At 36.8% G+C, this 72,089-nt stretch overlaps 3 protein-coding genes across 3 annotated transcripts in view; 2 read left to right on the top strand and 1 right to left on the bottom strand.

Moving 5' to 3' along the window:
* Positions 1 to 11,060, top strand: part of LOC110465252 — a 22,988-nt gene extending 11,928 nt beyond the window's left edge. Inside the window, exons 2-4 of the mRNA XM_021520957.1 lie at positions 6,996 to 7,119; positions 8,028 to 8,080; positions 10,152 to 11,060. Coding sequence (XP_021376632.1) covers positions 6,996 to 7,119; positions 8,028 to 8,080; positions 10,152 to 11,060 — 1,086 coding nt within the window. The remainder of the gene's footprint in view (positions 1 to 6,995; positions 7,120 to 8,027; positions 8,081 to 10,151) is intronic.
* Positions 11,061 to 25,202: 14,142 nt separating this feature from the next.
* Positions 25,203 to 46,224, top strand: LOC110465268 (WD repeat-containing protein 73-like). Its single transcript, XM_021520972.1, has 10 exons — positions 25,203 to 25,294; positions 27,819 to 27,886; positions 30,113 to 30,204; positions 34,724 to 34,812; positions 36,752 to 36,822; positions 38,407 to 38,452; positions 39,425 to 39,534; positions 40,216 to 40,532; positions 42,867 to 42,903; positions 43,651 to 46,224. The coding sequence occupies exons 1-10, from the start codon at positions 25,251 to 25,253 to the stop codon at positions 43,899 to 43,901; spliced, it is 1,125 nt and encodes a 374-aa protein (XP_021376647.1). The 5' UTR covers positions 25,203 to 25,250; the 3' UTR covers positions 43,902 to 46,224.
* A 10,815-nt stretch (positions 46,225 to 57,039) lies between these two features.
* Positions 57,040 to 59,015, bottom strand: LOC110465251 (flocculation protein FLO11-like). The gene is made up of 2 exons (XM_021520956.1): positions 58,064 to 59,015; positions 57,040 to 57,932 (listed from the first exon to the last, which is right to left on the bottom strand). The coding sequence occupies exons 1-2, from the start codon at positions 59,013 to 59,015 to the stop codon at positions 57,040 to 57,042; spliced, it is 1,845 nt and encodes a 614-aa protein (XP_021376631.1).
* Between the last annotated feature and the right edge of the window lie 13,074 nt (positions 59,016 to 72,089).

Genomic DNA, 72,089 nt, shown 5'->3' with positions numbered 1-72,089 from the left:
AAACAGATAGGGAAATTGTTGGGTTTCCTAAGCCGCGAAAAAGACATTGTTTGTTTACATTGTTTTCCTGTAATTTTCTGCCAAAAGAGTTCGTGAAGGTAAGGACCGTTCATCAAAGGTATTTTTCGGGAAATTTTAGCTAAGGAATTCCTTATCAATTTTAGGTTAAGAAAACATTTAAGTTAAAGAACGTTGATGAAACCGGGGCTAGCAGTCCTTGAAAATGGTGACCTTATATGGGATAATATTTCAATTGATCTAAAAAAAAAACAATAAGAACAAATTAACACAGAAGCATCTAGAACTGTAACAGTGTAAAGAAACTTGTGACTGATGTTGGATGGAGTACACTAACATAGAGACGCCAAAAGCATAAACTTATTCAATTTAATAAAATGGTATACACTGTTACTCCTGAGTATTTATCCACCCTTATTCTACACCAAATAGCAGATACACATATGCATGGTACTAGAAAATCTTATATTCGTTCATCTCTCCATTGTAAAAATAGCTATTATGTGTCATACTTTCTACCCTCCACTATATCATCTTGGAATATTATACCAGGTGATATTAGAACAAATCCCTCTTTATCACACTTCAGGAAATATATTGAAATAGATGCATGAACGTCCCCTCATTCTTACTACTATTCTGAAAAAACAAAATCTCCATTATACCATACCAGTCTAAGACTATTATTTAGCAACCTCAATTACCACCATTTTAAAAGACAATTAGTAAAAAGTCCTCTATGTCAATGCGGGTAAGTAGAGGATAATACCCATTACTTACTCATATGTCCGATGTATATTCTTTTACGACAAACTTATTATCACTTCCCACCAACACCACAACTAATTTGTTATTATATGGTGATATCAATTTACCGGAAGCGCAGCTAAAATGAATATCTTGCATCTGTGTAGATTTATATTATGCATAGCAAGTGTTCATGTGACAATATATGATAAACAACGCATATGTATTTATCTTAATTCCTTTTCTATGTACGTACATGTTTGTTTTGTGAACAACAGATATTGTGTATGTGTGAGCGGAATAGGGTTGAGAGTCCTGTTTTAAACAAGTTGGGCATATGCGTGTATCAAATCGTACATAACTTTGTTAATGTATAGACATACATCACTCCGATACGTCAGTTCTTACTTGAGTATCACTGCTATTCATATTCATTGGTAATTGTTACATTGTCTACAGGTCCCCTAAGTTCTGCTATTAAACTTTTTTTAGTATTTAATAAATCAAAAGAAAATTTGTTTCTCTTTCTAAAACAGCCACAAAAATGGGGAGTGTGCTTCTTTTTTTGTCCCATTATTATTTGTGCTATTTTTCACCTTTTTCGGGGTCAAAAATCAAAAGTGCTACAGCTACACTAAATATGTAAAATAAATACCAATAATGTATTATTTTCCACTTTGTTGCATATTATTTTTATCATATTGAATATTGTAAAGTAGTACAGCAAAATTGAACCTGCTACAATTAAAAATGGCGACACAGTTACAATTTAAGCGATCAATCTAGTGTCATAAAAGGTGAAATTTTGGCCTTTTGTGAAGCGCAAGAAATACACATTAATACACATTTTCAAAATGGCCGTCGAACTGGTCATTTTCTTAAATTCCTGTATAAATTGTTCTACAAACAACATGCATATAGTTTTTTACGTATTTTTCAGATGCATGTTTGCTATTTAACATGATCTTAATTGGTGATATATTACAAAACCCCGTTACACCCGATCAAAACGAGATTTGAACGTGACTTAAACCTCAGAAGAGTACATCCTTAAAACAAAGGTGAAATTACATATGTGTGTGTGTATTACGTTCATTTTTCAAACTGAGCGTGGCAAAATATACTATTTACTACACTGCTTCTAAGCCCAGGAACCCTGAATTTAATATCAATGTGATAGTATTGAGTGTCTATTTATTACATTTTTACCAGCGAAATATTGAAAAAAAAAAATTCTACAAAAATGTAAAAAAAATATTAATGAAATTAGTGAAAAATATCACTTTTGCTGTTTGACCGATCAAAGCACTGATCAAAACTACCATGAGAAAAAGCCTGATTAGCTTAAAGATACTCAGGCCTCGAAAATCTATCTGATACATCAGCCCATTCTACTGCCCAGAATAATAATTACTTACCTATAATGGGAAAACTATTCTCTGGGGGAACACAACCTTTAATTTTACATTTAACTTTCATCCTATTTTCCACTCGTGTTGCACACTCGTGAAAGATATCAAAATATTAGCCACAATCGTGAAATATATTTGGTATTATTGAAGACACTGTTATATATCCTTTGTATACTTTATTTGTTGGTTGTACCCTACACCTTAATAATTTGTACAGCAGGTTTTGTGGTTGATAGCCACAAATAGACTCCCTACTCTAATGGTATATTTTACATTACGGTCAGCGAACGCTTCCCTTAATTTGTATTTTGCACAGAGCAATTAAACAGATATATAACTCAATTCACGCTAATGGGCAATGCTCCCTCCCGTTTGCAACGAACATTGTTTCAATCCTTATATATAAATTCTGTAATTATTATACATATATATATATTTACATCCCAAAAACTTGTTTAAATGATTAATATTTAAAAATCACCATTGCAGATACTGAATTTTGGTTGTTAAAATTTCAAAGCACTACTTTGTTAGCCAATCAGCACGCGAACTATTGAACGAATTTGTGTGGACTGTCGATAAGGCGGGAAATTTAAATTCTAAATATAAATTGTAAGTTAAAAAAGAACATAAGAGGCAGAGAAAACGTAAATATAAGTATTGAACTGTTTTGTATGGTATTTATGATCTATTTGAAAGGTACAACTTTGCAAGCAAACAACATAATGCGCGCATTATGTTGTTTGTTTGCAAAGCTGTGCCAAAAACAGTTCAATGCTTAATCCCGCATTGGATGAGTTTCTGTTCCAAATGATTTGTTGAAGCTATTGTAATGCTGGAAAGAACAGTTTCCAATGTGTACTTAAGCTTTTTTGCAGTGGTACGGGGATCCTCAAAAGCATGAAATGTGAATTAAATATATAACTTATCATAGGGTGCATAAACACTTAATGCTTTAACCAGGCTTTTTGTCGGCAAAAAATGTGCATGTTTCACGCTCATAATGTGTATTTTGTGGAAACGTTCACTATAATATTCTTCGTCCTACACAAAATACCTTAAAGCAGATGGAGTAAACATTAATGTCGTTACATAGGTCACAGCTGTTGTTTTTAAAAAAAACTGAGAAACTTAACAACTTTATTTGTGACATGTCTTCTAGAAATACTATCTATTTTTGATTTTCAATGTACCTATCACCTACCTTTGTATTTTCGGCGATTACGTAAACACTGGGCGGTTGTATGACAGTAAATACCTTCAACTGAAATCTGACGCATATGTTGATAGATTCATGAAGTTATATTTAACACTTCGGCTATTGTCGGTCTACTTGGAAAAACGGATAACCTCGATAAATACGGGAACCTTTAGCGTCTTGTTAAATTAGTACTTTTAAATCTTTATTTCATTTTAAATCTTCAAACAAACTAAAAATAAGAAATATAACTTACCGCCAAATACCTTTTATCAAATCACAAAATGGATAACCTCAATAAACACGGGAACCTTTAGCGCCTTGTTAAATTAATACTTTTAAATCTTTATTTCATTTTAAATCTTCAAACAAACTAAAATTAAAAAAAATATATCACTTACCGCCAAATACCTTTTATCAAATAACAACGCAAAAGGGAAAGGTATATTCTTCACTACAGCTGAATCTTGGAAGAGGAACTTGGATTCTGTGACTGAATTATTACTTATTAAAAACATCACAATACGCCGACGGAAGTATCATAATTATGTAATTGATTATTGTAGAGCAAACATTTACAAAAATAAATAGCTGTGAAAGGTGGGGTTCTTGCCTATGTTAAAATTCCCATAGACCCTGCCCACGCACGGACTTCACAAGTACTTCAATCATACTACGGCTGAACAGAAACAATAAGTTTTATTCGAAATCATTCAAAAAGAAAAGCCCCATAGGGCCCGACATGCATTTTGTCAAATGAATGCCTGTTACCCCCTTTTGAAGCTCCTTAACAATTCTTTTACTGTATGTTATGCCATGAAAAATGCTTTTATTGATTACAGAAATGCTAGCAGTTAAAATGATACCAAATTTGAATATGTCCGTAAGATAGTTAAGGTGACAGTTAACAAAAACTGACCAGATTTTCATGATTTTTCTGTTGAAATTGCTAATGTAGGTTATTTTAAACATCAAACTTTCAGAGTTCCTCTGAGTGTCTCATTAAAATATTTTATCAAAATTTATTTTGGTTATCTTACTGTCACATATCAAAACAATATTGAAATTAAACACCAGGGAAGTGCTTTTCTATAGTGTTGAATCTCTGCAACACAATTTATCTGCATTTATCTAAATCTAGGTCACAGATGCACATTTTCCAACCATAATGTTTTACTGTCATTATATGCATAACTTGTATCACTGTACAGTGTTTGCTTTATTTCCATGCTTTTTTTATCAATCACACATCGTCCCATATCAAGAGGGGGAGAGGGGAGGGAGGGGGGTATATAAATGAGCAGTGCACTAGCTAGACTGGGACACACATCAACGACCTTTAAAATACTAGTTGGACTCTCTACCAACTGGGCTATCGCAGACGATACCCCATATCAGCAAACAGCTGACTTCTTAAAATTAGACACACGTTTACAAAATAGTTCTGATGAAGTTTACTTTGAAAAATTTCCCAGAAAGTATAATATCTAAGCAGTATGTGTACACATTCCAACAGTTCGCTTTCCAGTGGGGCAGGTACAGTAATAGACTTTGATAGGATCTGTGGAATCTGCAACATCATACTTAATCCAGACATTGTATTTTGTTTGGGATTTATGTCTAGAATGAATCTAATCCCTGAGCAAACCAGTTGAATGTTGATGACCCCAAACCTCAAAAGTCATCTGAGGAAGCAAAATGTTCCGCTATATGTCCTGCTGCATGCTGATCAAGGTCCAGAAATACTGTAAACAGGTTTTAACTTAAAAAGAATTATATACAATGTAGTAGTATATTATAAGAGACTAGTGTAAGACATTGTAAATACAACTTATTGAATATGAAATGAGAGTGTAGTCATAAGACCAAAAACAAACACTGAAATATAGCTTGCAAGGCAACGGGACAGCAAATTTGTGTTGTGAGCAATGGGTGATATTATGTCTTCAGTCAACGATTTTGTTTATATACTGGAGGGATGGGTAAATACTGGGGTATGTCATTAATCGATGTAATTACCTGCGTTCATCTGATGATAAAAATATAAAAAAATATATATATATACTCAGGTATGTATATAGTATGGAATCAAAAGGTGGCTGCCTCCAAGGATGTCCTCTAGGTCCATTTCCAATCAGTCTTTGTTAGTGGGGTAGATAAAGACTGATGAAGATGAGACATCTAAGAAAACCAAGAAAAAATATACTTTGAATAATTAAGTGTGATTATTTGGTAGATATTTGTTTTCATGGTAAGCCATGATTTTTATATTGCTGATTTAAACATACAAAATACCAATGCATGCTCTTTTTGCCTTTTCTTCACAAGCTTTAAAATAATTACATCAGTTTTTGAAGTGAATTCACCGGAACATTAAAATTGCAAAGTTCGTTGGTAGATCAAGAACACCACCTTTATAGGTATCTGTATTTGAAATATCTCTATTTCATTGAATGATATCTGATATTTGTCAGAACCATCTTTGTTTATTTAAAGTTAAGTGTGCATGCCAGGCAACCCTTCTCTGGGTATTAAGTTTTAAGTTTGTTTGCAAAACGTTCAGGCCTTCACATTCATCCTCACAGTGTCTGTGATGATGTTATAAAAGGTTAAACACTCCAGTCAATGTTTAATTGCCCTTCCTTCTTTGTATTCATTGCATTCAACACTGTTTTAACAGTTGAGCACATATTGTGTATATGCATGTTATGAAATAACTCGCAGCTGAATAAATAAAGTTGTTGCCAATTTGAAATTATAGTTTCATGTTACAAACAAAATACTTCATCCAATGATCATTCATTACGGCCAAAATTAGTTGTTTTAGCTGACTCAAATTCTAGCGTATAACGGAATATATTTAAAGCTTAGCACTTTGATAAATGGGCGGGTTCACATAAAAATATGTATATGAACCAAGAAACTATATACAGAAACTCAAAGCATTGCATTCATAATTTAGCATGTTTACAGGATAATCTGATCAATTATATGGCCGCCTACCATTCAATATATGACTTGATCTAATTACATTTCCGTTTCCAAAACTACACATTCTTTCTAGGATTCTCCAACAGAGAAATACTTTTGACCGTAAATGTAGAATATCCACTGTTTCACCTATTCGCACATCAACATCCTTGACTCTATGTTTTGTATTTACGGCCATTTTCAAAAGATAAAAAGTACATAATTTGAACAACACACAACACCTAACCATTTAGGCACAGGAACCGATAACTCATCGGACCATTTGGTTAGGTTTGGTTTGTTTGTGCTCTACGCCGTTTAAACAGCTATGGTCATTTAAGGACGAGCCAGATTTAGTGATAGAGGGAAACCGGAGTACCCGGAAAAAAAACCCATTGACCTGCGAGCAGTACTGTGCGACAGCCCAACGCAGGCCTCGGACCGGAGACCGAGTGTTAGAGGGCTTGCGAACGTGGACGATCAGACGACTAAACTACTCGGCCATATAAGCAATATTCTACTACATTCCTAGAAACTTGGAGAGTTTTCCTAGTGCTTACACTAATAATTGTCTAATTTTTACTCATGAAAATACATTAATTATATAGAAATTTGAAGTATACAAAAAGTGTTGTTTTTTTTACCAACAGAGTGTGCGCCGAAAAGCGTTATTCCTATGGAGCTACATCTACGGTTTAATTAATCGCCATCCTGATGTTATTGTTCAATTTTTCCCGCTGAAGGGATACTATCTTCTATGTCTCGTTATATACCGTAAGTATAGCCTAAATGATACACTTTCCATTTTCATATAACTGGAGGCTATTGCCTTTCATTTGTCTTTACATTGAAAAATAAATATCTTTTCTTTTATTATTACTAAATGACTGATAAGGACTCTTGCATTTATCCCTTTCTCTCTCACCGAAAAGTCTTAAGATTAGGTTTTGGAACCGATAACTTACAGCCGAAGTTGATTAAGGAATTAGACGGGTCCATAAGTGAACTGTTCTGAGAAATTTAAAAACATTATTAAAGAAAAAAACTACCACAGTGTTTGGAAGACGGTTAAAGCATGATAATACTCAAAAACAGCTATCTGGTCCCTTAAGGACGAACCAGGCATTGATGATAGAGGAAAACCTGAGCACCCGGGAAAAATTAAAGACCTGTTGGAAGTAACTGGCGACTGCCCCACGTATAATTCGAACGCGCGACCCAGTGGTGGGGGCCTAGTGATCGCAGACGGTCAACAGACTCCTTAACAATTCACCCACTGCGGCCCCAGTTTAACAAAGATAGAATGATTATTATCAATTATCAATAACACACATGCCCGAAGAGTTTATTACTGTCCCAGAAATAAAGAACCCAGAATATAGATTTCAACACTCTCTGCCGTCAAATAAACATGAATTGAACTGATTGTTGTAAGTGGATATCCGCTTTTGCTAATATATACTGTAGCTTGCCAGGAACGCCACTGAGTATTCATTAATTTATCTATTACAGCATGCATAATTGTATTATTATGAAAGATTATTGTTTTATGACTCTTTATAAGAAAGACCAGGATATATAGACTCCTACCAATCATCTCACTCCATCATAGATGGTGTTTGACATTCAAATAACAATGTGTTAAAGCCCTTTGAAAATCAATCCTTATTTTATCATTGCAGTCCAAATAACCAAAGAATTACCCGATGAGGGATGGAATGATTCATCAGAATCAGTGAGTACATTTCTCTCATTTCCCAGTGTGCAAGACAGAGCTGTTCATGGTAAAGAAAGGGTGTATGTAGGGAATTCTATCTTACACCCCATTTCACCTTACGTTAATAAGTCACAATGGCTCAACAATGACTTGACGTCACGAATTTGGAAAACTCCGATGCCGCAATGGAGAAAAGGCGACGTGACTAAATTAAAACCTTGTACAATATATCTATTGTACACATTAGAAAGATGAGATTAATTGTTCTGCGCAAATTTTCCTTGCAAATATGGGGCATGCTTAATCTGGCTGACATATTCGTTTTCGTCTCAAAAACCCAAGGGGAAATTGGTATTTTCAAAAAGGTAGCCAGTCCAAACGCATTTTCATGGTTACTGAAATTATTCTGGTGGTAAGAATGAGAGAAAAATACTCTGTCATGCCTAAGGGTGAAGGATAGGGAAATTCCACCCTAAAGCATACACTCCTAGGCATGAACGAGTCTTTTATTCTTGGTTATAGTGTTTGTGTTGGCGTAGTATCCTTGCAAACAGCTGAAGTCAAAATGTGGGAGGTGGTTGTGTTGGGAGACATCGCCATAAAGAAAAATTAGGAAAGCGAGATTAGATATAAACTCCATGTATTGTAATTTGGATAACGGGTTACTTTTGGTCGTTTCCATATCTTCTTTGCAGAAGGCACTGAGTAAAAACACCAATTCTGCAAGGGCCAATAGTAGCGGCTATTACAACATGCAGTGCGATACTACAGGTCCTTCTCCGAACCTGAACAGTCTTCATAAGAGTCGGGAAATACAACGACTCCAAACATTCTAGAAGTAAAGTCATTCATATGAGTGAGGGAGTATAGTGATATATCAGTCTCAGTCAATATCGTGATTCATCCATATCAGTAGGGATGGGATTTATCAGTATCAGAAAATACTGTGATGCATCGGAATCAGTAAGTAAGTGATTAATCAGAGTAAGAAATTACAGCGATTTATAAGATAAGTAAAATGATTTAACAAAATGAGAAAATACAATAATTCAGAATAAGTGAGAACGTAGATTTACTATGAACACTAACTCATAAAATAGAATAAAAAATCGCTTCATCAAATGTATGGGATTTGCTTTTGTGTCGTCTGCTGGGGCCAAACAAGTGACCAAAATATATCTCCTGCATATATTTCAACATTAAGAATCCCTGTTTGTTCATCCCTTTACTTACTACTCTTTTATTACCCTGTGCCTTACTTGACAAAACCTCGATTTTGGCTATAGTGATGAATGTTCGCACAAGCATGGAAGGGTATGGGTTTTATTCCTTTACCGTGAACAAACACATGTATAATCCCCTTTTCTTCATCCCTTTCCTTAATACTCTTTCATTTCTTTGTTCCTTACTTGGCAAAACATCGCTTTTGGCTGTAGTGATGAATGTTCGCTCAGGCGAGGAAGGAAATGGGTTTTATTCCTTCATCGTGACCAAGCACAGCCTTTAAAACTCACTGCATGAAACTCGGTTTTAAATGTGAGTGTGTAAAGATAGTTCAGCACTATGTCAACGGAATATGATTGGATGGAAGTTCTTGCGTTACAATTTTCATATGCATATTTCCCCGTGTGTGTAGGCAACTTAAAGTGGTCCCGAGGGACCCATATTCCAGGACAAAGTCCTGAAATGACATTAGCTATTGCAAAGACTTAAAACCATTAGAAACGTCATTAAGTGGAGAATGCAGACAATCGCATCTCTTATAATGACAACTCACAAACAACAAAATGAATATTTGTAAGCATTGCAATATGTCTTATGGGTTCTTTTATGTTTCACTGTTTAAGGGAAAATATATTGCCAGCAATGGTAAGATATTATATTGCAGTTTAAAATTATGCCATGTCCTATGACGTTCTGGTAATCTATGTATTTTATTTTTTTAATTCATTAACCATGAATGCATTGTGGTGATAAATATAATCCTCTCATTCAATTCGCAAAAAAGCAAAATTATAGTTCATATGAAATACATATATACCACTTATATCATATGCAAAATATCGATAATTATCTTTTACATTTTCAGCTTTACACCCCGCCTCCAACTAAACCAAATGAAGCTTTCAACAGCGATTCTATGGATCCAGAAATAACGTTTGTGACAGCATACTTCGGTCTTGGCAGGTTCAAGAAAGGCGAAGGAAACTTGTATTTTGATGTCGAAAACTACTCCAAGTGGATGAATCAGTTTGCCAATTTCAACAACAATGTTATAGCTTTTACAGACGTACCAGAGGTAGCTAATCAGTTGTTTATTCTACGTAAGCATCTTCCCAAAGAACGAACCAAGATATATATGAAAAACCAGGATGATATGTGGGCGTTTAAACTTGCCCCGAAAATAAAGAAAATTTTTGCGCAGCCAGACTACCCAAAGTACCACCCAAATACAGTGTTAGAGCGTTATCCTTGTGCAATGCACGCCAAATACGAGCTAATAGAAACGGTGATACGAGAACGAATGTTTCAGACTAAGTATCTAGCATGGATTGACATTGGTTATTTTAGGGATGATTATGGGAAAACATTTCACCTAGACATACCTTCCGATTTTCGGAACGATCACATTGCGTTTGTACAGATGGGGAAGTTTGAACGATGCCGCACTGCATCATCGATTATAAAAGATAATATATTTTGGATCGCTGGAGGAATATTTATAGCGAGACCGGAATACCTAATTGTGTTCATTGAGGACTATAAGCGAGCAGTAGAAAACCTTATCAGCCGGAACTTGATGAGTACTGACCAACAGGTGATATACATAATGTATACAAAGGCAGAGGACATGCGCCCTCGTCTTCCCGTGCAAACATACAGCGCTTTTTGTAAATGTGACTGGTTCTATCTCGGCAAGCGCTGTATAGAGGAGTGGCGCAAGTCACTAAAACCCCAAAGTAAGGTCATTGAGGCATTCCATCGAAATATGTTGTAATTCTTGTTAAGTATTTTAACATATGATGTTTGGTCATTCAATATCCGGTAGAGCGTACAAGAAGTGGATCAGTGTGCCTATTTACTATGCCACTACTATATTTACTCAATACAAAAATAATTTGTTCGATAGACTCGATTCCCGCTTTCACCTAGTACTAATACCAATACCTGGCCTCCTCTGCTCTGACCAGGTATTAAATTACTCCCATGCCTTGTAATGGAGCAAAACCGGTGACACCCGAGTAATACTGTATTAGGCCATATATAGAAAGGATAATACAGATAACATCACGCGTGATCTGTCATTGCGGTCGTTTCTATTGTTTTCTCCAAGACGGACTTTGCTAAGTTCGTGAAAGAGTCTTTTCATTGGTAAGGATTCGTTTTTTTCAACAATTATGCAACATTTTGATAACATTATACTCATAAGAGGCATGAATTATATGTAATCTTACAGATTAGCACTTTTAATTATCTCGTCGTCAAAAGGCTACGTTATCGCAGCTAGCTTTCACCCTGTCTTTACGGTCCTTACGGTCCTTTCTAGTTTCCTATTAATCGCGTGTTAACCTGTTTCCAGTCTATCGACAATTTTGAAGACTGCAGACAAACTCCCTCGGCCATTTCCGTAACTTTTCCACGGTAATTATACATACAATCAAGCAAGAGGTGGGCGAAGCTTCCACTGGCCTGACCGACCCGTTTATAGAGCTAAAGACAGCAAACCAGACGACAATAAAAGAGTAGCTTTGGCTCTAGATAGGTTTTGGTTTGAATATTGATTTTTAAACAACATTCATCCATTTTATATAGCCATAAATATAACAATTAAATTACGGGATTCGTGATATAGCATGTTTCAGGTTCCCTTTGATCAGACTTTTCTCATAGGCTGCATCTCAGGAAAAAACATGGGCTCAGAGAAGCAAACCTTGAAATTGTCATTTCCCTCCAGCAAACTTTAACTGTATATCACAGTATATATAACCCATATACATACAGTATATATATTAACCTATATTAATTATTACATAACAATTAATAATATTTACAGAATACATATATATAACATGTAAACAGTTTACATAAAAAAGTGTATAATAATATGTATAACCCTTTTTACAATGTATACCTACAATGTACCTAAATACCGTGTAAATAGAATTGTACACATTTTATAACCGTGTATAGAGTAAACATAAACTGTGTACGGAATCTGCATTTTATGACTGCCTTTGAAATACCACATTAGTCTTATACATAAAAAAGGAGTATAACAAAGTATAATTTTAGTTGAGAAATGTTAATGTAATATTTTGTCATGACCTGTCACAACTTTTCTCCTGATTTTAAAATGTTCTCGCTCAGAGTGGAAGAAAAGGTATGTTCATCGTTTAAAAACTGATGGATATATAAAAATGCTAAATCGTCGCCCCTCTACAAATTTATTTTACTTTTTTTTTTTTTTGTATGATCATAGTGATATGAACAGTTTATACCCCACTTTCCTTCTGGGTTAAATAATATTTTTTTGTGAAACAAGCTACATAATTAAACCTTACGAAGCGTTTCGTGTGGGTTTTTTTTATTTATTTTTTACGAGTGTAAAAGTGTTCTAGAAGGATATAACGAATGTTGCTATTGATTACTGAGAGCTTGGATTCAATGTGTGAGTGGGCTAGATCTCTAGGCCAGTTTCGAGGTTGAGTTAGAACGAACCTGAATACCTGTCTATTGACCATATAGAAACTGTTCATTTAAAGCAATCCTGACCAATAGACTAGGTTATCGTACTGTAAATTTTAATCTTCTCGACGATACTATTATCGCTTTTCTGATCCTGTTATATCCAGCATAAAGCGTTCAGATGTTGCCTGTTTCAGAAAATTAAACTGTAATAATTATTGGTCTATCTATACCCAATAACACAGTAGCAGTGTCGATATGCACAGTCACTTTCATTTGCAAAAGTGAAAATGATTTCGCTTCAAACCATACAATACTTGGTTTGGTATTATATTTACTCATTTACTCATTCATTTTATTTCATTTATGATTTTTATTTCTTATTTTTCCAATATATATTCATTGCTTGAATAATTGTTCGTAATTACATATTATAGCTTCAAGAAATGATTTCGTCCCTCTGTACATTTGAAATTTGACCGTCCAAACAGTAGCATTAATGTAAGAAGGTAATATATATTTGCAATCGTGCAAGAATAGCCGGTTTTACAGAATTGCGTTTAAGCTTAATGTAGGATGCTGATTTTTATGCATTTTTATATACAATAAATACAACATTTGATGTAGCGCCCTATCTAGCCAGAATAAGCCACTCTAAAGCGCTTTTAAGTACATAGATATACAATTTATACAATCAGTACAATTCGCATCTATAAAGTATACATTAATCAATACAACTTTTAGGAATTCGCAGGATCTGCCTTATCATATGCTTACTAATAGTCCTATGCCAACTGGCTAATATCTCACTGCGTGTGTGCTGGAGATGTATTGTGTTCTGTTTGTAGTGATACGTGCTTCCAACGGTGTCATGTATAGTCCCACCTTACTCGAATGCTAAAGCATAGATACTGCAACATCCGCCCCAGACCATGTTATACTCCACCTGGGTTGTTGGAGTTGTAGGGGCAGGGGGGAAACCCCTTATCTGAATATTCCATGCGTACGACAACTCCGGGGATCGAACCCCGGTCGCCTGAGTGGAAGGCCGGAGTGTTAACCACTCGACCAATCCGCCCATCTATATACATAACTGTAACTATAGAAAAACTATTATTCATGTGTTTTAATGCGCCTTAAAGTAGTAATTTTACAATGTATATAGGGCGCTCAATAAATGTTGTATATTACTATTTGTATTACATGTATTTTTAACTTGACTCATCAATGAAGGTACTGTTTTTATTAAAGTCTCATTTAATGATTTTTGTACTACTGTACCGTGTTTTTTTTATATCAAGTAACCCTGAAATTCTTTTCTCTTTGAATAAAGCTGTAGCATATTTCAGCCAGGTCACTTCCTTTGACCAGGTGTCACAGTTGGCCGGAATGACAGAATAACAATCGAGACCCAGGCATCTTTTTCATGCTGTACAATGTTGATTATTTAATGTGTATACCATCTTTATTATTTTATCTAAGAGCTCAGCAATGTATGGCTTTCAGAAATGATTTATCAAAGCTATGGTCATGTCGAATATAAAAGTGATGTTTGAAATATTTCTTTTGTTGTTTGTGCGTTTTATGCTAAACGTTTATTTTTCCCATTTCATACGTTTATGACTTGAACCGTGATATTTTACCATTTTGTTCTGTGGTCTTTGTTATCAATTCCATAATGCAATTTACAAAGAAAGATTATGCTAACTAAAATGAATATATACGAAATATATGTATGAAGGTATAGATAAGCAAAGCCTGATAGAATTTGTGTGGTGAATGAAATATGACATGAACAAAAATGTACAGAGAACTCCTGGGAAGAGTTTTTCTAATGTAATAAATAAATCATAAACTTCGCCACACTCCATTTAGTTCTACCTTACATTCGTTTTGATAGGAAATATTAAATATTATGTTAACTGATTAAAATGCTTTCACATTAACACAAAACGTAGTTCACTGCGATGATTTGCAAACGATTTGGCGAATTTTATTATAAAAGATGAAAGGAATATATTTTCAAAGCCTTTAGAAGTGGTTAACATATATTCAGCGGTTGGCAAAAGAGCAAAGATTGAAAAAGAAAGAAAACCCATATTGTTGTGACTACTAGACGAAGGATAAAAACTACATGATTTTAAATGTAGGCAGACTTGAAATCATGTGAAAACAACAGTTAACAGATGATTAACGTCGCGTCCGTTGCATATATACATGTACTTGTCTGCCCCATTATTGTTGTGTTCAAACATAATTAATGGAAAAAATGAAGGTCTTCTAAGGGCCTATTCAAAATATACCAGTACACAGCTTTATGAGAAATTAATCTCTATATCGTTAGGCACATGTGTATTCAACACATTCCACACGCGAATGTCCACCTTACAGTAATTAACAAGAAAATTCGTAGGCATTTGTATCCCCCGCTTGCAGGACATATTGTAGATAAACATTATTGAGGTGGTTACGTTTAAACATGTGAGTAGCGTGCTGTTGAAACATAATGTATAGCTTGAAACTCGAAGGAAAATAAACTTAGTTATTAAACGGAAACTGCAGATAATGAGGTTTTCCGTTAATCAAGGGGCCATAACTCCGCCAAAGTGGTCATCGAACTTGGCCGAGCCCTTAAGACAGTTGACCTTCTTACTACGTTTGAAGAAAATCAAATAACTTTGTACCAAATTTTCGGTTTACATACGTATTGGTTTTAATCATCGTAGTTTATGTACGTATGGAACATTCTTCAAATTATATTTTGTTAAATGTTTGCGTGTTTTATACCTTTATATAACAACATTCCAGAAGGGAAAAAATGAGATTTGAGATTTGTTTGACTTCGTTTCTCTCTCATAAGACAGGAAAGCAAAAGCAAACTTGAACATACATATTTATATTAATTAAAACGTTTTAGATCTTAAAGCTCGAAATGTTTTGTGAATTGTACATGTTTAACACACGCTTCCGATCAGGGAAACATATATATAAGGCTCTTGGGCTACTTGTATATAATTTATTTTCTAAATTTGATTTACACATCGTAATATCCCAACAATACTGAACAGCTATAACTTAACTTCAAGTCACAATTCATTGAATAAAATATACAGATAAATTGGCAGACATGAAATAATATGTTCCTTTCAGCTTGAATTTACAAATATTTTGTTGCAAACTGCTGATCAGCAGATTATGTTTAAAAACGTTTTGCAGTCGAGGGGGTGAAAGAGTCCGATGTTTTTTTAGATTACTGGATAAGTACAGCAACAATACAGTAAATTCAAAAATATACATATCAGACTACATGTGTGTTCCTTTTCCATGCGAACGGAACAAGTTATACTATTCGTGGTTCAAAACTTTCTTCCGTTCAAATGTTCATCACATCCCGTGCTATTATATCTTCCTCCTGTTCACTCCGCTCTTGCTGGTATTTCCGTTTCAACTAGTTCGTTCGTACAGAGAAAGACCAAACACACGGCTTCATTATATTTATACAGTAATGTATATACTTATATTAGTGTTGTCAATCTATTAGTATTAGTGAGATACATGTATTAATAAAGATGTCGATTTTGAGGGGTGTGGGTACAATGTATTAAAATCTGTTCGAGTCATGTATAAATTGCTGAGTATGCATGAATATCATTTTGTTTTCTTTTTTCGAAATTGTAATATCTCCAAAAAGAAGTAGATTCGATGTAAGGGGATGTATTCATTCAGTTCACGATAAGTTTTAATTATCTGGTAGCCACACATACAACGTTGGTCATCAACCAGGTTAACTCGAAATAGATCGTTTTTCAAAGTGCTTAAATGGTTTCCTATATAAGATGGGTTTTTTTTTCTCTCGCCGTTGAAAAAGTAATTGGGTACATGGGGCAAATGTTTGTCTCTAATGGCATTTTTAAACGATGAAACAGAGGAGCTATGCCTAATACTTAAAGTTAACTGATTCCAGAGTCTAACTGTAGAAGGAAAGCAGGACATGTTAGATAACTCTGTTGTTAGGCAAGTTGTAGTTTTCGGCGTTTCTAAGATTATTTTGAGCATTTTCGACATGGGGAGGGAGTAGAGTGTTCAGATAGTTTGGAGTAATATTATGATGAATTTTATAAAATAATTGTAGTTTCCTACGGGACCTACGATGGGCTATGGATTCCCATCCCATTTCAGTATAAATAGAATGTCTAATAGCATAAGAAGGTAAACCGTTGACAATACGTTCTGCCTCTAGTTGTAAAATTTCTAATTTATCTGTATCAGTAAGAGTACAAACCATCCCAAAATCCACAGCAATATTCTAAAATAGGAAGTATAAATGATCTATATATCTTATTTGATGTACGGCGGTTAAAAGTATATCTCGATTTACGGAGGACACCTAATTGTTTGACTTCTTCTTTACAAATATTATCAATATGATAGTTCCACTTACAGTACGCATCGATGACTAATCCCAGATGTTTATGGTTATCAACAAAGTATATATATATACTGACATTATTAAAATCAATTTCAATCAGGTGATTTTGTTTTATGTTAGAAATAAGTAGAGCCTCTGTTTTTGCAGGATTAAATTTAACCAACCATTTATCAGCCCACAAATGAAAATTTCTTAAATCATTATTAAGGTTTTGTTCCAATATTTGTGGTAATTTATCTGAACATAATAGAGAAGTATCATCTGCAAAATGTTCTTATAAGCTTTCTAAATGATCTGTTATAGCATTAATTTAAAGTATGAACAACAACGGACCTTAGACTGAACTCTGATGTATTCCTGCATTAGTTGTCTTAACAGAGGATTTAATGTTTCCAAAAAATACATGTTGAGATCTATTTGTAATATAATTCATTAACCATTCCAATAACTTACCCTATATTCCACAACTAGCTATTTTCATATCCAGCCCCCTATGCCACACTCGATCGAATGCCTTAGAAATAGCACAAAATACTAAACAGGTGGGTGTTTTTTTCCAAGATTGTCGTACAAGTTGTGGAATATTTATATAAGCTGGTGTATGGTAGAATGACCTGGCCTGACTGATACTTATATATACAGTGTATAGCAATATAGCCAAATTGCCCCCTTTTGGCCCCGCCCCTCAACCCCCTGGGGGTCAGTCCCACCATTTGTACAATTTTGAATTCCCACTACCTAGCGATGCTTCCAGTCAAATATGGTTTATGTCAATATCTTAGTTCTAGAGAAGAAGTCGCTTAAAGCAATATAGCAAAATAACCTTTTTTTGGCCCCGCCCGTCAGCCCCCTGGGGGTCAGTCCCACCATTTGCACAATTTTGAAGCCCTGCCTCCCATGAATGCTTCCAGCCAAATATGATCGATAGGCCCATCCAGTGCATAGTTCTACAGAAGAAGTTGTTTATAGTAATATAGCCACATTGCCCCCCTTGGCCCCACTCATCAGCCCCCTGAAGGTCAGCCCCATTATTTGTACAATTTTTAATCCCCCCTACCTAGGGATGCTTCCAGTCAAATATAATTGATGTCAATCGCTTAGTTCTAGAGAGGAAGTCGCTTAAAGCAATATAGCAAAATAACCGTTTTCGGCCCCGCCCCTCAACCCCTGGGAGGTCAGCCCCACCATTTGTACAATTTTGAATCCCGACTACCTTGGGATGCTTCCAGTCAAATATGATCAATATCTATCGCATAGTTCTACAGAAGAAGTCATTTATAGCAATATAGCAAAATTGCCCCCTTTTGGCCCTACCCCTGAGCCCCCTAGGTGGTCAGCCCCACCATTTGTACAATTTTGAATCCTTACCACCTAGGGATTGCTGAAAATGGACAAGATATAGTCAGAAGTGTAATTTCTCTATACAAACTATAGTTAACTTTACTCTCTCCCCAAGGGAGAGCAGATGACCTGGGAAATAATGAAATTTACAATTTAGATAATGCACCTAATGGACCTTTCTATCCATGAAGAGTATATATTGATTCGGTGTACAAACCTTCAGGCCAGTCCCGTAGTCTCACTTTAACACGGAACATGGGTGCACCCACCTTCCCTGTACTCAAGTCTCCCACTGTAACAGTAAACGGCTGATCAACAAAAGAACTGCAGGGCGGAACAAATTATGCCCGTCTTATGCCAATCTGACCTACTTAAAATCCTTCTGATGAAAATATGGAAATGTCGAGAAGACCAGCATTTGTACTGTATTACTCATTGAAGTTGAGAACTATTTCAGACATTACGTGAATATTCTGCGCTTGACCAACTTAAACTGAAGTAATATTATTTTTCATATATCCTTTATGACCTATATAAAAATTGACTTTCATAGGAGTTGTCTCCCTTGTATAAATTTCAAACGAGTCAACATCACAGTGGGCATTATCTCCAGTTTGGGACAAGTTCGCCATCTATGACTAGTTTGATATGCATACAATGTCAACAATGATAATATATAAGGGAAATGATATTGGATGACATGTTTAAGTAGCTGTTTATAGGACTACGAACTGCTATTAGTTAATAGATTGTAACATAGATGTACCAGAAAGTCCTACCTTCTGTAATGGTCCCGGCACAACAAGTCTCAGTAAGGCCATATCCCTGTGGTACATGGCAACAGAAACAGATGTTCTTGAATCGCTGTGTCTGTTCTGACAGAGGAGCTCCACCACTCAGCATCACACGGATGTTCCCACCCAACAGCTCTCGGATCTTCTGGAAAATTAGTCTGAAAAAGAGATCATAACATAATCTAATCACTATTAGACCAAGACGTCCAAGACCTTATTAGGAATATCAGTCTCAAACAAAAATAAGTACTAAGCCTGAATGTTAAGGATTTTTCAATGTCACTATTTTATAAGATTGGAGGAACGTCAAAAATCCTTAAGTTCAAAAATATTTTCTGATTATAAGTGAAGCAATATTACGGTAATCTGGAACCCAATAATCTGAATTTTGTTTTATGAGCAGGTCTAGTGATCATGTTTTTACTATTAATTTTTTTTCCCCTGCCTTCCATTTTGGAAACAAACTTCTACCTGTGTTCAATAACATGTTTATAATAAATTAAATTAACAGCAATCATCTATATACAGATATGTTTTTTCTAATGAGGAAAATACATCAACATACCCTGCCTCCAGCATGCATACACACATACACGCATACATTCAGGGTTTTCAGAAATGATTTACCTTATTAGCTATGGTTTTGCCAAAACACAGTTTATAATGAATAGTTACAGCTTTGGTCAGTGATATGGGGATCCTTAACTAACCAAAAATTTCTGTAATTAGTGAGCATGATATCTTACTAGTTTCAAGTATTTCTAACTGGCTACAAGTATGACTAATTGATAAAATTGCTACAAGTTATCAAGCATCATCAACTGGTTAAAAGTATTTATATCTGCTCTTTTTCAATTAATATTACATAGTCACATTCAAACATCTGTTTAGGGTGGTCGTTTTGCGCAGTGGATAGCGCACTTGCATTTCACCAAGGCGGCCGCGGTTCGATTCCCCAATCGGACGTGAAAAGGTATCGGTTCACCTGCCCGACCACGTGGGTTTTATGTTGAAATAACTTGTTTCATAACTGTTGTAAAATAGATAAAGCTTATATTTTGTATTATAAAAATGATTTGTGGAAGTTATTATTTCCAATCTTCACAGCATCTACAAACACGACTCTTCATTTTATAGTTCTAATCAAGTAGCATAAATAAAGATATTTTCACATAAACACTAATGTAACTATCAACCTGACAAGGTGACTAACAGGCACGGCAGCCATTAGAGAGGGTTACAGGATGGATTGGTTTGGTTTGGTTTAGTAGTGTTTAACGTCCTATCAACAGCTATGGTCATTTAAGACGGACTCCCCTGTGTGCAAGATGCATGCATGCAGTGTATGCATGTGTGTTTTGGGAGGCTGTGATATGTTCGTGTTTATCTCCTTGTGATTGCGCGGAACTGATGCCGACTTTATAGTGCTACCTCAATGAAACAGACTCCCAACAGGACACCCCACCCGGTCACATTCTACTGACAACGGGCGAACCAGTCGTCCCACTCCTAAATTGCTGAGCGTTAATTAAGCAGGAGTAGAAACTACCATTTTTACAGACTCTGGTATGTCTAGGCCAGGGGAGAGAACCCAAAGCCTTCCTCACAGGGGCGAACGCTCAACTTAAGGCCAAAAGTGTGAGGCATTATCAATGGAGACATTAGGAAGAAGAAAGTTGTTTAGAAAGAAGAGAAAAGTTAAGAGGATGGAAAAGACGCCTTTACTGCCTTTCTTTATCTAGACTGTGAATAAAAAACAACCAAGAATGTAACAGACAATACAGGGTGAGAATCATCATCATGTTTATCATACTAGACTGGGAGTAAACCAATCATGGATGTAATAGAAAATACAGGGCGAGGTTCACCAACACTGCTATTTTCTTGTACACTGTAAATTACTTTATTTTCAAGGAAGATCAATTATCAATGAACCCAATTGTAAATTAAAACTTATGTGACTATTAATTCCATAGAAATATCACACTCAGGATTGAAAATTAAAGTATTCGTGAATACATATTCTACAGGCATAATTTGCAAAATACAGTACACACAAAAATATAGTGATTGACAAGAGTAAAGACTGGGTGCTCGTAAATAATATAAAGCTTTACCTATTACAGATACGGTAATACCTGGTCAAGTAAAACATGGACGAGTTAAATAATTATATCTGGAGTAGGTTGTCTGGTCCCAGCCGTTTCCCAATATAAATGTAATAACTTGGTCCACAAGTAGCTAACACCGGTGACTTGAAACTTCCGGTTCTGACCCTATTTCATTATCATAAATTCATTTCAAACTACTAGTTCAAACTCACCTGGTATGTCAATGTAAGGGGTGAGGAATAACCAATACAGGTACCACATACCACACAGGACACCTTTATGAGTAGAAAATGATGTATAAGTCACGTGTGTGTCCTTGAACTCTTACCTTGACCTCTGTGACAATTATGCGTTAATTCTTTAATATGGGAGTGGGGCATCAGTGTCATTCGAAACATTTCTAGTTATATTTGTTCTAGCACTAGTACTGAACTTTATAGTTTTGTTTTACCAGTGGTCAATTATGGTATTGATGGAAAGTTCAGATTCCAAGAAGAATGAGCTAATGAGCTTTAACTTTTGACTAACACATTATTCCAAAAAATATGAAAGCATATTTAACCTTTGATTCATTTCAAGCATTGCTTTCCTTTATTTATATCATAAATAGCTGAATCTGTGTCATATCAAATATACATGTAGTACACATGACTTAACGGCTATTGTCATACGTGATATAAAATACTTGAAAAATGCCAAGTATAAAGGTATGCCAATTAAAAAAAGCTGCAATTTTCTGCTGTATACTGTATTTGAACTTTCATATTTCCTACCATGGTACTTCAAATACACATATACTGAATTCCCAATATGATCAAATTTTGTAAGCGAGTGGATGGTTTACAACACATTTTCAGCTCTAATTGGCTTCAATAGACAACATTTTCTCCCACCCTTCATGGGTGTGTCTGTCTCCTTCTTAAGCCGGAACAGATCAGCTTGTCAATCCCTAGGGGGAGATAGCCTCGTGCATAACAATAGTATGACGTCACGTCAACAGTACAGCAGACCATGGAAGACAACTCGAGTTTGTTGGGAAAACATGCAATCGACGCTTATATTTCATGCAATCATCGCTTGTCGGCGGATTTGTGAGTGAAACAGGATCATCCCCTACCTTGAGCGTGTGACAGAGAAATCTCCAAACCCTCGGGATGATATTCTCGAATTTCTTACCCTCGGCAAAGCCTCGGGTAAGACATCAAGAATATCACCCCTCGGGTTGGAGATTTCTCTATCACACTCTGATGGTAGCGAAATATTCTATTAATCATTGTCAGTATCATAATCTGTCTGAAAAGGAGCTGACTCCATCAGAGTGTAACTATTTGTTCCAGCAATTTTGTGACATGATGTTCTGAAACGTCCCTAGATTATTTTTTTCTCCATTTAATATTTAAAAAATAATAATAACGTATCGTCTAGTCCTTATAGTTTCCGCGCATTATATATTTCCGCCCAGCCCTTTTATTAAGCTATATCTCGTTACTACGTGACCTGCTGGACACTACACAAGTATAATTTAGACGTTTGGTCATCATCTGTAAAAACACCAAAAATTACCGGAAGTTCGCCCGGAAAACATGAGAATTAATCACTGATTAAAAAAACGCACATAAATATGCATTTTTCTCAATACACTTTTTATCTTTCTCAAAATAAACCCATAAGAATAATATATTTCATCCATGAACCAGTCTTTTTTCTTGTCTGGCAAACGTACGAAAATGTCGTGTGTAAATTTAAATGAGGCCACATCTCCTCGCCGATTTCTTTCCACTTCCGAAGAGCCAAGGAGACATTCTTATATCGATAAACACAGTTTGCAATGAAACGTAAACCTTGTAACTAATGCAATGAACTTCCAATTTTCACCAATTTTAAACAGAATAAAATGAGATATAACCATCAACCAAAACCGATATAAGACTGCACAACAAAATTAATAACAGATTCTATTATAACTAAATTATTAAAATAAATAAATTTACACGCGGGCCACTACGGAGAATTTCTTTCTTTGCGTTCGAGTTATCTTTCTTTGAACACTAAATCAAAATAGATACACGAAAGCATATGACGGCTACTTCCGACGGGAGAGATTTGTTAAAAAGTATTTGTTCTGATAAATTAATACAGTTTTATGTTAGATTAGTAGATTGTGTATTAGTCCGAATTATACTGAAGTTTTATCGACTTTTTTTTTATATCGGTCTGTCGTCGATAAAGTCGATGAAACGTCAGAATAATTCGGACTAATTGTGTACATGTCTATGACAGTCATCCGTAATTTCAACAGTTTTCTACCGATATGAGTACAAAATCGCGGATGCTTCTTGAAGTGCGCGGAAACCGATAACACGAGGCTAATGTACTGTGGACGTAGTGAATCTTCTCTCCTCGATCCCCTGGTCATAAGTATGATTGGAAGAGGTTCACTGTCAGAGTTGGCCTGATATTATTTGGAATGTTGTACATTTTCTTTTCCTGCTATTTTTTCACAAGAGACAAAATGCTACATTGTGAAAAAAATCATCATCTAACACAACACTAAATAATTCATCTACTTTCATTTATGCATGACCTTCGTTGACATTGACATTTTAGTTAAAGCAAGAATGCACATTACATGTGTACGCAAAGGTAGAAAAGTAATCAAATAGAAGATAAGATTACCTTGAAGTGCTCTATGTTTCCCAAAAATGTGTGTACGTTTTTAGCTCACATGGCCCGTTTCTCTTTTGAACGACTTCTTCTGAAGAACTGGAGGACCTAGAGTAATAATATTTGGCCAGTAGGTGTCTGGGATGGAGTGCTTTAAAGTTTCCTTATTAAATTGACATTGACCTACTTTCAAGGTCACAAGGGTCAAATATGTTAAAAATATTAAACAGCAATGTCCTAAGAACTGCTTGGACTAGAGTCATGATACTTGGGTATATTATGTAGACCAGCAGTGTGAAATATTTTCTTTATTACAGTAATGAGGTCAAAGATAAACTTTAAGTGCTAGTCAGGGGTCAATGGTTAACAAGGGTTAAAGATTTAACAATATTATTCTCAAGTTCCATGAGGCCCAGGGTCGTGATATTTGGCCAGCAGGTGCCTGGGATCGAGTGCTTTGAAGTTTCCTCATTGAAATGGCATTGACCTTCTTTCAAGGTCACAGGGGTCAAATTTGTTAAAAACTTCAAACAACAATATCCTAGGAACCATCTGGACTAGAGTCATACTACTTGGGTTTGTTATGTAGACCATCTGTGTGAATCTTCTTCTTTGTTACATTATGAGGTCAAAGGTCAACTTTAAGTGCTAGCCGGAGTCAACGTTCAACGTAAATTTAAAGCTTTAATATTACAATTTCAAATTTCAAACAACAATATATTAAAAACCGTCTAAGAGTTGTTAAAATGTTTTGTTTTCTAGTTAACAAATTTGGTCTGAAGTTACATATATGCCAGTGTCATGTAACAAAAGAAACAGGTGAGCGATACAGGCCCTCTAGGCCTCTTGTTCGTCTGTTTGCGTTTGTCTGGAAAAACCCGGAAATGATTACAAACTGAGTCTCGTTGACGCTTAAATTTACGTTTTGTGTTTTCGTTCTAGACAATATCAAACTCCTTCATATGGGATATTTGTATATAAAATATCATAAAAAGTTAATTTAAATTGAAAGTGGGACATCGATATTTGGTGAAATTATCGAAAAATTATTTCCGGGTTATGCTTTAGATTTCTCGCTTTCACGCTGCATTAAAGCGTTGTGGTGATTACGATTATCATAAACATTTTACACGTGTTCTACGTATACATGTTGACGGGATACAATGATCGACGAAGCCGACGACTGGTTATTTGATTCCATAGCATTGTAAATATGTTATTATGTCACATAACACCTCACGGTTTTCATTTCAATTTGTTTTATGAAATTGACAGGATGAATGGAGCAGAAGCACAAAATATCCTAGCCCGAGTTTCCTCTGCACCAGACCTGTTTGACAGATATAGGCCTAGATGTCTGGTGTGGGACATCTATCTGTCAAAATGTCTAAGTCTGGTGTCAGGGCCAGAGGAAACTCGGGCTAATCACTATCATATCTTAATCAAACAGTAAAACTCACCATCCTGCTATCATCAGATTTTTTCTCAAAGATACAGTAGCATGTTACAGAAGTGTGTTTTGAGTCTTCAAAATTTTAGAAGGAATATACATAGTAGATCATGAAAATATGTTCCAAAAGGCACAAACGAACGTAACAAGAGGCAGTACCAGGACATTATTTAAACAGAGGAAATGTAAACTTGTCTACAGCAACAACTTCTGTAACAGGGTGATAGATATCTGGAATAAATTCCCAGACAATGTAAATTCTCCAAATCCGAACACTTTTAAGACGGACTCATTAAGTTTTGAAAAAAAAACCATCAGTTCGTATTTGAGGCACAGTGCTATCTGCATACCTGATTATATTTCTCCTTATTCAAGCGCATCACACCGGAGGTGTAAATACTGGATAATCAAAGTTTTTAACTGTGTCAAAATGCGCCCTAAGAAACTATAGCTTTCCATTGGCATCTACAACTATGTGAACTATGCATACTTTCTGTATTATAAGGCCTCTATTTTAGTGTTGATGTTCTACTGTTGTTAACATAATAATCAACATGTACAGAAGCTACAGATGCATACAACTACATCTACAAAGTATACATAGTCATATAAAAAGTGTAACCAGTCGTTCTTAACCACAAACCCCTAGTAATGAAAAATTGTGGTAGCAAAATTATTTAGATAGAATAAGCTAGGACACAGACTGGCATATATTTAAAGGTCCGATTAAATCAGGTCTAACAGCAGAAAAAATGGGGACCTACAAACTCTAGAAGGACATGAGCTATAAGTGAGCTTCCTTGTAACCAGCAGTCATGTGGCCAAGTCCCGCTATAGTGGTAGTACACTTCCCTCGGCCAAGTCCTGGGCCGGTATAGTGGTACTCTTCCCTCGGCCAAGTCCCACGATAGTGGTACACCTCCCCCGGCCAAGTCCCGGTATAGTGGTAGCCTTCCCTCGGCTAAGTCCCACTATAGTGGTACACCTCCCTAGGCCAAGTCCCGGTATAGTGGTAGCCTTCCCTCGGCTAAGTCCCGCTATAGTGGTACACCTCGCTCGGCCAAGTCCCGCTGTAGTGGTACACCTCCCTGGGCCAAGTCCCGCTATAGTGGTAGACTTCCCTCGGCCAAGTCCCACTATAGTGGAACACCTCCCCCGGCCAAGTCCCGGTATAGTGGTAGCCTTCCCTCGGCTAAGTCCCGCTATAGTGGTACACTTCCCTCGGGCAAGTCCCGCTATAGTGGTATACCTCCCTCGGCCAAGTCCTGCGCCGGTATAGTGGTACACTTCCCTAGGCCAAGTCCCGCTATAGTGGTACTCCTCCCTAGGCCAAGTCCTGTTATAATGGTTCACTTTCCTTGGCCAAGTCCAGCTATAGTTGTACACTTCCCTCGGCCAAGTCCCACTATAGTGGAACACCTCCCCCGGCCAAGTCCCGCTGTAGTGGTCCCACTCCCCGGACCAAGTCCCGCTATAGTGGTCCACCCCCCTCGGCCAAGCCCTGGGCCGGTATAGTGGTAGACTTCCCTCGGCCAAGTCCCGATATAGTGGTACACCTCCCTCAGCCAAGTCCCGCTGTAGTGGTACAACTCCCTGGGCCAAGTCCCGGTATAGTGGTACTCCTCCCTAGGCCAAGTCCTGTTATAATGGTTCACTTTCCTTGGCCAAGTCCAGCTATAGTTGTACACTTCCCTCGGCCTAGTCCTGTTATTGTGGTTCCCTTCCCTCGGCCAAGTCCCACTATAGTGGAACACCTCCCCCGGCCAAGTCCCGCTGTAGTGGCACAACTCCCTGGACCAAGTCCCGGTATAGTGGTACACCTCCCTCAGCCAAGTCCCGCTGTAGTGGTGCAACTCCCTGGACCAAGTCCCGCTATAGTGGTACACCTCCCTCGGCCAAGTCCTGGGCCGGTATAGTGGTACACTTCCCTCGGCCAAGTCCCGCTATAGTGGTACACCTCCCTAGGCCAAGTCCTGTTATAATGGTTCACTTCCCTTGGCCAAGTCCAGCTATAGTGGTACACTTCCCTCGGCCAAGTCCTGTTATAGTGTTACACCTCCATCGGCCAAGTCCCGTTATAGTGGTTCACTTCCCTCGGCCAAATCCCGCTATAGTGGTACATTTCCCTCAACCAAGTCCCGCCTTAATATAAGTATTTTTCTTAGTGAACTGATGATGTTATCTGCATTTTTATTTATCATCATCAAGACTGTATATATGAAGGCACCTTTTTTGAGAGAACTACCTGAAAATCTCTGATTTAAATCAATTTTACTTCCAGGTATCAGAATCTATATATGTATGATCTGCAGCATGGAATTACAGCTATGGACTGGATCGATGACAAAAGTGAGTATAGAATTTATTACTGCCTCAGACTATCAATATTTTTTTTCTAACACCTAGGTATTTTCAAATAGTTACTGTCTAATCGAAAATAATGCTGTAGGCACATTTGTAAAATAAAGTGCTAAATTAGACTCATATATGTACAATGTTTTCCAATGTCCTGTCTTATCATACAAATGTGTTATGTTCCACAGGGTGTCATGTTAGACAGGTTTCACTGTATCTTACATTAAATGGATGAGTATTGATATATAATCATGTGGTATAGATACATGTATATATCTAATAACTGTTTTATACAGCAAACTGTTCAAGGATCCATGCAGGAATAGAAAGTTAGATCCTTTTTTTTTAAAATAGGGGAAAATATGCTCTAGATATGTATAGGTGAATAACCCGTCAGGGGGAGGGTAGCTTCGAACCGACCACCAACTATGCATTAGAATAAAGTGTTTGTATGCCTGTTATAATATTGTATACTGTATATAATGTTGTTAAATATTGGCAGTGACAACATGAACACAGAAAGAATCACTTGATCAGTTGTCGAACTGACAGGCAATAAAAATAAAATAGAACCAAGACAGATAATCATGTGGTACGTAGTACATTTGTATTTCAGTTACAAGTGGGAGAATATTTAACTGAAACAGGGGAAAATAAAGCTGGAATAGGAGAGCAGAACTGGCCCATAATCGGCCGCAAAAAGGACCTGTATTATAGTGTGTACATCCGTGCTGGGTATAATTGGAAAATAATGTGAGAGGATATTAAAAATGAAAGGAGAGAGACCAATACAAACGTGAATAGAGGGGTAGGGGAGGTGGGTATTATCATAAATATTACATGCTTAAAGGCCCATCAACACAGGAGAGGTCATTCATTAGGGTCGATAAAACCAAATTTTAAGCTAAAATACTTCAATGTCAAAAGTGGCTATGGTGACTCATATATTTTGGAAAAGACTAACAGCTTTCAGATAGTTAAAAGTTATAGAGGTAGTTACTATTTCTAATAGAGATTTAACTCATTCACCCCTAACATTTTATAATGGACTATTCCAACCATTGAATTGGAAGAGTTCAAATGTGTCTTCAGGGGTGAATGAGTTATAAGGCATGTAACATTTTTATAGAAAATTTCCTTAGGTTGAAGGTCAGTGCAATCTAATAAAAAGTGTGTTAAGGTGAAAGGTTGTTGACCAGCTATGCATTGAAGCTGGTCTTAACATTTCAATACGAATGACCCATCTTGAGATGTAAATAGTGAAAAAACCACTTAAAAATATCATAAAAAAGCATCATTTTTTTTTAGAAAATATGAAATATACAACAGAAGTCCCAATAAAGGAGTGTAATGTGTTGTCTGTGCATTGATTCCAATGATTTTGCCACTGTTTTAGAATTAACAGGTGGTAGCAATAGATCTAGTTGAACTCATTCACCCCTTAAATTTCATAATGAACTATTCCAACCTTTGAACTGAAAGAGTCCAAATGTGTCTTCAGGGGACAGAAGGAGAGAAAGAATGGAAGAGAGACAGCTATGGGGAGGGGGATAGGAAAAATAGAAAGGGGATGTCAGTACGAAAGTGAAGAGCCGCCAGGATAAATGCATCCTCGAAATTCTAGGGGGTTATTATGGCTCTCACTTACGTTCTGTTCACCCCTGGAATATGTCATTACCAAATCAATAGCTCTGTACTCGCAATCTTCTTGATGACACAAAATGACTAGCTTGATCCTTTAATGTACATAAAAAGATCACACTGCAGGCCTAGGGTACAGGTGAAATTGATCAGCTTTGAAGTACAGGGTCGCTCCTCTGTAGCCTTCAAAGGACAGTTATCAGCCTAGTGATTGGTTAGTTTTCTTCACCTGAACCAATGAAATGGCTTAACCCTTTCACCACTGTAGACCATCATGGACTCTTCCAAATTAATGCATGGTAGAGTTCACTCAAGTTACATAGGGGTGAAAGGGTTAACATTCCAGGGGTATAGAGAATGTTAAAGAGTGTAGCCCCAGAATTATTTCGAGGATGGGGTAGATGAAGTTTGTTGTAAGAGAAAGAGGAGATTTATGGAGATACAGACTGCAGAACATGAAGTGAAAGTGCAGAGACTCATACAGATGGGGAGAAAAAGAGAGAGAGAATGAGGTAAAAAATACAGTAGAAGTGGAGGAAAGAAGTTTACATCTTACACAGTCCATGTTGTTCTTCACAGATGTATGTATCGCCACATCCAGTGGGAGTAAGCATGAGCTGGCTGAACTCCACCTTCCTGACAAACTCCTCAAAGCCAGCCAGGAGAAAGCCGTAAGTTACAATCTTAATTTACGTATACTTTTTATACACCCGTCAAATTTGATGGGAGTATTATGGTATGGGTTCGTCCGTCCGTCCGTCCGTCCGTCCGTCCATCCATCCATCCATCCTTTCGGCGTAAACTTTTGTCTGTCCGGCAATCTCCTCCTACATTTTTCGACGGATCTTTTTGAAACTTGCATTTGGTATACATTATAATCATGATATGATGTTGTGTCTCCCTTTATTTTGATTTCGACAATTTTTGCAAAAGTTATTCCCCTTTGTTTATTTCAGTATTTGATTTTTGTCCAGCAATCTCCTACATTTTTCAACGGATCTCTTTGAAACTTATTATATATTATCATCATGATATGAAGTTGTGTCTCCCTTAAAAGAATTTTGATTCAACGATTTTTGCAAAAGTAATTGCCCTTTGTTCATTTCAGTATTTGATTTTTTGTCTGGAGATTTTCTTCTACATTTTTTATAGCATGTTAGCTAACCACTCTTAGAATGATGCAGATCTTATTTCAATGTAAGAAAGTATATAACACTATATGGTATTCGACGGGCGTATATTGTTCTGCCCCGCGGTATTCTTGTTACCTGTTATATACAGTATCTCTTTAACCCTTTCACCACTGTAGACCATAATGGACTCATCCATATGAATGCATGGTAGAGTCTACTCAAGTTACATAGGGGTGAAAGGGTTAAATGTATACAGATAACTTCACTCAAGGCCAGGAACTCTATAATTCTGTTGTCAGTATAAATAATATACAGATAAATGTAGGTTTGGACTAGTACATAATTAAAATACTAAACTAACATTTATGATACAAATTGTTTTTTGTAAATTGGAAATCATGTTATGTTTTTATATGCCCGTCAAATTTGACGGAAGTATTATGGTATGGGGTTGTCCGTCCGTCCGGCGTAAACTTTTGTTTGTCCTGCAATCTCCTCCGGCACTTTTCGACCGATCTCTTTGAAACTTGGTATACATTTATAATCATGATATGTTGTTGTGTTTCCTTAAACAGAATTTTGATTCAACAATTTTTGCAAAAGTTATTGCCCTTTGTTTGTTTCAGTATTTGATTTTTGTCCGGCAATCTCCTCCTACATTTTTCAAAGGATCACTTTGAAACTCGGTATACATTAAAATCATGATATGAAGTTGTGTATCCCGCAAAAGAATTTTGATTCAACAATTTTTACAGAAGTTATTGCCCTTTGTTCATTTCAGTTTTTTGATTTTTTGTCTGGAGATTTTTATTTTGCATGTCAGCTAACCACTCTTAGAATGATGCAGATCTTATTTCATTGTAAGAAAGTATATAACACTATATGGCATTCCACGGGCGTATATTGTTCCGCCCCGTGGTACTCTTGTTTGTGTTTGAACTTGCTCACACTTTAATGTCCAACAATAATTCAATGTTACCAACTGATGCAAATTGCACCTCTGATTTTTTATACTCCACACAAAGTTGGATGTAAAAAGCAAATAAAGTTGGATGTATATATTATTTGCCTTGTGCATCCATCCAGTTTCTGGACCATTATCTCAGTCAAATTATGTTTTATGTAAGGACTTAAGACTTTGTATACATGTACACTACATGTATGTAGTACATTTTGATATATATATATATACACCCTGATAATTCATTATGGCGATAACAAAATAGGCACACCTCAACAACTACTTGACCTTTGACTTTGAACTCTGGTACTCAGGAATACAGCATATCCAGAACACCATCCTCGATATCCAGGGGTTATATGCTCCCTTTCGGTCTCGGAACCCCTGGACTATGTCATAGCAAAATCAAAGGCTCAATGTCCACTGCCTTGTGGATGAGACGTCAAGAAGGCTAGTTTGATCCTTTGATGTACAGTCGGGCGTTGTCCTCTGTAATCTTCAAAGGACAAGTATCAGCCTAGTGATTGGTCAGGATTTTTTTTACCTGACACCAATCAAATAGCTAGCTGCATGTCTTCAATTTTGCTATGACTTATTCCAGGGGTGCAGATCGAGAGCGAATGTGAGTGTAACCCCTGGCTATCGAGGATGCCTGGACACTCTATGTATAGACTTCAGACTTGGTTTGTTGGTAGAACATCATGAAAAATCACTGTGCATGTGTTGCATTCAAAAATGGGAACACAACAACCTCCGTTTGAACTTTTACCTTGATCTCAAGTACCAAAGTGCAGGTTTTGAGAGCATATTACATTCTGGTACTGTTTCATATGTATGAACTTCAGGTTCATTATGTAGGTACATCATGAGAAGTTACCATTTAAAATACCAAAATGGGAATGCAGCAACCTCTATTTCACCTTTGACATTATAAGTACCAAACTACAGGTTTCTGGATCATATACTGTACATACCACCGTTTCCTGTATGGACCTGAGACTTGGTGTTAAGGTACATTATCAAAAAGTGCTGTTTTCAGCACTATAAACAATGGACGCAGTAACCTCTCTTTGACCTTCAACTATGTAGGTACATTATATATATATGGACCTCAGACTATATAGGTACATTATATATATATATGGACCTCAGACTATAATGTTGGTACATTTTATATTTTATGGACCCCAGACTATGCAGGTACATTATATATATATGGACCTCAGACTTTGCAGGTACATTATATATATATGGACCTCAGACTATGTAGGTACATTATATATATATGGACCTCAGACTATGTAGGTACATTATATATATATGGACCTCAGACTATATAGGTACATTATATATATATGGACCTCAGACTATGTAGGTACATTATATATATATATGGACCTCAGACTATATAGGTACATTATATATATATGGACCACAGACTATGTAGGTACATTATATATATATGGACCTCAGACTTTGCAGGTACATTATATATATATGGACCTCAGACTATGCAGGTACATTATATATATGGACCTCAGACTATGTAGGTACATTATATATATATGGACCTCAGACTATGCAGGTACATTATATATATATATGGACCTCAGACTATGTAGGTACATTATATATATAAGGACCTCAGACTATATAGGTACATTATCAAAAAGTGCTGTTTTCAGCACTAAACAATGGACGCAGTAACCTCTCTTTGACCTTCAACTTTGTAGGTACAATATATATATGGACCACAGACTATATAGGTACATTATATATATATATATAAGGTACCTATATAGTCTTAGGTCCATATATATAATGTACCTATATAGTCTTAGGTCCATATATATAGAATGTACCTGCATAGTCTGGGGTCCATAAAATATAAAATGTACCAACATTATAGTCTGAGGTCCTTATATATATATATAGATCACAGTATATATATATATTATATATATATATGAACCTTCAACTATGTAGGTATATTATATATATATGGCCCTCAGACTATATAGGCACATTATATATATATGGCCCACAGTCTATATAGGTACATTATCAAAAAGTGCTGCTTTCAGCACTAAACAATGAACCCATGTACAGTAACCTCTCTTTGACCTTCAACTATGTAGGTATATTATATATATATGGCCCACAGTCTATATAGGTACATTATCAAAAAGTGCTGCTTTCAGCACTAAACAATGGACGCAGTAACCGCTCTTTGACCTTCAACTATGTAGGTACATCATATCTATATATGGACCTCAGACTTTGCAGGTACATTATATATATGGACCTCAGACTATGTAGGGACATTATATATATATGGCCCTCAGACTATATAGGCACATTATATATATATATGGACCTCAGACTAATGTTTTTATATGCCCGTCAAATTTGACGGGCATATAAAAACATTAGTCTGAGGTCCATGTATATATATAATGTACCGATATAGTCTGAGGTCCTTATATATATATATAGATCACAGTATATATATATATTATATATATATATGAACCTTCAACTATGTAGGTATATTATATATATATATAGATCACAGTATATATATATATTATATATATATGGACCTCAGACTATGTAGGTACATTATATATATATGGACCTCAGACTATGAGGTACATTATATATATATATGAACCTTCAACTATGTAGGTACATTATATATATATATGGACCTCAGACTATGAGGTACATTATGAGAAGGCACTTAAATGTGTTTCACATTGAAATGGGAACATGGCAACCTTTGTTTGACCTATCACCTTGACCTTATGTACTGATATAGAAATTTCTGGACAATGTCTACTACCCAAAGATAAATATACGGGACTGTACTTGGTGTGCATGCACATCATTTTTGAGTGGGAGTCACATACCAAAATTGAGTTGCTGCAACTTGTAGTTTCATATGAAATGTGGTGTGGGCCGGGGTATCCACCACCAGCCCTTCTTAGAGCTCAATATTGTTTATTGTATTGATATAAAGTAAAACACTATAACATTTTGAACAAGATTAAATTATTGCATTGATTAATTTTGCATACGAATCACTGTTTATAGGGTCTGATAAAGAACCGTGATTTCCACATGAATGCTGGCTGTTACTGTCCTCACAGAGTGGCCTGTCTTAAGCATGTCCCCAACTCAAGGTAAATATAATACATGATGTTGTCATACATGATACATATACGCTTTGAAAGAATTTAGTTAAATTAATACGAAAACAAAATAATAGGATTGATGTATTCAGTTCATGTTCAAGTATAAATTGGGACCTGTTTGTTGGCTTTTAATTGAGCTGGTCAATTTTATCCATGTACGATAGAAAATATCAAAAATTAAAAAAAAGATTGATGATGTTTATATTGAAAGAGTAAGCTTATTCTTATAAGTACATGTGTACCAGTAGATTTAATATGAGTGTAACATCACTGTACCCAAATCGGGACACTTTTTAGATTAGTATTAATGTTCTTTATACCATACTATCAGTTCCAAAAATGTTTGTTCATTTTTCATAAATAGATAGTATCCACTTTTCATCTGTATTACAAGTTGATATTTTGGGTGCGTGGTTCTATGAATAAAACCTGAAATACCATCAGGGTTACGTAGGCCCTTGATCCAGTGTAACTGTACCCTGAAAGGGACACCGGTAATATTCAGGAATAAACAATCAATATCAGCAGAAATGAAGACATATTTCCAATATTTTAGAATCAAACAGGGTTATGATTAAATTTCTTCTCCAAACTAGCATTAGTTTTGATAAAAGTACTTCTTTGCATTGAATGACAGTTTCTTGGGCCGTTTTCCTTCAAGTGTCCCGTTTTGGGTACTGTTCCGATTTGGGTATTGTCCCGATTTGGGTACAGTGACGATAGTGGAACTAGACTGGGTCGTTTGTCTGCGACTAGCTAGGTAGCTCAATTGGAAGAACATCCATCTAGAGCTCGATGGGTCATGGGTTTGAATCCTAGTCTAGGTTTGCAATTCTCTTTCTCCTAATTACATGAGGATATGCTTGCAAGACTTGATAAAGTCATAGTCAATTCTCTCAAACTACAATGTAGTTATCATGATCACTTATACCACAAAAGAAAAATTAACTTTGGTAGAAACACATAATTTGACTTCTCTGATCAAGAGAAAACTTGATATCAGATGTGATGTAGTTGTTTTGGGAGATCTATGTATATTAAGTCACCCCAATTAATTGACACCTAGGATTATTTGATTACCTGTTGTTTCCTAATAATTTGACAGCCATAACACATTACTATTTTGCAAAAAGATGGGTACCTAAGAACCACTTGCATATACACAACTGACAATCGTTACAGATTTATATGGTGTGAGAAATGGGTAAGAGACCTGAAGTGGGCTTCTCACATGATGACCAATATTGTACTCTTTAAAACCAATGATGCCAGAACTTGTTCTCTCAAGATTTTGTTTGAAACCTTAATTAAATAAAAAAAAGGACACAAATATCCCTATAATAACACCAGAGAAGTGTGGATTTCTAACATATGTATATAAATTAACCTATCTTTTGTATTGAATATGCTCAAAGAAAAAGGATCTAGGAATGTGTGAAAAAGTATCATAGAGAAAGAAGTCCTATAGAAGTCATATTTATCACATATTGTACTGTGTTATCCAATGAATATATACCTATGTCTTTTTTTTGTTTTGTGTATTAACCCATGTAAGATGACCTATCAGCCTTGTGATTGGTTGTAAGTTTCAATTGTGATGTCAAGCCTAGGACAAGTACATGACGTCACAGACTTACGCACTGGAGATAAAATGGTGGGATTTTGAAAATTGTCGTTTTACACGAATAATTGCCACAAATTTTGATTATGTGATAAAAAGGATTTTACACTCGTTTTCATTTCATATGAAATTTATGAAACTCGTCACAAATTTTTTACTTGCCAGAGGCTTGCTAAATTGAAAAATTCTTACGACTCATTTCATAAATCTCATATGAAATGGAAACTCATGTGAGATCCTATATTTATGATTTGTTTATAAACTATACCTTTAACACATACATGTATGTATCTGACGTCCACCCAGAACAATAGCTACCTGTCCTGACACAGAAGCATGTAAGATACAGTTCTGGAAGCTTGGCACTGACGACACTGGTAGGTGGATAATGCCTTTCTGTAATCTCAATCTAAAACATGATGGCTACGTGACAGATATATGTACTACATTGCGTGGTCAGGTGGCGTGGTGGATAACGCTCTTAATAATGCTTTTCACCAAGGCGACCAGGGTTCCATTCCCCAATCAGACGTGAAAAGGTATGGGGTCACCTGCCCGACCACGTGGGTTTTCTTTGGGTACTCTGGTTTCCTCCCATGTTAAGACCCCCGGCGCACTAATATCCAGGCCGACACGAGTGATTAATATAAGTTGAAATAACTTGTTTCATAATTGTTTTAAAAAAAAAAGTTTATAGTACATTGTATGAAGCCATTCGTGTTGTGTTGTACTGCTATTCAGATAATAAGGCAGGTGATACTATTTTATGAAATGTGAAGTGCAAATATTAAAGACACATCTTCAGACAAGACCATTTTACAATCTTTTTTCAGAATCTCTGTTTCGAAATTTGTACTTAATTTTTTTTTATCCCCCACTTTCACCGAAACGGGGGATATTAGTTTGGGTTTGTCTGTCTGTCTGTCACACTTTGTTTCTATGCAATAACTACAACAAATGTTAACTGATTTTCTTCAAACTTGGTCACAGGGTTAAATACCTTCAGGGTTAGGCCAAGTTCGATGACCACTTTCAGCGAACCACATTTAGCGGAGTTATGGCCCCTTGAATAATGAAAAACGTAATTATGTGCTTGGTTAAAAGTTGTTTCTGTGCAATAACTACAACTAATTAAATGTTAACCGATTTTCTTCAAACTTGGTTACAGGGTGAAATGCCTTAAGGGCTCAGCCAAGTACGATGACCAGCAGACTTTATTTGGCAGAGTAATGGCCCCTTGAATAATGAAAAACGTCATTATCTGCCGTTTCTGTTCATTAACTCTGGCAAATATTATCCGATTGTCTTCAAACTTAGTAACAGGGTTCAACACATTAAGGGTGCGGCCAAGTTTGACAACCATTTTTATCAGACTCCATTTGGCAGAGTTATGGCCCCTTGATTAATGAAAAACGTCATTATCTGCATTTTAGCCAAATTCCGTCAAACTTGATAACAATTTAATATTTAATGTTTGTGTTCCTCTGTCTTTCCACCCATCTCGGGCTTTTTGGATTTCGTGTGCTAATTGTTGTAGATATTGTTAAGATGTTTCAACCAAATTCCTTATGCACATCCAATCCAATTCATGCAAAGTTTGCCAACTGATGTGATTTGTGCATATTTACGGATAATCGATGAGGTATAGGGCTTTTTTTTTCTTCAAGTTTCAAGCTATACATTATGTCTCAACAGCAAGGTACTCACATGTTTAAACCTAACCTCAATATTGTTAACCTATAATATGTCCTGCCAGTGGGGGATATAAATTCCAGGAATTTGCTTGTTATCCATGCTTTATACATTGTTCATCAGAAAATTATAATTAAATTGGAACATATTTATTAATTTTCATGTGAGAATTAACATGTTGTAAATAATGTAGGTATGGTGTGGTTTGGTATCAGTGAGGTTCACCAGTTATTCTTAAGTAAAACAGTTAATTTGTTCATATTTTTCAGATGTGATAAGAAATATATCAACTGTAGAGAATACTCATAGTAAAGGGTAGGTAACTCTGCCAGTGCTGTTGACAGCCATAACATAACAACATAAATGGGTCTTTATCGTTGAGGGGACAGAACTGGACTCTTTCATGCCCAGGGGTTAAGGAAAGGGAATTCCACCCGAGGGGTTTTCAAATTTGGAAAATCTCGAGGCTTTGTCAAGGGTTTTGCCAAATTTTAAAATCCCGGACTGGCCATCGTTTTGAAAATATCATTTTTCCCCCCAAGCTTTTTAGACGAAAACGAATTAGCCAGCCAGATTAAGCGTATCCCATATTTGTAAACAATGTTTGGGCAGAAGAACGGTTTTAATTTCATTATGTCACCTTTTCCGCATTGCGGCATGGAAGAGTTCCAAATTTCACGTCATTGTTGAGCCGTTGTGACGTCACATCACGTGAAATTGGGTGTATTAGATAGAAATTTCCTACACCCCTTTCTTACCCTGGACAGCTCTATCTTACACACACGGAAATGAGAGAAGTATATGTATATAAGCAGCTAACTACTAAAGTGATATATGAAAAAATAATTTAAAAAAATGTTAAGTTTCTTTTGATTTTTAATCTGCATTAAGAGGTTGAGTGAGAAATTGAAAATTTTAGAGTTAGCTGGATTTGTGGATATCAGGTGGCTGTTGGGAGGTGCTGCTGCTTTGGGTATAGATATATGGTAGTGTAGGGGATGAAGTAAATTTTTCGGGCTTGGAGTCATAGATTGTTTTTGGGTTTAAGGATTGGTGGGACTTGGGGATGCACAGGTGTTTAGTTTGTAGATGAGATAGGGATAGTAGGTCCGAAGGGTGTTTATAGAGGTACAGCTTTGACGGGCCGAGTGGTGAGAAGAAAGTTTGGGATTTTGATCATAGTAGGTGTACATGTATATGTATGAGATATTATTTGCCATATACAACCAATCAAGTGATGGGTAAAGATAAATCTGTAATGTGTTTCAATCTGGTCTTGTTTGACAGAAGCCCAGCTCACATCACCCCTGTACCAGGTACAGAGAACCTGGTGTTTGGGTCTCACCTGGATAATCTATGTACAGTCGACAGTAACACAGGACAGGTCAGCTGTACAGGTAAGGACATTGGTTTACCATTAAATGTCAAAGTCTCTTTTGAAAATCAAAAGTCCAATAATTTGTTGTATTGATACGAATTAGGGCAATAGACAAGTGTAAAAGATGTCAGCTGTACGGAATTTCCCTTTAGCTCAGCGGTAGAGCATCAGGCTGGAGAGGCAAGGGTCGCAGGTTCGAGCCCCAGCGACAGCACTATCTTTATCACTATATCTGGTCCTACTACAAAATGCTGCCGTTGACCCTCTCTGTTCAAGTTAGGAGTAGGTATACCCGTAGCGGGGAGTCGCAGAGCCTGGGTTGGTGTTAGAAAAATGAGGGGAATAGTGTACAAGATGTACATTGATTAGGTTGCCTTACAAGCGTCAGCTGTACAGAATTTTCCTTTAGCTAAGCTGTATATAGCATCTGGCTGGAGAGCCAAGGGTTGCAGGTTCAAGCCCATGCGGCGGCACAATCTTTATCACTATATCTCATCCTACTACAAATGTAGTTAATTGACAGATCATCATATTTCATTTTTCTAAAATTTTATAACCTCCAAATCACCCAGCTACATGTTAAAACCTATGAAATAATTTGAAATTGATTACTTACACATACCCAGTGAATTTTGTTTAATATGATTATCATATATATATATACAGGGATTGTACTATTTATAGGTATCCTATGTTGTAGGCTGTCAAAGATCTGAGAGGATTAGCTCTATGGACTTTACAGATAGCAACACATTAATATGCTGTTGTCAAGAAACCGGTGAACTTGTCACCTTTGACCTTAGAGAAGACTTGACAAAGGTCAAACAGGAACACACAAATAATATTTCTTTAGATCAAAAATGTTTCTGGACAAGTACTGTGACTGAATTCGGTGTACTCAAATTGTCATCTACTGGTGAAGTTAGAAGGGTTGAAAAGCACAATTGGAGTACAGATGTCGGTCGCTGGAACACAGAACTGAATCTGTTATCAGACTTCAGTAACCTGACAATAAATGTAAGTAGCTGATTAAGTGCTTGGAGCTAAAAGTTGGAGTAATCTTTTCCTGATGATGTTCTATCCTTTAGAGTACAAATATATACATGTAGCTGCATCAACATTAAGTTTTTGTGTTTAACTTTAATTTGTTTCACTTCAAGTACAAGTGCTAGACCAACCAAACTTGAACCAAAGATGCATCCTAGGTAGTACATCTCAACCCATGCATTACCTGCTTGATGCGGCCTACCTTTCATAGTCCATTGACTTAATTGTCAGCATCTCCATCAACATTAAGTTTTTGTGTTTGAGTTAGTTTTCTCTGATATGTGCATTGATGGTCAAAGCGGGGCACAGGCGAGACATATCAATCTGAATGGCTTGTACTAAATGGCCACACTCTACCAGGTAGTCATATAATGACACACATATCTACCATTTTGGAAAGGAAGTTTTAAGCTGAATGTCATCAAAAAGAAGAATTTGTACCATAAGTCTTTCCAGGGGATCTTCAGCTTTTGTGGCTGATTTTATGCTTACTTAGCATCTTTGAATGATTGTTTCTACCATTCAAGTGCCTTTTATTTTAGGATTTAATTAACACTTGCTAATTTTTGGTTTCAAAATAAATACAAAATTAAATTACTCCAAAAAAGGGAACATGCAGTGATTACTTTGTCTGTGGTCATGCAGTGGGGAAGCTTAAGGTGGTGTACAGTTTCAGCAAAAAACAGATTTATCTTTTAAAGAAATTTTAAGATGATTATGAAACTTGCCAAGTACTCTGACAACCACTGGATTCCCATCCTCAAGGTTAGTCCTTGGTCACATTTGTAAAAACTCAATAAATCTGATGAGATCTGATTTGCTGATAATTTCCAGATGATAAAAATAAATCAAAATATGTGAAAAAGAATTTGGTGACCTACCTAACCATATGGGTCTTCCTCAATCGCTTGGTACTCTGATTTCCTCATTCTCTGGGTACACATGTTTCCTCAGTCTCTGGATACACTGGTTCTCCCTATATCTCGGTACTCATGTTTCTTCTATCTCTGTGTACTCAGGTTTCCTCAATCTCTAGATACTCCTGTTTTCTGCAATCTCTAGAAACTCTGGTTTCCTCATTCTCTGGGCACTCATGTTCCCTCAGTCTCTGAGTACTCTTGTTTCCTCAATCTTCGGGTTCTTTTGTTTCCTCAATCTCTGAGTAATCCTGTTTCCTCAACCTGTGGGAACTCAGGTTCCCTCAATCTCTGTGTACTCTGTTTTGCTCAATCTGTGGGTAATCAGTTTCCCTCAATCTCTAGGTACTCTGCTTTCTTCAATCTGTGGGTACTCAGGTTCCCTCAATCTCTGGGTACTCTGTTTTCCTCAATCACTGGGTACTCAGGTTCCCTCAGTCTTTGGGTACACTGGTTCCCTCAAATTCCTGGTACTCAGGTTCCCTCAGTCTCTAGGTAAACTGGCTCCCTTAATGTCTGCGTACTCTGATTTCCTCAATCTCTGGGTACTCCTGTTTTCCAAATCTCTTGGTACTCTTATTTCCTTAATCTCTGGGTTCTCAGGTTCCCTCAGTCTTTGGGTACACTGGTTCCCTTAATTTCTGGGTACTCTGGTTTCCTCAATCTCTTGGTACTCCTGTTTCAACAATCTCTTGGTACTCTTATTTCCTCAATCTCTTGGTACTCCTGTTTCCTCAATCTCTTGGTACTCTTATTTCCTCAATCACTGGGTACTCAGGTTCCCTCAGTCTCTGGGAAAACTGGTTCCCTTAATATCTGCGTGCTCTGATTTCCTCATTCCGAGGGTGTAATTCCCCTATCCTACAACCTTGGGCATGAAAGAGTATTTTGCTCTCATTCCAACTAACAGAATATTTAAAATCCGAAACCATGAAAATGCGTTTCGACTGGCTACCATTTTGAAAATATCAATTTTTCGCCTGAGGTTTTTAAACGAAAACGAATCAGTCAGTCAGATTAAGCATACCCTATATTTGCCAACGAAGTTTGCGATGATAAATTAATCTCATCTTTCTAATTTGTACGGTGAATATATTGTAAAAGGTTTTAATTTCGTCACGTCATTGTTGGGCCATTGTGACGTCACGTCACGTCACGTGAAATGGGGTGTAGGATAGACATTTACTTCACCCCTTTCTTACCCTGGACAGCTCTATCTTACACACATGGAAATGAGAGAGTAAAATATACCCCAATGGTGATTAAAGAGAAAAAGTCTGGTCTGCAACGTTAATTAGCTGGCTCATTGAGATTTTCTGTCCGGGTTGATACATTCCTCAACTTACTTGTAATCATTTCACAGGCAACTCTTGTCTCTTTTTTCCAGGCTTTACCTAGAAATGAAGACACAGTTTACATATCTGGTAAGTCAGCATATTTTAAATACACAATAAGGGGACATACAATTTCACCTTAGGCTGCCCCTAATAATTTATTATGTCAAGTATCGGATGACTGTCATCCTCGATATCCAGGGGTTACGCTCACTTTCGCTCTCTGCCCCCTGGAATATGTCATATATCGAAGGCTCGGTGTGTAATACCTTGTGGACTAGATGAGAAGGCTAGTTTGATACTTTGATACTTCAATTTTGCTATGACATAATACAGGGGTCTAGAGAGCGAAATTGAGCGTAACCCCAGTATATAGAGGATAGATGTCTGTCTACTAAAATTCTAGAAAAGTGTTATAGGGAGATATATATATATATCAAAAACATCACAAAGGCATTCAGCAATAAGAGCAGTCATTGAATAGTTAAAACCTGTCACTCATTTCTGCGAATTCTACACTACATGAATGATCTACTCCTCTAATGAAAACTTGAAATAAACGTGCTCGAATTCAAATCTTTGCACAGTAATTTTTCTTTTGATTCTGATAAAACTTTTATCTTGTTTAAGCATTTTGTACACATACATCTCAGACACATACATTCTTTAAGTGTCCTGGATCTTTTAATTTACCTTAGAATTGTTTATATTTGCACAATTGTGTTTTGCATTCGATGTTATTAATAAAATTATCATACAGTGTGTATGAATCATGAACATTTGATTTGCTTTAAAAATGACCACAATATTTTGTACATGTACTTTCTGATTTTCCAGGTTTTGACAGTAACGTATATATATTTAATCTACCTATGCTGTCCAGTATGGGAAGTCAGACTGACCACCAGGTGTCCAAACCAGTATTCAAACATGAAGGTCACATGCAAAATGCAAGAATGGACACTCAGGCCAAATTGTTGACCACTGTCACCCACATCCTCCATCCATTGCAACACGATCTTGTCCTGTCAGCAGCCACAGATGGTTCACTGCATGCATGGCAGTTCAATGACTGTACTGATAAATGAGAACATTAAGCTGAATGTATTGATTAGCTTATCAGGACTGTTTACAAAAATCTAGCAAAGTCCTTCAATTTCCCATTGAGATATATCGACAATGTGCTGTCTTTTAATCACAAGAAATTAACTGACTACATCGATCGTATATACAATTTGTACCTTCAAGAGCTTGAAATCAGACACCACACTCTCTTCAACTTCGGCCGCTTTCCTCGATCATTACTTGCATAATGACGGCTTACTACTAAGCTGTGCATCAAGCGGGACGATTTCCTCTTCCCGATCGTGAACTTTCCTGATAGCAACATGCCTGCTTCCCCTACCTACAGTGTTTACATGTTGCAGTTGACTGGGTACTTAAAAGCTTGTTCCGAATACCAGGATTTCTGTGGTCGATGTCAACTGCTGACGGACACACTTACAACACAGGTTTTCCAAAGAAACAGTTTGAAGTTCGCCATCAGGATCTCACAGAGATACATGTATATGTTTTTTCTTTGTGCGATGTGAAGGTCTATGTTTACGGTTATACACATTAGATTGCCTTGTGGTTTCGTCTCATTGCCCGAGTTCGCGATGTTAGGACGTGGCATTACTTGGATTTATTTATGTAAATTCAAGGTTCTATCACTAAAAGAGTCAGTGATATGTGTTCATTTACCTCCATGCTCTATAGACATTATAGCTTTGAATGGAATGAACAGAATTTTATGTTTTGCACGTAAATTGTATCGGTCAAGAAACTACATTAAACCTTTTTTCGGGATTCCATATTTCACTTGAAATGTTTCACTTCGATAAAACCGTTGCTACAATAATTATGAAGTGGTATTTAAGACAGCAATTGGCCTCCACACAAATATAATGTTTTTGGCTCACCTGTCCGAAGGGCAAGTGAGTTTATGTCATGGCGCAGCGTCCGTCGTCCGTCCGTAAAGTTTTCCTTTCAAACGCCAATTTTCCTAAACGGCTTAGTGGATTTTACCATTAGAGGGATTTGGTCAAAATTTGGCCTTGAGTATCCTTGAGCAAAAGGGACTAATTTTATTTAAACGAAGGGTATGGTCCCTCGAAGTACAGAGGGGCGGGACCAATTATGGGAATTTGAGGTTTAAATCCTCGAAGTCCTTCTTCTTACGTACCATTGAGGTGGTCGGGAGGTGCAGTGGATAGCGCACTTGCCTTTAACCAAGGCTGCCGGGGTTCGATTCCCCGATCGGACGTGAAAAGGTGTTGGGGTTAACTGTCCGATCACGAGGGTTTTCTCCAGTTACTCCGATTTCCTCCCACATTAAGACCCCCGCGCGCTAACGCCCGGGTTAACAAGAGTGTTTAATATAAGTTCAAATAACCTGTTTCATAATTGATGTAAAATAAATTAAATTTATGTTTCCAAATTTGGCCTGGAGCATCCTTCGGCAACAGTACGGGGGATAACCGATTGCGGGTAACTGTAGATACTCGCATCAAGCATAGCGGAGAGCGCAAACGGCGAGTATTAACTGACGTGAATTTTCGAAGCAAGTTGTTTTAGTAATCTGAATCGATGAGCTAGTGATGATGTGAGTAAATAAGTTAAAATGACATCGTCGATGAAGATAACTGTAAATAAATGATGTTGGTAACAGATAAGACAGTTTCAGCCGCGATGTGTCGCTGCAAATGATTAGCGCAACATCAAATACTCGCCCATTACAGCCTTTCATCTCTGTAGCACATAGTCAAATGAAGTTGTCAGTACCTTGCTATCAGTCGGTGGTTTTCCTCGGGGAATGTAGTTTCTTTATCAGTCTATCGGAGATTACAACATTTTGTTGAATATCAATCTCGAGTAATATCATGAAAAAAGGCGGTGGCATTATTTAAATACTTATAATCAAATGCAATGACATCAACGTGAACATTTTGGCACAAAGACGCTTTGGAATTAGATGAGGACATATCACGGATCTAAATCCGTGGACATATGAATTATTTACACTTTAAGCACCTTTTCCTTGTCTTCTTTTATCTCTAGATTATTAAAAATAAAGCAAAACAATATGAACAAGGTTTTTTTTGTTTGCAATTTGTACTTTGTTCTACAGCAAATAACTTCCTCTATTCTTTTCAAGATCCTAATGACCTGAACCGCCTGAGTGAGCTTTTTGTATGATTTTTTTTGCTGCAGGATACACAATGAAATATTTTTACCTGGCGAATCGCTTTTTGGTGAAAGTTCAATTAATGGTTCCTGTCAAATAGTTCCATGCCTAAAGGAATGACTTGATGAAATGCACCTCTATATAAAGTAGGGTTGTCAAACCGGTCGAATTTTAGTAACCAATCAATCAAACAATAAACAACAATAAATGTGTTGTATGTTTAGTAAATGTCTTGTTCGAAACGTATTACTTATAAATTATTACGACAGTTTACTCAAGTAAGTTCTCAGCAAATAAATTCAGTAAATACATGTAACCTTAATGAGTATAGTTTATGAGCACCGAATGGTCAGAATAAAATGGGACGGACTAAATCTATGCGATGTTATATGCGGTAATATTGATTTTCAGAAACATAATTTGATCGACATATTGATTCATAGATTATTGCACCTCTTTTAATGTTTCACTGATGTACCTATTGCAATTGTGTACTCTTGACATTATTTTTACGTCTCGCCCTCACGCACTCTGCCCAAGCGGCCCCGGCAGTTAAAAGGTTAATAAAAAGCAATTTTGTACCTGTTGGCAAAATTGACATTTCACACTTTAAAAAGTGTATACAAGCGTTTCAAGGCTTTGTCAAGGCTCGCCTGAAAGCAGCATCGGAAACGAACAATTCTAGTAGGTACAGTGTAGTAAAAATAGAGAATATTGGTACAAATTCATGAGAACAGAACGAAAAGTATTGATAACTTTTCCGTCTGTCATTTCGTTTGATAGAAAATTAGGCTGATAGATCCATCAGTCAATATTGATTTATTATAACGTGTTTGTGATTTAAACCGCATTTTGCAAAACAGTTACCCTCATCATACTCCGACAGATACCCACATCCTTACGATGTTAACACTTTCAGTTACAGGTACCAACATCACACACACTTTTTTATGCCCGATATCTCAATACTAAAGGCTACTTTCGAAGAGCGTATTTTTAAAGGCTCCGTCGTTTATATATACCATTAAGTGAATGACCTTGACCAATTTTCAAGGTCACAGGGGTCAAATGTCGTAAAATCTTCAAACGATTTCTTCTCAATAACCAAAAGACCCAGGGTACTGAAGTTCGACCTGTAGCATGCTGGGGTGAAGGACTACCAAGTTAGTTCAAATGAATGACCTTGACCAACTTTCAATGTCACAGGGGTCAAATGTCGTAAAATCTTCAAACGATTTCTTCTCAATAACCTAAAGACCCAGGGTACTGATATTCGGCCTGTAGCATGCTGGGATGAAGGACTACCAAGTTAGTTCAAATGAATGACCTTGACCCACTTTCAAGGTCAAAGGGGTCAAATGTCGTAAAATCTTCAAACGACTTTTCAATAACCAAAAGGCCCAGGGTACGGATATTGGGCCTGTATCATGCTGGGATGAAGGGCTACCAAGTTGTCGTAAATGAATGACATTGACCCACTTTCAAGGTCACTGGGGTCAGATGTCTTAAAATCTTTAAACAACTTCTTCTCAATAACCAAAAGGCCCAGGGTACTGATATTGGGCCTGTAGCATGCTCGGATGAAGGGCTACCAAGTTTATTCAAATGAATGACCTTGACCAACTTTCAATGTCACAGGGGTCAAAAGTCGTAAAATCTTCAAACGACTTCTCAATAACCAAAAGGCCCAGGGTACTGATATTGGGCTTGTAGCATGCTCGGATGAGTAATAGGTTCTTATAAAATCCTAAGATTACAAGTGTTAGATTATTAACAGGTGAGCGATGCAGGCCCATTGGGCCTCTTGTTCTGTATTGGCAGACATTTTCCTGTATTGGCCGACTTTTGGATATGTATTGCTCAGGGCCAATTTTTCTGTTTCGCGACATTAACAAACTAGTTTACAGCTCTCAGGCTGTAAGCAGATTTCCGGTTTATACGAGCTATGATTTGGGATCATATTATCTTGATCATAGTTGTTTTTAGTTTTTTTTGTGTAAAGGTAATGTTAAGTGAGTGCAATTATGTCAAAGCCATACAACCAAGGGGATCCTACCGAGGCATTCGTAAGGAGTATTATAGAGAGGGTATGTAAGATGGTCCAGCCCTCTGATAAAATGGATACGATTAAGGGAAGCACAGGTGAGAGCTGATAACTTGAGGTTCTTATATACCGCTTTATCACAACCAAGTTCGTAGATCGGCTCAAAGCGGTTCACAAATTATTATCCGTGGTTATAGGGCCTTTGCAACCAGCCAATATCTTTCTCAACTCCCTGGGCATACAGCCGGGGCTGCCATTTCGGCGCTAACAGCTAGCATTCAATAATTTTAGCACTGCCCAACCACGTAATCATGTACAGCTGAGTAGACTGAAACACGTGGAGTAAAGTATCTTGCTCAAAGATAAAACACAGAGCCGTGCCGTGACTCGAACCCGCAACCCTCTGGTCACGAGCCCGGCGTCCTACCACTGGACTACCGTGCCTCCTTACAGATACAGAATTGGTGATACAGAATTGAAAAAAAGGTCAAAGCCTGTATTTCAAAGTAAGTAGGAGGTATTAACTGTTCAGTTTGTACTTGTTGTCAAATGGCAACTATACAAAGGATACATGACGTAGAATATATGTTGGTTGTTACTAAAAGATATGCGACTATCAATGCAAGGACGAGTTTCACACAAATGCATGTTTGAACTCGGAGTTTTGTATTCTCCATTACATATAGAAGATTATGCAAACAAACGGATATTTTTAGGCTTAGACTTACTTACCTTTTCAAGGTTTTCTTCTGTCATTGTTCATGTTTAATTCCTTGTCAACAACATTTGTGAATTATAGGATTTTTAGTACAAGTTTATTATTATTATCAAATCTATTTTATCTTTTTCATTTCTTTTTCTATGTTACAATATTCAAACTTTGAACAAACGTTACTGTTAGTCTTTAAAATGTATAGCAACATGTGATAGATGTTTAGTATTTTTGTAGAAAAGAACTTTAACAAACACTCCCTGGTATAATAGACAGAATGGAAATACTGTATTTTAACATAATGGTTGACTTTTCCTTGCAACTAAATAACATGCATACGTATCCTTACCAAGTTTTTCATATTAAAAACAAAATATGTTTTCAAATTTGAATTTGGTTAATTAATTAATGACACAAGCTACATGAAAGTATCATTACGTGTAAAACAATCAAAACATTTCAGTGTAAATACCTCGAACGTAATATACAGATATTACATATTATGTGTACGGTAACATTAGTCCTTAACCAAACATATGCTCTAGAATATCTTTAAATTATACAATTTTGTGACACATTCACACACATACACCACTACCACCCCATACAAATACATTTTCTTTCCTAAAACATGAAGTGATGTATATAAGAATCCTGTTAAATTGTTAGAAAAACGTGCATATTTTGAAGTAATCGAGATCAGGGTAACAGGACATCCAAGCGGAAGTAACTGTTCCTCGCTCACGCAGAGTTAAAGGACATGCATACAGATGTTTCTCTTATCACATTTTAAACTCTTACTCTGGTACAAAACATTCTTCCTTATTTCAATTCGTTTACCGTAGTTTCTCGCGTATTGACCGCGTGCTTTAACGGGTTTTTTTAAATGTCCATTGAAGCGAGACAAAAACATAAAAAAGTGCATGTTATGTGAAATCTTTCAAACGCATCGTCGTATACGATTTAATTAGAAACAAACACACCAAATATTTATAGAATTTACACCATCGAACATTTGGATGAGAATTTTGTTTATGTAATCTGCATCGTATATTTTATCGCCTATGAGTAGTATGTAGTAAGGTGTTACGGGGCGCCATAGCTGTTCACGTCAGAATAATGAATGCTGTTACTGGTATATCAAGTATATTTAATGTAAAATAAATCAAGTGTTTCTAAAACAATCGATTACTTACATTTGTACATAGCTGTTTATGTGCAGCTAACAGCTGCATTGTCTGACGATGAAATGAACCTGGTATTCATTGCGTATACTAGTCTTTATGTAGCAGATTACCTGCAGGCAAGATACCGATGCCGCTGGCAGTTAGGGCGTAATAATTGCACCTGCTACCCCCATTGCATGATCGTTAGAGGCAATTAAATTTGGGATTTCATCTTTTCTCTTTTTCTAAACAACTTTCTTCTTCCTAATGTCCCCCTTGAAACTGCCTCACTTTTGGCCTTTAGTTGAGCGTTCGCCCCTGTGAGGAAGGCTTTGGGTTCTGTCCCCTGGCCGAGACATACCAGAGTCTGTAAAATGGTAGTTTCCTCTCCTGCTTAAAGCTCAGCAATTAAAGCGTGGGACGACTGGTTCGCCCATTGTCAGTATAATGTGACCGGTTGGGGTGTCCTGCTGGTTGTCTTCGGCAGTATGTTTCAGTGAGGTAGCACTATAAAGCCGACATCAGTTCCGCGCTATCACAAGGAGACAAACACGAACATATCGCAGCCTCCCAAAACACACACGCATGCATCATACACACAGAGAAAGCCGTCCTTAAATGATCATAGCTGTTGATAGGACGCTAAACAATACTAAACCAAACCAAACCGCTGGCAGTCTGTAGACATTATTTTTTTCCTAAAAATGAGATTTTAAAGTGTTCGGGCAATATAACAGAGCTGGCAGTTTGTACGAATTAGATGTTTAGTTGTAACGACTATAGCAGGACATAATGATAAATAAAAGTGACTGATCATCTAAATTCAAAGTGTTTTACTTGATTTAAACTAGCATTCCATGTTCCATGAGAGTAGCATCCACCGTTGCACGATGGTCAGATAACAGCGGTTAGCCATTTCGTAATATGCAAAGCGGGATGGAGATTATGTCTAAAGGAACATGTTCACGTTGCATACATTTCTGTGTAAAGCACGGTCCGATATTTGATTTACAACTAATTATGGTAGTGTCTGCTTTGTGCTTGAACCGATTGTCAAAATGAGGAAGAATATGTTGTACTCGAAAGTAGGTAAGCCGTTATAAGTGATAGCATTATCAACGAGGAACAGTCACGTCCGCTTACATGGCCTGTAGCGATAATACAGCTTACCTCAACAAATGTACTATAATGTACATGAACATGTATACCAACTTATGAAAATTATGTAGAGCATTGCATTTTGTTTTTGAGGAGATGGGCGGTACAAGTGAAAATGAATATTTTGTTTTTGAGGAGATGGGCGGTACAAGTGAAAATGAATATTGACAGATAAATTCCTTCACATTTGAAGTCAATCTAAACAAGATAACTCCTTTTGGTTGAAATAATAAATAAATATATCAATAAATATAGAATTAATAAAATGGGTCGTCTTTTAGGAAAGGTTGAATGCTTGAACATAGAAAAATGCCAAACACAAAAACGATCAAACATACAAACAAACAAAAAACAAAAACAAACAGCTCTTACTAGGAACATCATACTTGAGCCATCAAGCCTACTTTGACTGCTTCATCATCTACATGTACATGTTAATATAATGGAGAATACAATACTCTGAGTCAAAAACAGCTCTAAAAATTAACCATTTAAAAAATTTCATTAATGTTCAAAAGATGCATTTTGATTCTTATATTTACTTTTAAAACAGCAATGTTTCTATTTTTTAAAGTTCTTTGTGGTCTTATTTGGTTCAAAATCTGTTCTAAACAAAATATGTGTGTGTGCAAATTGACAAAACAATCATGTTTGGGGGAATAGAGAAGGAACCTATTATTTTCCTTTTTCAGACATAACAGTGTGTTTAGAGTACCTCGTATCGAGACTGTGCGGTATGAAAGATTCGGCGTTGACCGCATCTATGACATGGTGTGACAACATATCTGTGTTTTGTGGTGCAGAAAACAGCAGGTTATATCAGGAACCCTATAGAAATGACACCACTAGGATAACCAGTAGCTGGTCTTCTAAAATCCTTGATTAACGACAAATCACTTAAGCATTATATGATTTATCTGATACAGTCTTCCATTAACACAATTTTAATCGTTCCCTCGCTTGACAAATCAGTTGGGTATTGAAATAACGATATTATAAAGGTAACACTATGGATTTCCCCATATTTTGTGAAACATTTAAGTGTCTTTACTATTTCTATCTTATTTGAATACTTTGTATTTTAGGTTCAATTCCCGAGAGAAACAGAAGTAGAAAAACTTAGTGGGACGGCGTCATGATTTTAAACAGTTGGTATAAACCTATTACCTTCTGTACAGAATTGATGGTACTGCTTATACTCCTGTTATGTCAACAGAAAAAGAACCAAGGGTAGGTCATAGAAAAACGCATTTCTAATTTTGTCAAATTTGAACGATATCAGAAAGGAATGTCACACGTTGTCTTTATCTGACGTGGTAGGTAACACCAACACGGGCAATTGTATACACAAACTAAAAGAGTTATATCACTTACGTTAGCTACATGAAGTCAATTAAGATGCATCGTTCAGAGAGATATTCATAAATATGGTCTTTCCTATACTGTATGGGTGACTCTGGTGTGCGACTTTTTGTCCCCGAGGTTTACCGTAGACTTGTAGCAAAACATATATTCTAGAACTTTTTACTTGAAATACTAGTTTAAGAATGAATTGACTTTTGTAGCCTAAAGATGTAAATATTCTGAATAGTTTCGGATAACTTTAGACATTTTTATTTCTTATGACCTTTAGTACACGTAAACATATCCCTGATGAGTTTTAAAAATAATGTGTGAAATGACCAAAGAGTGTACAGAAATGTTTCCTTTGTCTGGCTTTCTGCATCGACAAGCAAAATATTAAATGAGTATTTACTTACTTCGTATTTTTAGTGATTGCTTTTACTTAAACTTGGATAGCAAGTATTATTTTCGACACGTGTAAAGTTCGACAAACAGATTGACATACCGACTCTATAAATAGTTCAGCTGTGTACCGAGAACAGTGTCAGAGATACACTAGTGGAATCTAGCCTGGTCCCCAGTATTACAGCAGTGTACCTACGGATTAATCCAAGAAACAATCACATATCTCTCCATTTTGACGTCATAGGCTGTTGAACTGTTAGTGGAACACTCAAACGTAAGACGCTTTTTATTTGAAATTTAAAACAAGAGGCCCAGAGGGCCTGTATCGCTCGCCTGGATATTTATGCAATCATGACAAGATATTCTCATTGAGACCAATATTGCAAAGAAGCCTCTAGGTCCAGGGCCTGCCAAATGGTTGATATGTTAATTCTGATAGTATGACTGTGTTAGTTTCTGCATGCCAAGCAATTGTGCATGTGGTTTTGGGGCGGGGATCTTAACTATGTTCATGCTATTTCCCAAAGACTCAGCCTCCAAGGCATATGGTCAGTAGGTTATTGGGTTTTTCAGAAGGCCTTCTGTTGCCGCGGAGACAGATTAATAACATGACATATCGAAATATAGATCTATGTACTTATCTGCCAATACTCTTTATGTACGTCGCTGATGCTATGAATAAATTGCATTAGCAAAACAAAAAGACCGATGCTGCACGACTTCCACTTTTATCTCCATAGGAAGTTAGTTTGTCTTAACATGATAAGAACAAAACCCTGAAACTATGCATTAAATAAAGTTTAGAGGTGCAGTGTGTCGCTTTCTAGTTTAGTGCTTGCCAGAAAGCTCCAGATAGTTCAGAAGGATGATGGAGTGTCCTAATCGCAACTTCTCGGGGAAATTTGTGTGACTAGTGGAAACTATTCAAAACTCAGCAGGGATAATTTTGAATACTTACTGTACTGAAATTCCCAATTGTGCGATGCAATAGAAATATTGAGGTTTTGAATTGTGTTAATTAAAGTTCCTTGTTGCTGTTGTCAGTGCCGTGGCCTAGGACAATTCCTGCATTTCATATTTCGCCCCTGTGTTATCAATTTCGAGTTCAAAATCAATTTTGTTCATGTTTCAGTATTGTCCTTCTATTTCTTTTAAGATAAATTTGGTGTGTTGTTGAACTCCACACTTTGTTGGCATACAAGTATTATGTTTTGTATCAGTATCGGTGTGCTGTATGTGTTATTAAAACATTAGATTTATTTAAGTTGGCCACGTTTGAACATAACAATGACATAAAATAATTACAAAAGGCAATAAGGTTATTTCATATGGAAAATAATATTTATTGTTCGGTTAAGTTGCATATGAAACAGATCTAGATAAATGATGAAAATTAAAATGGTCGTGTTGCAAGCAAGATACTGCACACCGCTTTCCAGCCGGCGAAATGAGGAAGAATTTGTTATGACAGTGAACAAGTATTAACAACATAATGTTCATATTAATAACAGTGGATGAAGATTGATTATACACTATATTGACAAATGTTGAAAATTTGCCGGTATAGAGTATTATCTCATATTAAACTTGAACATAGGATTCATATCATTACAAATAATTATGGGATTGTGCATAATATTTGCATTTGCAAACAGATGAATGAAATACTTGATAGTAAGCAATGATCTTTAACTACAATAAACAATGGTAGGGAGATTAAAGAAATGAGAGTACCAGACTATAACTGTTGCCTACTTATGATGTGTAAATTGCAGTGATATTTGCATTGCAATGCTATCATTATATGCTTGGATGTTTTGTAGATTTCTTTTAAAGAAAAGAAGTGTGCAAGAATTTCATATACTGTGCAAGGGACTTCACTTTACGTACTTACCATTTTAAGTAAAGGTTCAAGCTTTTTAAATCTCCATGGTCCGATGCCATATTTTTTCATATCAGTGGAATAATCGCAAAGTTTTATGGTAAAATACATTTGGTCCCTCCTTATTTAATAATGCAAAATATATATATATATATCATATGCATGTTTGGTATTAAGCAAATTCTAATACAGTTTCTGGTGAATTCGTACATTAATGTATAGATATATGATAAGGCAATTTAATGGAAACACCTAAAGATTCAAAATTAAAAGGTTTATATCGATAACTGAGTTAATTTTTGATTTTAATGCAATGACGAAAGAATATACATTACTAAATTAACAGGCTGAAGTAGATATAAATCAAAAATTCATGTATGTCACAGTTACATGTAGCTTCATATGACATCAGACACCATTAGCATGTATTAACTCACATGCTATATATGCAATGGTATACGAAATATTCTTGATTTTCATTAATTGAAGAAAGGGTGCATAGTAGTTGTTGCAATGAACTACTTTTAGTAAGCGGCACATACACTGTTTGACTTACGAACATACTATTTACATCTAAATTTCACAATTCAGCATCAGACATGGTATAGGCAATATAATCTGGAAACGATTCATTAAAATGAGGAATGAAACCGACTCTAAACAAGTGTAAGTCATGGAAATACTTATTACTCAGTAGGATGGAAACTTATGTTTATAGTGTAGATAATACTCTTCAGGATTACTCACCATGCTTATTAATTATTGATCAAAATTCATTTTGTCGAGACAAATTTTTCGACGGAACTAACTTATACATCCTGGTTCTGATCAACGAAATGTTCATAGTGTAGTTGAGGATCAGTGTTCCATGGCATAATAGCCTGGTACTGATCAATGTTCATAGTGAAGTTGAGGATCAGTGTTTCCATGGCATAATAGCCTGGTACTGATCAATGTTATTAGTGTAGTTGAGGATTAGTATTTCCATGGCACAATAGTCTGGTACTGATCAATGTACATAGTATAGTTGAGGGTCAGTGTTTCCATGGCGCAACAGTCTGGTACTGATCAATGTTTAAAGTGTAATTGAGGATCAGAGTTTCCATGGCACAATAATCTGGTACTGACCAATGTTCATAGTTTAATTCAAGATCAGTCTGGTCAATATTCATTTTGGTTCGATTATGCTTACGCTTATTTTCTGTTTAGATTTTATTTCACACTATTTTTTGTTTTGATTGTATTTCCAAATATTTTCTGTTTTGATTGTACAGTTGTGCATACATCGTTCACACACCGTCCGCACATCGTCCACACATGGTGCGCACAACTATGCGATTTAACAATCGTTCGCCCCGTTGTGCGCTTCTCTCTGCACAACTGTGCGATTGTGTACAATTTGTAGATCAATATTACGGAATGGAAAAAGTACGGAAAGCTCGTATGGAATAATGAAAACTGCATATATTACTGTAATTTATCATCACAGTCATGAAGATTATATACAGTTTTACAATGTGTGTAACTTGAGGTTTCTCTTGTGAAACCAATTTCTATTATAAATACTTACCACAGTCATTATAATGCATATTCCAACCTTACTTGGCTCTTTACATACGTAAATAAAGTTTTTTTCCTCCCATGGGGAACCCCTGGAAAACCCACCAATCAGACGGCAGTATTCACGCACGTGATAAGACACGAAGCCATGCTTCCCACTTCATAATTCCAAAGCCCAAAAACGTGAGAGCCAAGGAGACAAGGGGAGGCTGGGAGGGAACTCACCTAATGACTGTGGTAAGTATTTATAATAGAAATTGGTTTCACAAGAGAAACCTCAATTCTATTTCAAAATACGTTACCACAGTCATTATAATGCGAATTCGACTTACCGCAGTGGTGTCTCCGTGGAGCGATGAAGGGTTCCAACAATAGGACCCATACCCCCGGAGGAAAAATTCAAAATACCCTTTCCTTTTGTGACACAAAGCCTGATTACGACCAGCGTTCCGGATCACGCGGAGAAGACATAATGAGGCTTATGCAAAAGAAGAGGGAGGACAGACAACGGACTGGGCAGCCACAAGAGGGCCCAAAGAATACAATCCGTCAGACTGTCCCGACAAAGATCGGAGATAGAACTCCGTAAACGTAGAATGACCCCTCCAAACAGCAGCTGTCATGACCTCAGCGTAAGAAGAACCATTAAATAAGGCCCACGAAGTAGCTAAAGCGCGAACCTCATGAGCCCTAACCCCTGACACCCGCAAGGACTGATCCCCTGCCGACTCATACGCAGCTCGANGAGGCCGAGGAGGCAGATGCTAGGGGAGGCAACATGCTCTGAAGGAGCGAAGTGCGCTCCGGGACGGCCGAATCCGTGGAAGGGCGTGGGCAAACCCCGTCCCCCAGAAGCTTCATAACTTCTGCACGTAAAGTGCGAAATGAAGCCGAAACCTCTGGAGGCACCGGATCAGCATCTCGGGGCCGGGATTGGGACACATCAGAAGGGCCTTCTGAGTCCAACCCAGACGAATCCAACGACTCTAAATCAGAGTCAGTAAACTCGCCGACTCTATCCTCATCCCGAGTCTCCGTAAAATTGGAGCAACCAGGAGAGCCCCGAAGAACGTCCCTCTCATCACTAGGAGAGGCACCCGCCGAATCCACCTCCATCAACGTCGCCCTCCGGGGAGGGGTGCGAGGAGGGGAAAGAGAACGTGACCTACCCGAGGGAACTATCGGGGCAATCGATAGTCCCTGAGGAACAGCAGGAGCAGGACCACAAGACCCTGGAACCTGCTGTAAGGTAGGAGTTGACACCGGACAGCGGAAGTTACTGGTAGACTCAAATTCCAAAATAGGAGCTCGAGCCAACGCAGCACGACCAGCCGCCCTAGCATCACGCGGTCTCTGCCTGACTGAACCGGCAGCAGAAGCTGGCCGGGAGCGCGAACGCTTGCGCGAACGGCTCGGTGGCGGATGGAGGGGGGGCCCCATCGCCGCAGGCAAGAAGGCGGGGGGGGCATATCCAGGCTGGAAACCCATACCACCCTGGGGTGGAGGGGGAGCGGCTGGAAAAGCCCCCTGCTGGGAGAAACCCCAAGACTGCCCATAGGCGGTCGGTGGTTGGGGAGGAGCATAAAAGGAGCCTGTTGACCCCAATGACCTCCATTCCCACCCTGCAAATAGGTGGGATAAACCTGATGCCCAAAACCGGAGGCAGGACCGGTTTGGGGGGGGGGGGNGGGGGGCGGGGTAGGGAACCTAGGGCCACCTACACACCCGCCGCCATAAGCCACACCTGGCTGACCTGACCAACTCCACCCAGACTGACCTACAGCAGGGCCAAAACCTGTAGGGCCAGTAAAACAAGCCCCACAAGGGGAGCAGCGTGCACCGGCAAAACCAAACGCAGCTGCGCTGGCACCTACCATAGGAAAACCTGGGGAGGAGGCACAAGGGATAGAGCTGGAAGAATAGGTTTTTACACCAGTGCTCACACCACTGTAAAATCCAGCCGGGGCTAGCGAGGCCGAGGCATCACTTACCACCGGACCGGGCAGCAAATGCTGCACAGTGGTGGACGGCGTGCTAGACGCCTTCACCACGCGAGGGGCTACATCAGGGATGCAAGGAACCCCGGGAGCAAACAAAACTGCCGGGGGCCGGTCTCCGACACCAACACCCTCAGGAGTGGAGCGGACCGGCAGGAGGCCACCAACCGAAGCATCCGCGGACACAACATGGCTGGCCTGTTTAACATTCCCAAGGAAATGTTGGGCCACCTGCCCTCCCACCACAAATTGGGAGAGGAGGCCGCCCCCCTGTCCCCTAGTCACCGTGGTGACCGGGACAGAGGCCAAACCCTCACCCACGTCGACCGACAAAACGGAAGGGGGGGGGTGGGTGAGAGAAAGGTCCGGGTCCAATGAAACAAATTGTTTCACAACGGCCCAGGTACGGGTCGAAACCGCCGAAACGAACCCCAGGGAAGACTCAACTGAGGTCGGAATTCCGCTGGTATTCTCCGAGGGCTTAGGCCTAGCCTTAGCCCTCGCCCCACCCCTACCCCTCCTACCCGACTTACCTGCACGCCCTCGCGGGCGGGGAGAACCACCGGCAGGAGTCGGCTGCCAGGCACGGCAAATTTCACACGGCTGCTCCAGAGAGCAAGACCGACAGCCAGGACAGTAAGGGTGGGGGGCGGAAGCCTCAAAAAAATGACCCCCAGGACAGCGCCTTTGAGAAGGAGGAGTCTCCATCTCAAGTAAACAAACCGCAAAAACGCGAACACGTGGCCGGAACCTGGTCGCAAAACGGCGCAAAATAAAGCAAAACGCTAAATTAAAACAAAATAAAGTTACATAGTATTAAAGGATACGTATATGTGTGGGTACAAACAACGCCTGTTGCAGTTGGAACCCGTAGACACCAAAACACGTCCGTAAACACGGCCGGCTGAAGGAATTATGTAGTGGGAAGCATGGCTTCGTGTCTTATCACGTGCGTGAATACTGCCGTCTGATTGGTGGGTTTTCCAGGGGTTCCCCATGGGGGGAAAAATTCTTTATTTACGTATGTAAAGAGCCAAGTAAGGTTGGAATATGCATTATAATGACTGTGGTAACGTATTAACGTATTATGAAATAGAAACAGCATTACAGTGACCGTTGAATGGGTTTGGCTCCAAGGTAACAGGTAAATAACAATTTGATGAGTGACCGGAGTTTTACCTGGCCTGTACCTGACACATAGAGCTGATATGCGATACCTTACGTTTAGTATTTATTATTTGCACTCGGTTTGCCTATAGCTCCCCTTCACCTGGGTTTTCACACCTCTGGCGGACCCCTCTGACCCTACCCGACGAAATACGTAAGCGCCCCGGTCGGGGGAAAACTACGGTCCAGGTACATGTACAAATTGAATTGGTTTTCTTTACCTGTATACGAGACTGTGTTGTAATGTCATATGTGTGGATTAAGGTCGTTTAAAAAATTCCGAAAACACTGTTTCTTATTTTAAGAAAGTATAGACACAAAGTTTATTTGTTTACACAGGAAACCGTATATACTGTTAAGGCATTCCTCAATTTACACCAACCACGACTGTTATCGCACATCTTTCGTTCATCGTGCACACAAATGTGCGAAAGCAATGGTCGTCCAACTTTTTATCGTTCGCATATCGTGCACACATCGTTCACACACCGTGCACACATCGTGCATACACCGCACATCGTGTTACGTTGTGCGATCTCACAACTGTACTTAAAACATTTTCCTTCAGTCATGCCTCTGCTTAAAACGTCAGTATGGCAAAATAATTAATTAATTAATAATCAAAAATGAAAAACATTAAGTATTATTTAAACACTGTACAACGCTTACATATGATTTTTCGTTAAAGGTTCTAAGAGGAAATGTTTATCTTCTGATGTAGTTTATCCCGCTGTCCGTTTGAAAAGAAGTGATTGTCTTTGATAAATTAATTAAGATACGGAAATTACTTTTATAGGAATACGTGATGAAATATTTAAAAACGAATACCGAAGGATTATTTTTTATGTTATTAAACAAACATTTTATGAGACCATTTAAACCAACAAGGAGGCAACGAGAACAATATGTTTTATATAATCCTAATAATATTAAAACTGAATAAGTTAAATTGATCATCTTGTTGGCGCGAATGAAGTTTAAGCTTCTTAATTATAGGCGCATATCTCATATTCGAAGGTAGCGAAACAAGATAATATTTTTACTAGGTTATATTGATTTCAGATAACAATGCAGTACTCTAGTCTGTATTTGCTTATCACTTAGAGCTGCTCATCTGTGAGGATTTTAAAATAGAGGGAATAGCCGGGATGCTATGGCTGGGTAGCATCAACCGTTTCAACACTACACTCATGTATGTAACGTTCAAGGTTTAGAGGGTTCGATATGTGTTATGCCTCCACACCGTTGTCACTCATTCATTACACCCGTTCGAGAGAGGTGACTTTTATTATAGTATTCATTATACATCTTACTCCCAAGAATCTTAGTTTGATTGTAATTATATTCATTAAATACTACTTACAGTACATTCATTACAGTTGTAAAGTCTTAAACACCGATATAATACAGCACTAGACTTGGTTTTGTATGTCAGGGCCTTGTCGGACCTCTTGTCACAACGGGAACAGTTAGTCCTTGTGGAATTAACTTGATGAATTTAATTTGGATTTAACATACGCACTAGCTACCAATAGAAATACACATGGTAACTGTAAATAGTGTATGTTTCATCCGAAAACAAACATAAAATAATTCATTTTTATTTTTGCATTGAACTGTTCTCTCAGCCTTCACGTATCATACTGGTATTAAAATCATTTCCGGAATTATACATATCGTACAGAAGCAAAGGATTCGATTTTGATTTCCCTCCCATATTTCCAGAGTTAGATTATTAAATGCAACCTCTTCTCAATCTCCTCATCATTTCCGTTTCGAGGCATCAAGCCGACGTCTATTGAGAACTAATTATAATTCCTATTCAGGAAATACTCTATGAATGTTACTTAACATGTTTCCCAGTTGTTTGAGTTTTTTCTAGTTAAAAGTATGTTAGTACATAACAATTATTGCATAGTTTCAAGACCCCGTCACCAAAATGACCAGCAACTGTACACTTACATTGTAACATCCTGACATGAAGTGCACCAGTAGTTAGTAGTCGCTGGCTAGTGGTATTGGTTTCCCGTCATATACATGTCTGCCTGGTAATAGCTCAAATATAACTAATAGGTTTGCACTCATATTTCCCTTTTCCTTTAAAACAAGCAAAATGATTTATAGATTTTCCTCGAAAACGTGACTGTAAAACATTATAGGGGTTTATACTTTTTGATTAGTTTATAAATGTCTCGACTGTCAAGGAATTAGTTTTGTCATGCAATTCACCGGTTACACGCTGGTTCACGTGTACTTGTGCCCAGCGCATCAGTGGGATGTGAGAAATTTGAGACATTTAAAGAAATTCAATTACAGTAAGACCAGTGTGCTTTATCATGTGCTTTAATTAAATCTACCAAAACTGTTGTGTTTGCAAGATGTGCAGCAATGTTATTTGTGCTTGACGATGGGCTGTATGTAATATAATCCCACAACATGAAGAATGTTGGACTAAAGCGTGCTACTCGATACGAATGCTGCAAATTGTCTTTTAAACGCAAACAACAAAGACACCATTACTTTCTATTACATTAGTGTTAAGTGACATATTACAAAGTCTATAAATGCAAAACATCTCCAATTATCTTGAATAACTTTCCGAAATTATTCTATTCACTGCATATCTCTTTCAAATGCTTCCAATTATGGATGCTTAGTTTGTTTTTAGCACAAACAGGAAATGGACACTTATTTTGCGAGCTGGGCGGTGCTACTGTGCATGCCATTGGGGTAACTAAAACAAAGAGTAACAAAAGTATTATTAAGAGATGCATCATGGTTAGATGGGTAAGGAAATGTATTTATTTTTTTCTGTATTTTATTGACACTTTTGGGTGAAAAATAGGGGGGGGGGGGGGGGGAGGATACCATTCAATAAAAACAAAATGCAAAGCCGAACCTTGATTGGGTTTTTTTTGTCAGTTTGTTTAACATGTAAAAGATATACATGGAGAAATAATCCTATTAAACAGGCGCGTTTAGATTTTTTTCTTGTGTCAGAAAATATGTTAAGTAATGTACAGAACTCTAGTATTGAAACTGGTTACAGATCTGATCATTCTATACCTACTATTACAATAACATTTAATGAATTTAAGAGAGGAAGAGGACTTTGGAAATTCAATAATTCTTTATTACATGATGAGGATTATCTCAAAACTATAAATAAATTATTTTTGAAATTAAAATGCAGTATGCCCTATTAATATATAACTCAAATTTTATTGATAATATATCAGACGAGGATATCCAGTTCAAAATCAACTTACTATTTGAAATACGAGGCAAAACTATTTCCTTCCGCATCATATAAGAAAAAAATGCAAAATCAACAAGAAAATACTCTTATAGAACCTATTAACAGTTTAGAAAATATGGATAATGTCAATCTGGATCAAGTAGTTGAAAAAAAAGAAGGAATTGGAAAAAAAACAAGTTAAAATGAGGGGTAGCATTATAAGGTCAAAGGGGCAAAATGGGTGGAAAAGGGAGAGAAGCCAACAAACTATTTTTTCAATCTTGAAAATAGACATTTTACCTCGAAAATTATCCCGATGATAGAAAAAGAAAACAAGAAGATATTTTGAATGAAGTTAAATTATTTTATGAACAACTGTATGCAAGTACATGTAATAGTAATATCGAAGAAGTGGATTTAAATAAATTTCTATCTAATTGTTATGTTCCAAAATTAAACAATGTAGAATCTTTATCTTTAGAAGGTAATATATCTTTTACTGAAGCGTCACATACTTTAAAACATATAAAATAATAATAAAAGCCCCGGGTCGGATGGAGTAATTATATCAACACAAGTGTAACAATTAAGGAAAAACTTCCAAACTCAACACGCCATGCCGGACATGTATTGGCGAATATAGTAATTTTGATGGTTTTTAATCAAACTCATTTTAAGTAAAAATCAAATATATTAGGTTTCTGTGATTTAAGTTCATGTAAGCTTGGAATTTGATTTTTGGATTGTCTTCGTCAACATTTCGAGTTTAGCAGGGGCGGGCTGTTAATGTCTAAACTAAAGACAATTAGCAGTTAGTCTTTAAATAACGACCAACTGAATAGTTGCTTTTCTATACCCTTTTTAATTATCAATTGATGAACCCTGCGTGTCGGAAACCTATTCAAAGTCTTTAACGCTGAAAATAATACTTGCTGCCATCTGAAAAGGATATTTCTTGGTGATCGGGGACTTTGTAAAAGTACAGTATCTTTTAAGACTGTCCGAGTACTTATGAACGTAGATATATGGGATTGTTCATCATTCACGGTCTCGTCAATACCATTGTTTAGCCATTTTAATCCGATTTTATTTTTGTTAAAGGTAAGATGATTGTAAATATTTGTCTCCAGCGGCGGTAATTTTATTGAGTGGTGCGACCTTTAGAAGAATGACACTAAACAAGAGACCTTTGAAACTAGATGCGATTTTTATAGCGACGTTGCAACCAATGGTGATTTGCGTTTGAACCTCAATTAACCAGACACTTCGGTTGCAAAGGAAGTTATAATTACGATAATTCCAGATTAAAGTATCACATCATTCACCATTGTTTTGAACAGTTAGATAGCGACTTAGTGTCCGGATTTGCTTCGCTTTAATAAACACTAGTCTTTTTGCATGAACATCAATAACACGGCATCTGTCTTAATATCGATTATAAAATAAACTCCTCCTGAAATTGCACAACTAAAGTTACTGTATAAGATGAAATTTGTCGGGATATCACACACATGAACGTTCAGAAACAGTATTAACATTTTTTTAAGACTTTCCAAAATAAAAAATAAAAAATAAAAAATCTTGTTTTACAAAATTTGCTTTTGCGTAAATTTTATGTTAAGAAATGTTTAAACACGTCTAGTGAATACTAAATTTGATATGCTAGACTAATTAGCCAATATCTTTATAGCATTGATGATACTTCTGGTCAATACCAATTAATTGAATAGTACGTCATCAAACAATTGATATAAACATTGTTAACCATGCATGGAAAAAGGGCGGATAGGGTTGTGCACGGAACTGCGGATGACGCTGCTAATATAAGTTAATGCCCCTGTCAATTAATGACTAATATCGCGATACCATTACATCTCTCTTTCGTATTAATCTTTGCAAATAATCTATTCAATTTTGAGTACACCACAAGGCAGCTCTTTATCTCAAACACAATTAAAGACTAAGCGCTTCGCACAGTTTGTAATCTAGCATCATTATGATATGTACCGAATGTTTTTGTCCGTAAGCAATGAAATGTGAATTGTTTCATCCGGAAAATATCAAACTCCATAAATTACTTAAGTTTATTTCGTTTTGGAGTTGATTAATGATTGATAAGGTATTTGAGTGCGTTAGTGATACAAGGGAGATAATTATAACGCCTGGAATGTATGACATGTAATAACTCTAAATGTGTTCATAATCCTCCGCATGATAGGTAGCAGACAAAGGACACCTTTTATCATGCATCTTGTTGTGTGTTAAATTAACAACATTAATTTAAATAGCCCACAATGGATGACACATCTGTCATACATTTTTTTTATATTTTTGTATATCTGATTAAAATTACAGATTTGAGATAATGGTTCAGACACGACTTTTCAATATGTTAGGGGGATACATCTTTACCGACAACCCTGGGACTAACCTAGATTTAAGATTTACTTTCATAAGGATATAGTTAGCTCATGATACATTTCAATTTAATTGTATTTTTAAATTTGAATTGGTTTTCAAGGATCAGCTAGTAAGTTTTGCTACTGATGATCATTATTTAGAAATGACATCGATGTTCACCAGATTTAATTGAAGATTTTATAAGTATGTCTCCCCTAAGAATGACGAGACACATATTGTACTAGGACTGGTTCTTCTGGTTCGGGTTCTTGTTCTCGTTCTGGTTCTTCTAATATGATCTTGTCCAGGCTGTAACTTTTAAACCGTTAAAGATATCTTGCTGTAACTTGAAGTATACCCGCATCAACCATGTAACATTGACCAAAGGGTAACATGTCAAATGTGTACATTTGTTTTCAGGAACATCACGTCCGGGCTGCAACGATTTAACCATTCAAAATATCTTGATCAAACTTGCAGTATACCTGCATTAGCTACAGATGATGGTGACTGTGGCCTTTACATGGAAGTCAAAGGTAAAAATGTCTGATTGTTTCAAACATTTAAAGGCGTACACCAAGGTGATGCCAACGGTCCCTCATTGTGTCTAATTTTGCTTAAACTTATTATGCAAGTATATGATGACATTGTAAACTCTATCCAAGCATTATTTGAGACTATGGGGTCAGTTTTGAGGACTTCTGTAATGGTCCCCATTGCAAATTAAAACTTGTTCATATATGCATTTTATAATTAAGCAGTAGGCAGTTCCTATAATAATAAGGTCAAATAAGTGCTAAGTTAAAGATATCCTGATAAAACTTGCAAAGGAATATTTTGTCCGGGCCGTACCCATTAAACCGCTAAAGGGGAGACATATTTTTTTGTTCTCAAAAACAAATCTCAAGTTGTACTATATGATTTCTTGATCTAGGATAATTAAGTTACATATTCGTTTAACATGAAAATTGTCTTTTGCTAGAGCATTTTCCCTCCGCCCGAAAAAAAGGCAAAATAAAACAAACAAACAAACAAACAAATAAGTCTGTTCTAATAATTCTCCCACGAGCAATAGGAAGTATGCTATTATAAGACTATTTTACTATTTAAAACCTATTTTTATAGCAATTTATAGCAATTTCATTGAGATATGATACAAAAATCCAAAGGATGCACAAATCGAATAAATTTTCATATGGCTTCCTTCTTTTTTCTTTTTTCTTTATCTTATTTTTTTTTACAAAACTTTGATTTCATAAGTGACACCGGCTTATTACCCGAAAATTTGTATATGTATGTTTAGATTCCGCAGACGGGTGTAGTTATGACTGTATCACCGAGTAAAATATCTTACGACTGTTGGCAATCATACCATTGTCTGAGATGGGTATATCTCTGTTTGTGCAATAAGTGTGACAGTGTCAAATTGCCGTCGTGGAAAAGAGGAAACAGCAATTTTAGCAAAGTTCTGCATAATAGGTATTAGAGAAGGACACCTTTTAGCATGCATCTTGTTGTGTGTTAAATTAACAACTTTAATTTAAATAGCCCTCAATGGATAATACATCTGTCATATAGGTGAACCAATATATTACATCTGATCAAATTTACAGATATGATATATGACCTGGATCTGAGATTTAATTTAAGAGTTATTTTGTAAGTAAAAAGTTAGCTCATCATTCATTTTAGAGTAATTAGAATTTGAAACCGATAAGATTAGGACAAAATATAAACAACAAAAGAAGATCACACGGAGACCTTAAACAACATAAAATGAGGTTTAGACAAGGTGTCCCAGAGGGGTAAGCGTCTTCTATTTCTACCACGACACACGTCAAGTGATAACTAGGGAAATGACAACAACATCACATGACACACAAACAATCACAATCGATAACATCGATCCTCATATCTTACAAAGACATTTTTTGGGGGAGGGGGTCCAAAAAGGACATTGCGTTAAACAGGTTTGCTTACCGCAACATGACCTTTTTAACATCAACAATACAAGCACTCACGTATGTCAACTTAATAAAACTTTATATGAACAGGGAACGACTCTTGTGGATTTTCATGACCTTATAATGCTTCATTGTCTCAGCTACAGATATATTGGTTGCGTCACCGCTAACATTTACGTCTGTACGAGACTAGATTGCTTCGGCTTCCACAATAACGGTGCTATTATCGTATACTTTTCTTCCTGGGGAAGATAAAAAGAAACTCTTGTGATATCAATGACAAGCATGCATGAAGCAGAATTCATGTACAACGTCCTAAGCTCAAACGTCTTTGTAATTGTGCTTGTGCATTCATTTTCGCTTATATAAGTAAATGCCATTCGATACCTTTTCACTATGTTTATACTTTTATCTAAAATAATCAGCTAGAAATACGTATTCACAACGGCTTATTAAATTATCCAACGCTTTTATAACAGTTGGAGAACGATGAAACATCAGATATTTGAACATAGGATTACGTTGTGTATCGCACGCAGTGCAATTATTACGTAACAGTGGAACTTGTATTGATGTCTTAAATACCCGAATACATATTGTAGGTTCAATTTACACCTATGTGATTGATACCTGTAGCACAATAACCTGTCTTTTTATGCGATTAATATAATCTTCTCCTACTTTGAGGGTGTGACCGAGAAATCTCCAACCCGAGGGATGATGTTTTTTGGTTGCCTAACCCGAGGCTCTGCCGAGGAATAGACAACCAAATAAATCACCCCGAGGGTTGGGATTTGTCTGTTACAACCTCAAGGTAGGGGATGATTATTTTTCTCCCATCCTATTATGTCAGTCACAACTCCACCAACAGGTGTCTGTTTGTAAACAAAAACATATGTGGGGTATGCTTATCGTCATTCACTTTTGATGACGTCACGATTACCAGGGACACATTTTAATGACGTCACAATTGAACACGTGCTTATCGGCACGACGCTATCTCCCCCTAGAGGGTGACAAGCTGATCTTTCTCGGCTAAAACGGGAGACACAGCTGTGAAGGGTGGGAGAAAGCGTATGTATTGAGAAAATATATTGAGAAAATCGAAATTAACTCAACATATGTAAGTCATGAACAGTATCACTTTAATTGCAATATCTGATAATGACAATACTGTGTGTCTTATTTGTGGTATTTTTTTGTTTTATTTAAAATATTTACAATAGTGTCAAAACTGAAAGTAGAAAAAATGAGCTCAATGTAGAGAATAACAAAAAAAACTGCAACTAGAACCAAAAAGACAAAAACAAAAGTAACATGAATCACAATTAAGAACTTTTTTTTACAAATACGTCAAGCGAGTGAGCATCAGTCGTTGGGAAAGTGTCTAGATTTGTTTGTTATACATATTTTAAATATTAAATACATAACAGCGTCTTCTTGTTTAACTGTCCTCGAGTCTTTTATTATTGTGTGTCTTTGTTGATGGAAATTTGTATTTCTCCTTTTGTAACATGAAAGCAGTGTTGATTTGAATGTGATTCATTACACTCGGCTTAGTAGATTCATTGTGATTCAGCTACCGTGTATGTTTGGAAGAGTTGTCGTTGTATTCAACGACGAATTAATGAATGGATTGATCAGATTAGCTTTACTATATGAATTGGAATAAATTAAATAGGTTCAAAAGGGTTTATAACCGTTAACATCTTCTGACTACGTTCTTTCATTTCAAAACGAACCCTTTTGAACAGAGAATATCCCAATACAAAGGGCACATGTTTGTGATCACACCCAGATCATTTCGTTTAGAAGTGTTCAGATGAAAGTGCGTTAATGCCGTTAACGACACGCAAAAACAAAGGGGCTAATGCATGCATTGTGTATCGAAGACAATACTACAGTTCATTGACTGAACTCAAATGTTGCAATGTTGCTTACCCCGACGCTCTGGTTATCTTGTACATGTATGACATCGCCATTTCACCACATCGTTTGAGGATAATTTGTCGTTGCTTCAGTTTTTACATTCATTTTAATAATAAAACGGTTTTTTGACGTTTAATAATTAACGAGTTTATCTTGACATACATTAGCATTATCCACTAGTTAACTGTTATTAAATAGATTCAATCAATTGAAGTTACGTTATCCTGAAAAATGTTTGACATCAATCCTGTTCTCATTGTGTTATCCACCACTGGAAGGTACATAGCTGATTTACAGTAAACACAAACAAACTGAATGACTGTAATTGAAAAAAGCGTTTGTCTCGACAGTTTCAACAGTTTTAAATGGCGGTCTGCAGTGATTGATGTAGATATACCACCTCTGAAACAATCATCAACGTAATTATCTCCGTTTGGTCAACAGGACGTCGTCTAATTTGATATTGAGATGTTTTAGATGGAATGTGCTTCATTGGAAACGGTGATAAGACCACGACCGGGGAATATTAATACGCCCTTCCAATATATCACCAGGTATTGATCTGTTTGTGATCAATGTTGGGATCAGAACTAGATTGTGTTGTGTTTCGGCGGGTCACGTATCTTTCCCTACATGACGTAGGACTCCGTACTTGATGAATTGAATGAGGCAGATCTTTGCCATGAGTATAGATACGTTCTGTTGAAAATGTATCGGACATTTATTTCTAAATTGCATTTCAGGTTCGGCCAGAAAGAGAATGATAATAGATTCGAAATATCGCTGATGCATCGTTTTTAAACGACCTAATGACCGTAGCCGGGAATGGATCGAACTCTAGAGCTGTGTGTACTTATTGAACGAGAATGATACTTTGTTAAAAAGAATTGCGAGACAATCGCAAGAACGATAACCCAGTTCTGGGATATCAAGATTACGGAGAATATTAGAAAGGGTCATGTAATTGTTATAACAGCAGTAGCAATCTGCATTTAAGGTCATAGGATTGTGTCAACATTTCTCGGTAGAATTTCTTAAAATTTTGTAGTTATATTGCTTTGAAGTAAAGACAAATTTCTGCCACAAAAAAATATAGGTTGTCAGAATTTTAAGGATTTAAATGGAAATGTATGTAAAAAGGAGTGAATTTTGAAAAAAAAATGAAAGAAACAATTTTTGGTAAAATAATATCAATAAAATGATACGGACATAGATTAGTATTGCATTAATGTATATCAATTTAATAAATGCGGAAATTGTGTAAAATTAATTATCTATAAACGATTAAAAATTGACATTTTATTATAAAACCATGTACACATAGTGATTGCATGTAAAGAGTTATCTTTCTTGAAAAACTTCACAGTACTGACGAAGCTTCTTCACAAACTCCGTTGTCTTTCTCAGTTGCTTCGAAAAAGTGTAATTAGGTACGGTACGACATCCCGAAGGTAATTTTGGGGAATTGCATCACGCGGACCATCCACGGTTTCCTTCCCGATTGGTGTGTTTAGATACTAACCGTTTACTTTGCATGACTATGCTCTAGAGTACGATGTATTCATGTCAGCTTTTCTAGTTTTAGTGTCTGTTGAAGGGCTACTTTAAAACTTGCGAAGTTGTGAAGGTAGCCATAACAGTTTTATCAATGGTGACTGTGATGGGGTTGAATATGTTTTCAAATACAAAACTTATGTTATTTTTGTTGATCTGGCGATGACATCGGCTTACTGAGATCGGGATCGAATAGAAGATGGAAGTCATTTATCAGATGTCATGCTTTCATTGTCTTTACTAATAATGTGTCCTCTGCATCTTATGGCAAACAAAATCAGATTCAGAGTGTCAAATATTCTTAGGTCTATTCAATAGGTGAACTATGTATATACCAGAACCGAGTCTTCGAATTGTTGTTTTTGCATGATCAATCCCAACTACATGAACTCTGTCAAAAAATGTGAATTCCGTCGTTCTGTAGTTGGGTACATAAATAAGCAACTTAAGTATGAATTTGCCATACACTGTCGAGATAAGGCAGACTGTGGGTTCCAATCATTTAAATTGAATATGACATCGGAGTAACATTTCTCAGTACCAGCAAAGAGATGGAATACATCAGCATTTCTTGCACTTAACTTGCACCATCGACGAACAGTGTTGCCTCAAGATATCAACAAGTGACCCTTTCAAGGGCTCCAGAGAGTTACGCTAGTGTAATCACTAGACATTCGTTTTTGTTCAATAAATAATCAAGTGACTCTCCAAGGAGACCGCAGCTGTATATTAAAACATATTATTAAAAATAGAGAATCACGTGCCAGACCTTATGTTCGCATGTTTAGGGGTTTATTGAATGCATGACACTACTGACGACGCATTTATAGGCATTTTAATTTCAAGTGATATACATTTCAAAACACTCAAAATGGTTCCTGAGAATTATTTTTTACATTAATATTATATTTTATTTTCAAGTGATATACTTTTGAATATTTTTTAATATAAAATTTAAATGTGATTCAAAATGAATAAAACACATTTAGATTAGCACTGAATTTACATTAGACATGTACTATTGTAAAATTAATGTACCGTCATCTCTCCTGATCATTTTTCTTTTGATGCTATTTCATATTACTACATAATAGAGCTTCACTTAATCAATTTCCGGTATATGGTAGAGCTGTCGTGACGGGAATGCGGTCCTTTCGTTCATAAATATGTTTTTTTTCTGTGAGATGCCGTACGTAATCATCACCTAACAAATACCATAGAACAGGCCGAGCTATGCGGGGGAATTTATCGATGCGATATCGGCACAGATCCCGATAACACAACCAATTTAGCTTGTGTTTCGTGGGTGTCCTCTAAGTTATCAACAGGAACAAGCTTATTAGTTCAAATATATGTATTTTCATAAACATCATTACTAGAAGATTGGACACAATTAATTGCAACATTGCAATTTGTTTACAGCACAATATGTGTTACCTAGTAATGAAACAATTGTATCTCAAATTCAGGCTGATGCTGTCTTTAATCCGCCATTTGTTTTGTTATATAGTTTCAGTTAAATTCTAGTGT

Source organism: Mizuhopecten yessoensis, unplaced genomic scaffold, assembly GCF_002113885.1.
Source record: "Mizuhopecten yessoensis strain PY_sf001 unplaced genomic scaffold, ASM211388v2 scaffold11067, whole genome shotgun sequence".
Lineage (NCBI taxonomy): Eukaryota > Metazoa > Mollusca > Bivalvia > Pectinida > Pectinidae > Mizuhopecten > Mizuhopecten yessoensis.
Note: the sequence above shows the minus strand (reverse complement) of the source record. Positions and strands in the feature narration are given on the sequence as shown.

Excerpts from the sequence above, each read along its gene's own strand:
- LOC110465268 (XM_021520972.1), top strand. The coding sequence starts at position 25,251 with ATGATCGACGAAGCCGACGACTGGTTATTTGATTCCATAGCATT. Across the intron at positions 34,813-36,751 it reads AAGCATGTCCCCAACTCAAG|AACAATAGCTACCTGTCCTG; the intron begins GTAAATATAATA and ends ACGTCCACCCAG. Across the intron at positions 39,535-40,215 it reads AGGACAGGTCAGCTGTACAG|GCTGTCAAAGATCTGAGAGG; the intron begins GTAAGGACATTG and ends CCTATGTTGTAG.